Source organism: Lygodium microphyllum, chromosome 28, assembly GCF_053477565.2.
Source record: "Lygodium microphyllum isolate KBCC chromosome 28, Lygodium_microphyllum_v1.1.10, whole genome shotgun sequence".
Lineage (NCBI taxonomy): Eukaryota > Viridiplantae > Streptophyta > Polypodiopsida > Schizaeales > Lygodiaceae > Lygodium > Lygodium microphyllum.
In genome coordinates, this window is record NC_141162.1 from 62,818,159 (window position 1) to 62,890,247 (window position 72,089).

At 40.7% G+C, this 72,089-nt stretch overlaps 1 protein-coding gene across 2 annotated transcripts; it reads right to left on the reverse strand.

Annotated features, from left to right (window-relative positions):
* Nucleotides 1-13,731: 13,731 nt before the first annotated feature.
* On the reverse strand, nt 13,732-46,969 carry LOC148011534 (uncharacterized). Of its 2 annotated transcripts, XM_087669842.1 has the most exons (3): nt 46,780-46,959; nt 46,412-46,576; nt 13,732-14,221 (listed from the first exon to the last, which is right to left on the reverse strand). In XM_087669842.1, exons 1-3 carry the CDS (start codon nt 46,843-46,845, stop codon nt 14,066-14,068), a joined length of 387 nt encoding a protein of 128 aa, XP_087525968.1. In that variant the 5' UTR covers nt 46,846-46,959; the 3' UTR covers nt 13,732-14,065. The 2 variants fall into 2 exon arrangements, with proteins under 2 accessions (XP_087525968.1, XP_087525969.1); XM_087669843.1 differs by lacking the exon at nt 46,412-46,576 and having other exon boundaries at nt 46,780-46,969.
* Nucleotides 46,970-72,089: the final 25,120 nt, after the last annotated feature.

Consider the following 72,089-nt stretch of genomic DNA (forward strand, 5'->3'; position numbering starts at 1 on the left):
TGCATTCTAACTGTGCCTGCTTCTCCCCTCCCGTTCAACCCCATCACGGTAAATTTTTTTACCCCCACCCTATGATGGTGCTTAGGATGATGGGGGGATGCTTGTTTTTTATGATTATTTTATAGAAAAAATCACAAATAAAAATAAAAAATAAAAAATAAAAAATCCCTCTCCCCAACCATTTCCTCCTATCGCATCCCCTCTCTCTCTCTATCTCTTTTCTCCTCTCTCCTCTCTCCCCTTACCATCTCCCTTCTCCTCCTCCACCTCCCTCCATCTCTTGTCCCTCCTCCTCCTCCTCCACCGTTTCTTTCGCTCCCTCCTTTTTCTCCTCCTCCTTCTCTTTCTTCTCCTCTCTCCTCCCCCTCCTTCTTCATGGCTCTGCAGGGCTGCCTCCTCCTCTTGCACTCACCCTCCTCCCATCATGTCGCCTGTACTCACGCCCCATCCTCTCTTCATGCCCTTGCTGGCGTTGTTACGCGAGCGGTGATGGAGAGCAAGCCTCACTCACAACCCGATAACGAGACGATAAGGAGTGCCGGTTGAGATACTTAACTTTGTCGGATACACAACACAACTTGTCATTTGAACTCCAAATATAGTTGTTCGGGTACTCAAAATGATCGAAACACATCTGGTCGACAAGCCTACATGGGCAAAATTACAAAAATCCGTCAAAATGAGCAAAAATACTAATTTTTGTAAATCGCATCATTTTTTCTCCATCTTTTATCTTGGACGACTTATTCCCTTTCTTGTCCTGTTGTTGTAATTGCATACACTTTCAACACACATGTCCTCTTTTTCTTAAGAAATATTCGCTGACGATGTAAAACGTACGATCTTTTCCTTTGATCCTTGAGTCTTCAAAAAAAATATTCTCTAGATATGAACCCGTTTTTTAATGCAGTGTGCCCTAATAGGAATATGGTTTTTTTGAAATGAACTCCGTGCCCAACCATACATGATTTGACAAAACATGCAATTGATCGAATCCATGACATGCTACCATTCAAACAATGCTTACACAAAAATATGGATACATTGGAAGAATTGTGCCTAGCCTATCTAAATGTGCTATTGCATCATGCAAAATGCAAACATAGCTCCTTGATTATTTAAAACCTTATCCTCACCTCTTAACTCTCATAAAAAAGATATGATATACTCTGCTCCACCCATCCAAAATCTCACAATCACTCTAGAAAATGATGGTCCTCAAGATGTTGACCAGATAAGAACAATCCATCTCACAATTGGTGGTGTCCTTCACGACCCTCGAACTTACCCAACCACCTTACACTCTCAACCAGAGGTTCCTAACTTTGTGATGAACATCCCAAATGGTGCGTACAAGAATTGTGCGTGCTCAATGACGTGCTCTCTCGTGTGCGCGTGCATCTAAGATTTATTGCATATAGTTGCAGCGGACCTCATGTCGTGCTAGTGCTCAATGATGGTGCAAAACGTGCATAATCCCAACCCATGGTATGGAAGTATTTGATAAGAACAGGAGACAACCCCTGAGTGCAGTGCATCAACAAGTGCAACGTGAAGTGCTCGTGAACCCATTATCCCTTGTGATATGCAAGAGTCTTGATAAAAAAACATACCTAGCTCCTCAATGTTCAATAGCTATTGACAAACACAAGCTTCATCCTGTTTAAAAAAATACCAAGCTTGACCAAGGCTATCAAGTTTCACACTCAACATATTAAACAAAATGACAGAAACAAATCCTAAGCTAGACAAACACAAGAAATCCAACTACGAAATAACAAAACAAACTGTCACGCAAATAACAAAGCTAGCAAAAATCAATCCTAACTACAGTTAGGCTAGGGGTTTTCAGTTTCAAAAAAACGCTTGACATATTTAGCCCTCCCTCTAGTTTGCAAATATTCATGTGCAGCAGTTGATTTCATAAAACGATGCAACATTTATGAGCCAATCAATAATCGAATGCAACAATCTATCCACAATCTTCTCAACAAACACAAATGGCACATTTCTCTCAAATAACTCCTTTACAAGTAGACAAAACTCATCCATGAAATTCTCATCACAATCCTTGAGACAATCCTCTCCATCTAAGGAAAATACATCATCTCCAAATTCTTCAAATCCCTCAAATCATAACCACACTCAAAAACGTTCAAATCCCACAAATCCCAACCATAATCCAAAATCTTCATATCCCACCCATCCTCCCTAGGAAAAACCATGTTACTTTTAGAGTCTCTAAATAAAGTTTTGACCCTTTCTTTGTTGCCAATCTCAAATTCATCCATTGATTCATCTACAACTTCTCCTAAAGATACTATGTAAGGATCTCCCAACTTAATATCTGAATGAAACACAACATCAAAAGGAGTCAACTCCGGACTCATAACACCACAAGAACCAACAACATCCACAAATGGGGTCACTTCATCATCAACAATACAAGACTCCATCGAGTCTTTCACACACAAAGAGTGGTAAACACCTTCCATAGTATCCTTACAAGAAACCTCACAAAAATTTGAAGAAACTTTCACCTCCACATCATCACAAATAACATCTTCACTATACAACAATTTTGGGTCTAAAACCTCAACCAAAGACTCATTAACTACCAAATCCTTAACTATCTCCTCACAAATACCTTTCAACTCTATTTTCTTGGTTTTAAATCTCTCTTTCCTCAAATTTTCAATTCTTTCCAAAGCCTATTCAAATTTTCTCTCACATCCTCTTTAATGTCACTCTCAAGATCCTTAAAACCCAATCAGAATCATCACAAACTTCATCAAAACCTTTAGGAGAACTCAAAGAAACTAAAAGACTATCAAATGAAGTTTTCTCTTTGTCATTGTTGCCTAAATCAACCAAACAATTATCTACACAACTATCAAGAAGCATGAGGTTAGGTCTACTCAACACAACATCGTCAACAACACAAACAAAAGCCTCTCAAGGGCTACTCAAACCATCAACAACCAACTCACAAGACTCAACTGAGTCAACAACACCAATACCAGAATCACAACAAGAGTCAGAACCCAAAACCTCAATACTCTCTTGATCATCAAACTCACAACAAATCTCATCAAACTCATCAGACAACAAATTCAAACCCTTGACTTCATCTTGAAAACTTACCATTTCTAAGCCTTCCCCCTCATAGTTTTCCAAAAGACTCAAAAAATCAACCTCTATTCTCTCTTCATCTTTCAAGCAATCAGATCCATCTATAGTATCACCAAGGCAAAAAAGCTCACTCTCTAAATTGTCTTTACTCTCTTCAACACACTGCCATGACTATCAGAACTTTCATCACACCTTCCCTCATTAGAAATATCAAAACTTTCTTGACTCTCATCCTCTCCCAAGGAACATGAGAACTCTTGGTCCTTAAAACAATCTGGTCTCTCATTTTCTTCTTTACAGCTCAAATCCATCTCTAGCTCATCTCTATAGTCCTCAAGCTCCAAAGTATCATCAGTCGATCCCTCTTCTTTAGTTAAATCACTAATCACTGAACTAGAAGTATCCGTGGTCATTGGTATGAATTCACACTCCTAGACTCTTCACTCCAATCAATCAAGCAAGTATTTTTCTCCTCAACCACCCTAGGGAGTTTCTCCTCACATACTTCAATTGATATCTCATAAGTCAACTCATCTCTCCTAAATAGAGAATATAGTATACCTCTCTCAGGATAGGCATAACTAACTCTCTTCTCCTTAAAACTTTTCTCTCAACCCCCTTGAACTCAACCTTTCCCTTGGTTCATCAAACCCTCTCTCTTTTTTTCTTTTGGTCTTCCTCTCTTGATATTGAGCTATCTTCATTGCTTCCTCAAAAGTCTTAGGGTTTTTTACCTCTAATTTCACTCTCCAATATTCTAATTTCAACCCATTTACAAAATACATTATCTTCAACATAGCTGGGGCTATCTCATCTTCTAACAATGTTAAACTCCATCGATTCCACAATCTTTCAAACTCCCTAGCAAAATCCTCAACACATTGATCATCTTTTTGAACACAAGTTTCTATTTTTACCCATATCTCACATTGACTTTCTCTTTTTTTAAACGTAGATAGAAATGCATTTTTAATAGTCTCATAGTCCAAATTTTGTCTCCTAAATTTCAAGCTTCTCTCAAAGTCAAGCAACCAATTTCGTGCTTCTCCCTGCAACTGATATCTAAAAATCTGGAGTTTATCCTCGAGATTAGTCACTCTCCCTATCAAACAACACAGCTCTATTTTTTCTAAAAATCTTTTGGGATCTTTAGTATGATTACCATGGAACTCAAGAAAATTATCAACCATTTTCAACAATCACAAGAAATCAAAACAAACTCACATTCAAAATAACAACAATGTCAATTTCGGCACTCCTCGGTGGGGGCACCAAAAAAGAGATGCTATGCGAGCGGTGATCGAGAGCAAGCCTCACTCACAACCCAATAACGAGATGATAAGGAGTGCCGGTAGGGATAATTGACTTTGTTGGATACACAACACAACTTGTCATTTGAACTCCGAATATATTTGTTCGGGTACTCAAAACGATCGGAACACATCTGGTCGACAAGCCTTCGCAGGCAGAATTACAAAAATCTATCAAATTTGGGCAAAAATACTAATTTTTGTAAATTGCATCATTTTTTCTCCATCTTTTATCTTGAATGACTTATTCCCTTTCTTGGCCTATTGTTCTTGTAATTGCATACACTTTCAGCACACATGTCCTCTTTTTCTTCAAGAAATATTCACTGACGATGTAAAACGTATGATATTTTCCTTTGATCCTTGAGTCTTCAAAATAAATATTCTCTAGATATAAAGCTGTTTTTTAATGCAGTGTGCCCTAGAAGGAATATGGTTTTTTTGAAATGAACTCCGTGTCCAACCATACATGATTTGACCAAACATGCAATTGATCGAATCCATGACATGCTACCATTCAAACAATGCTTACACAAAAATATGGATGCATTGGAAGAATTGTGCCTAGCCTATCTAAATGTGCTAGTGCAACATGCAAAATGCAAATATAGTTCCTAGATTATTTAAAACCTTATCCTCACCTCTTAACTCTCATAAAAAAGATATGATATACTCTGCTCCACCCATCCAAAATCTCACAATCACTCTAGAAAATGATCGTCCTCAAGATGTTGACCAGATAAGAACAACCCATCTCACAATTGGTGGCGTCCTTCACGACCCTCAAACTCACCCAACCACCTTACACTCTCAACCAGAGGTTCCTAACTTTGTGATGAACATCCCAAATGGTGCGTGCAAGAATTGTGTGTGCTCAATGACAAGTGCTCTCTCATGTGCGCATGCATCTAAGATTTACTGCATATAGTTGCAACGGACCTCATGCTGTGCTAGTACTCAATGATGGTGCAAAACGTGCATAATCCCAACCCATGGTATGGAAGTATTTGATAAGAACAAGAGACAATCCCCGAGTGCAGTGCATCAACAAGTGCAATGTGAAGTGCTCGTGAATCCATTATCCCCTGTGATATGCAAGAGTCTTGATAAAAAAGCATACCTAGCTCCTCAATGTTCAGTAGTTATTGACAAACACAAGCTTCATCCTGTTCAAAAAAATACCAAGCTCGACCAAGGCTATCAAGTTTCACACTCAACATATTAAACAAAATGACATAAACAAATCCTAAGCTAGACAAACACAAGAAATCCAACTATGAAATAACAAAACAAACTGTCACACAAATAACTAAGCTAGCAAAAATCAATCCTAACTATAGTTAGACTAGGGCTTTTCAGTTTCAAAAAAACGCTTGACAGTGTCACCTTCCTTCTTTACTCCCTCTTCCCCCAAAACCCCTGGGTCACCCACCACTTTGACGCCCCATCCCCATCCCCATCCCCAACCCCACCCGCCACCTATCCCCTACCCTCCCAAGACCCGTGCTCTACCTATCCCACCCCCCACCCTTCTTGCCTCCTGTCCACTTGATCCGCCTACCAACCCCCCCATCTTAACTACCTCACCTGCCCCTTCCCACCTCCCTAGCCCGTCCACCCTCCTAGCCTGCCTACCCCCTAGCCCTTCCACTTGCCCATATCCCACCCCAAAATTGTCAACCCCTTCCCCCCTCGCCCCCCGCCCCCACCCCCAAAATTGTTCACCTCCCCTCTTAATTTCTCCCACCTCCAAATTTATCCAACCCCTCCCAAATTTGGCATACTCCCCCAATTTTAGATCCTTCCCTAAATTTGGCATCCCACCTCAACTTGGGTTCTTGCCTCCAAATTTGGGCCCTCCACCCTCCATTTTCAATCCCCTCCTTTGGTCACTCTTGCGTTATGTCGTGGACATTTGTGCGGATTGTGTCGGGCACGTCTTGTGTGTTAACTAGCTATGGCTGCCTCTTCATGAAACCATGTTGTTCATGTCAAAGAATGGCTGAGAATTTAGTGAGAAGAAAGCTCCCATACCTCGTGTAGATGCCGAGGAAGGCCGGAAAGCGTTCGCGAAGGACCTACTCTGATACCAGTTGAAAGGTGAGAAGGATCAAAGCTTGCACGCGTGATAGCTATGGCGGGAGAGCGAGAGCAAGAAAGAGAGAGACAAGAAATGGGAACTCCAACAACCAAATGTGTGGCTGGGCCTTCCTTTATTCAAACTGTCACTAAAAGAATAAAGAATAAGTGACTATGACGGGTGCCTGCCACTTGCAGTGTGCAGTGGCGGGTACTCTCAGTGTAGTAATACACGGGCGGCTAGGTGAAGGCACCTTTACCCCCAACAGCAATAAATGTTAATGACCAACCATTCTTCATGCAATCAAGATATGGCATCATTATTTGTATGGCAATTGTTTCAAGGTGAAAAGTGATTATAGGATCCTCAAATATTTTCTATCTCACTCAAACGTCACTCCAAAGCAACACAAATGGGTAGCCACATCATAGAATTATGACTTTAACATCACACTTACAAGGGAAATAATAACATTGTTACTCATTCATTATCCAAGATGTGGACATACAAGGTTTCAGCTATCGCAAAACTTCATAGTGATTGGATGGATGAGATCCATGAGGCATATCTTTAAGACCATGAATTCAACCCTATATTTTAAAATTTGCATCAAGTCATTATGGATAATAATTCCTAATTTCAATTGAGAAATGGTCTCATATGGTATCGTGGGAGGATTGTCATTCCACATACTTTCCCACTTTCACATAAAATTATCTGGGGAGATGCACTCCTTGCCTACAATTGGTCATTTTGGTGTCTTCAAGACTTATGAGAAGATTGTTAAAAGTTTCCATTGGAAGGGCCTTTGAAAGGATATCAAGACTTTTATCTCTGGTTGTATGCCATGCCAACAAAACAAGGATAGTAGGTTGAAGCCAAGAGGTTTATTTGCAACCATTGCCTATCCTTGAAGGTAGATGGATGCATATTACTATGGATTTTATCATTGGGTTACATGTGTCCAAGAAAGGATGGAATAGCATTTATGTAGTAGTGAATAGACTCATCAAGGTAGTCCACTTTATTCCCACAAAAGCTCAATATACAACATCTCAAGTAGCTAGTCAATTCATGGAGCATGTTTTCAAGTCACATGGATTATCACATGTTATATTGCATGACAAAGATGCCAAGTTTATGAGCAGCTTTTGGCAAGCAGTATGTAGGTTCATGGACACCAAATTAGCTCCTTCTACAACCTACCATCCTCAAAGAGATGGTCAAATAGAGAGGGTGAATAAGTGGTTAGAGACTAATGCATGGGATTCATGGTTGCATTTGATTGAGTTTACTTAAAACAAGTCCACTCATTTCAGTATATGAGTTTCACCTTTTGATTATTTATATGACTTACAAGGTACCCCTTCCCACGATCATGTTTAATGATAGGATAAACTCTCAAAGCAAGAAAGAATTGGACTGCATGCAAGCTCTCTTTCAACAATATAAAGTGAATCTAAAGAAAGCCTAGAATCAAATAAAGCTTTATACTGATGAGAAAATGAAAAATCTAGAGTTTCAAGAAGGGAATTTAGTGCTTTTGAAAGTGTCCAAGTCTCATTATGCCACTCTTAAAGATGGTTCTAGCACCGAATTAGCTCACAAATTTTATAGCTCTTATATGATTTTGAAGAGAGTGGGTAACTTGGGATATCAATTGACACTTTCCTCATCCACAATGATTCACAATGTCTTCCCATGTGAATTATTAAATCTACTATGGATTATGTAGAGGAGCTTCCACCCATGGATAAGGAGGGCATCATTCAATATGTGCCTCTAAGGAGCTCATTGCCCAATGAGACAAGAAGCTTAGATCAAGAACAATCAAAGAATATTCAATCAAATGGTGAGTATTACCCTTGGGAGAAGCTTCTTAGAGACCAGCATCGATTATGGAGGAGTTTTCTTATATCAAGGAAGCAATCTTGGCTAAAGACTAGTCCTTTATGGCCTTGTTCTATCTCAAATAGATTGCAAATAGATCTCTATTTTAAAACAGGTTTTACTATATATTGTGGAAGAAAAAAATAAGCCAAAAGTATTCAGAAAGACCTGAATCGTTTTAATGACTACCATACCCTAATCGGAGCTTTCTACAAAAAGTTATTTGAGATTTACTACAACAATATACTATGATAGACAACACGGTATTCCATGTCTACAGTTCTCACCTGGCCAAAGATTTATGATCAAATTTTGGATGTTTTCATTCTCCATTTATGTATATACAATACACTTGATCATAGCTTTTTTATTCTTTCTAAATTCTTGGAATATTCATTGATTCATCCTTTATAATGGTTGAAACAAAGTAGTACCCTATTTTTCTCTATCCCATACTTTGTAAAATAAGTTCAAATTTTGATTTTGAAAACAAAAACATTCGGGTGGGGATAGAATGTAAGAGACTAGAAATAATAATGTTGAAAAATACTAGCTACAGTTGCTAGTAGTAAGGTGTAAGAAACTTTAATTTTTCACCATTCCGTTAAAACAAAAGTCTCTTCATCTTACATCTCCTTTCCCTCGGCTTCCATGGCTTCCTTCTCTCTCTTCTTGTCATCCTCATCTAGAATTTCTCTCTCCTTTGCACTCTTCTCCTCCTCCTCCTCCTCCTCCTCCTCCTCCTCCTCCTCTCTCTCTCTCTCTCTCTCTCTCTCTCTCTCTCTCTCTCTCTCTCTCTCTCTCTCTCTCTCTCTCTCTCTCTCTCTCTCTCTCTCTCTCTCTCTCTCTCTCTCTCTCTCTCTCTCTCTCTCTCTCTCTCTCTCTCTCTCTCTCTCTCTCTCTCTCTCTCTCTCTCTCTCGTAGTCATATTTCTCCTCTTTCTCTCTCCTAGCTCATTCCTTTACAAAGATGTATTAAAATATACAATCTATCAAGTGCTTCATGTTTGAGAATTAAGAAGCAAGAATAACAAATAAGGTACATATATCTAGGAAATAGAACAAACATGCATAGCCCAACCCGTCAAAAAAGGGGAATGCAAAGCTTGAAAAGTACTCTCAATCCTTATGTAAAGCTAGCACTTGCTAACTTTCCTGGAGAAAACCACGAAGGTTGTATCTTTCCCTTTCAATCCTCTCAAGTATACCAAAATATTTTTTAAAAAGACCATCCCATTCTTCTCTTATTGACACATCATTTTGTTAAAAATACGCTTCAAAGACCTTTGAGGTTTTTCATTGAGGCACTACCATCCTGAACACACTTCCTTGGAACCGCTACTGGGGTACCAACTATGTTTTTACATCTAGCAGAACCAATCATTCCTTAAGCTCCATATTTGCCTTATAGCTAGAGCTCTAAGGATATGCCATAATTTTACCTATTAGCTAGAGCTCCATATTTTCCTAGTAGTTAGAGGTCTAAGGATATGCCATAATCTTACATATAGATCAGTGCTAGATTGCTAAAGAAAGCTTTCTAGTCTCGAGGGTGCCATGTGGCAACCTCTCATCAACCCCTAAACCCTTCTCCTTTTCTCTCCTATTTTTTACATTTTTTTCCATTTTTTTGCATATATGATATGTAATAAATATGTTATTAAATGTATACAATATATATCATATACAAATACATTAATTTTTATATTACATTATATAAATATTAACATTTTTAATATTATACATATTATATATGTATATATTTTTATATTTGATTTACATAATATATATTCATATATATACAAATCTAATATGAATATATATGTGTGTATCTATAACATTTAACTAATTTTTATTTTATATTATAATTTATGTGTGCATATAAAATATAAATTATTATAATTATCTGTATATTTATACTATATTGTAATATATATATATATATATATATATATATATATATATATATATATATATATATATATATATATATATGTGTATGTATGTATGTATGTATGTATGTATGTATGTATGTATGTATGTATGTATGTATGTATGTATGTATTATCAATATATTTTATATATATTACATATTTTTATTATTGATAATGTATTATAAACATATTAATCATATATATAATATCTTTCCATCATCACACATAGTACACACATACATACACATGCATATATACATATATATAATTTTTATTACACTAATTATATTACATGTGCACATGTATGTGTATTTTATATTAAAAAATCACATTAGGAGTATTAAAAAATAAAAAATTAATACAATTGTAATAACTAATTTAAAGATAATCAATGAGATGAAAATAAAAATATACAAAAATTTTAAAATAAGGAATGAATTACAATCGAACATGATTAAGGCATAAAAAAGGTATGATTTATCCTTCGAAAAGTATTTAAATAACTATTCATAAAGTATACAAAAATGTTGAACTTTATCGAAAATGAGTCCCTGAGAGTAGACTTTATATGCCAGATTATGTGATGGGTCCAGCTATTACATGCATCCATACAAAAGATGAAGGTAAAAACCTTGCCCCTCATTCATATTGCAGGCACACATAATTCGATTATCATCTTGATTGCACCTACAATGATGCTAGAAAAAAACCAAACCCTAAGGACTATGCCAATACTACTAGCAAAAATTAAATTATTGCAAAACCAAAACTATAAATATACATTTTTTATAAAATTTAATGAGGTAGTAACTTGTTAAATGCTTCTAGAGAAAGTCTAAGATATTGAGTTAGTTTTGACCAATGAGACACATAAATATAGGCAAAAGAAACACAATAGCTGGCATAGATTCAATAAGGTTTATCATCATGATGATCTAGCTAAATTGCGAGATATCTACAATGATTGTTTTTTAAGAGTGATATGAATACACCGTACATTATATGACACATCTTTTCTTAGGACAAGTGCACATGCTTTTACTCAAGAAGACCTTACTCAAAAGATTATGCTAGTAAACATCTTATATTACAAGCACATTCACATTAGTAATTGCAATTATTTTTTTAGGATGATAGCACACCTTATTTTCTACAATGGACTAGCTGAATGCCATGCATAGAGAATTATGCTAGTATACTAACCACTGCCACTAGAAGAGCTTCTCATGTTTAGATATGCTAGTGAGAATTGTAATTTTGAGAAATCCAAAGAAACGACTTAATATGTTTGCAATTAATCACCTATACTCTGATGAGCATGCTAATGGCATCCCTAACCTTTAGATAGCATGAACTATAAAACAAAAAGACCTCAAGATCTCAAGGTACTAATCATACTTGCTAAGAAAAAGAGTGCTTGTGCAAGCACGAGAGAGCTTGAAAAGATAGGTTATATAAAATGATACTAACATTAGTGGCATGAAGGATACTAATCATGATACAATGCTTGGCATAGAGGCAAGGGTTCAACAAAAGCATTAGGTCTTTCAGTAAACTCTTCAGTCAATGCAAACAAATCCATTCTATAAATATAATCAGGCATTTTAACTATGATGCCACTACTGCATATAAGGTAGCATACTTGTAAGAAAAAAGGGATTTGTTAAATATTCAAGGATTGGAAGAAGAATGTAATGTATGTGTTTGTGAGTGAGGGGGGAGAGCATTTACAAGCCATCAAAAGGGACTCGAGAAAGGATATCAAAACTGTGATACTCGGTATCACATCTTCACCATGAATCAGCAATATGCAACCGATGAAGCCCATCCTCAGAGCATGAACCGTGATTGAACTAATATTCTTAGTGTCTCATGCTACGGCCTGTTTATAAAAGCTCTCAATGCCATATCAACCACTGTATCCTTCATGTCTCAGTCGACGATACTGTTATAGTGATAATCGAATGATAGGTCCTCATGCATTGATAGACACACAAGGTAAGTAATGATAGGTCCTACAAGTTTACCAAGGATTATAAGTCGCATATTGATGTAAATAGCATTTACTTAAGTATTAATGTAGAGACTATGTTGTATGTATGCACCCAATGTTTGTGCAAGCATCCTTACTAGGGAGATAGTGTATATAGCTTTTAAAAAGTAGCCCTAGTGGAGTGTGTCTGCAAGATAAAGAGAGGGGGAAAGAAGAGACAAGGTGCGAAATTTATAGAGATTAAACATGTTGGTGAATGCGAGAAAATATGCTTGTGCAAGAGGCAAGAAAGTTGGGATGAAATTTTTGTGAAAAAAAGATGTCAAGACATCTCAACCAAAGCAATGAGTGATAGCAAGGGTTTGTATGCATGTGTGCTTAAGTGAAACACACGTGTGTAAGGGGGGGTGTGTGTGTAAACAAGGATTAAGAACTAATAGTTAGTATGTGTGTGTGTGTGTGTGTGTGTGTGTACATACTTACATAGGCGTGTGTATATGTGTGCCAAGTATGTGTAAATGTATTAAAAAAAGTAAGACACAAGTAGCAATGTATGTATGTATGTATGTATGCTCGCATGCAAGGGTAAGTGGGCAAAGGAATGTTTGCATCTATATAATACAAGGGCAATCTAGTGATATGCGAGTCAATTGATACAATGATCTATGTGCACGCACGCACACATGCGCGCGAGTGAACATAAATGTGGAGATAGATATCTAAGTATGGCACTCAGCATTTACCCCATAAGGCCAAGTAGTAAACCGTGTGTGTGTGTGTGTGTGTGTGTGTGGAGGAAGAATAAAAAGTGACTCTATGTAGATTATGGGTTGTCAAATTCGTGTAATGTCAATATCTTACCACATGAAACATGCACCTTCGAACCCCAATTATTGAGATCATATAATATATAGGCTTTTAAGTGTCAGAACCTCTTATATGATGGATAGATACTTGGCTTGCCTGAACTCCTTATACATCTTTCAAAATGTGCATATGAATGTGCTGCTATATACTATTTTATATGAAAAAGGACAATTACATTATGGGTGAGAATTTTGTGATGCTTCTTATTTGACTATGTATGGATCTGTGATGTTGGTACATAAGCACATGCGCATGCTTGCAAACCAGAAAACTACTTAGGAATGTAGTATCGCGACGATATGTCCATGCTTTTTTTTTGGCATTTTTTTAAATGTTGCAATTATGTGGTCACACATCATCTTTGTGGCGTATACATGATCTAAACACATACGCATACATATGTATGTGGAAAACCCCCCAAACCCACCCCCACCCTGTGAATGAGAAAAACGTTCAATAATACATCACCTAACAGGAACCTATATTGCATTACCTCATGCATTTCATTTGATATATACTGAACATATTTGAGACACAATTTGCTTTCTTCTGCTTTGTCCATTGCTTGCAATATCTCATTTAAGTTCCATGTTGGATGAACATGATAAAGAAGAAAACTTGTATCATCCTCCGTTGGAACATGCTTCATTGTCATGCCAGTTAATCCATAACTTCAGTACTTAGTACAGATCAATCTCCATTATCAACAAACCTGAAACAGAAGTCTGTTCCGTTTACTATACATCAGTCCAACAGCTCTCAGGCAAGTGTGAAATGTCCCAATCTATTAATCAGCAGTTCTACACGGCCTCTGCTTTCAAGCAATCTGAGAAAGACTAGGTTCAACATGGCCTCTGCTTTCAGGCAACCTGAGAAAGACTGGGCTTCATGGAACTCTCTGGAGCATTTTGTTCCAGAGAGATCACACGTCGCCTCTCTTCATTTTCCCCAGCAGAAACTAGTTCACTTCTCTTTTTCATGTTCAATTGCAGTCTCTCCTTCCAGAAACGTCCATCCTGCAAAATAACCTCCAACATTAGATACATGTTCTACAGCCCAACTTTTGCAATGTAGAAAACAGAGTGCAGAATCTCTTCACATAATTATAGCATGCCAAATTGGCAGAGCAAGCCCACAGTGATGGGGAGATCCATACATGCAACTCACTTCACTTTTTACATGCAGCCTCAGACTCCATGTTTAACTGATTGCACCATTTGATCTGGTCACTTGGTACATTATTTAGATTTATTGTGCATTCCTGCCTCTTGTTCATTGAAGGGGTGATACGTTCTCACACATTATTGATGAACTCAATGATTTTTATCAGAGCAAGACGGCGGCCATTCACGAGCACCTAGGGTGCTATATCATTACATACTTTTCAGTGTGCAAGTGGATGTTGAACCTGGATGCTCTTTAACTCAAACATGATGTGACATCTGCTTGCTTCCAAAAGCGTAGTCAACAAAGTGGCAGTCAAGGTTCATCACCTAGAATCAACAATCTGCTCTGCATCACACATGTATGATAAGACTGGAAAGGTGAGAGCAAAATAAGAAACTTAAAATAAACGAATACAAAGCAACTCAATTGCCACTTATTAAGCAGCAAGATTAACAAGTCCAAAGCACTTTGATTGGCATATCATAAGTATAGAAAGGATGTTGCATGGGCTGCCCTTCCAAAGGCCAAAAAGGCACAAAACCATCGGACATCTCAACATGGCCAAGATACTTAGCAATACATCTGACACGCAAGACACAAGCATACACAGTGAAGTCTGCCACATGTCACATGCTACAATGAAATCCTGGTATCATGGACTCATTGACATGTTTAGCCTCCCTTTGCCTAGACACTAAGAAACACTTCACAATAACTCATTAGCCCATTAAATGAGGCTTGCAAGTGAAGATGTATCATGTACACATCCATTTTACAAAAAATGGATTAAATGAGGCTTGCAAGTGAAGATGTATCATGTAGACATCCATTTTACGAAAAATACACTCAAATACCAAACAGCCCCCAACAGTGTGCACTAGTGATGGGAAGAACATATACAAAGAGACACGATTCCCTTAAAAGATGGTGAAGAGAAAGGAGAGTGCAAAAGCGTGACATTTGGTAGTCTAGCAAGATAGGGGAAGGACCCTTTTATGGTGGAGAGAGTTGCTTTTCTGTGAGAAATCCCTAGCCCCTGCAGTCATCTTTGCCTGGCAACCAGCCTTACTATCAGCCTCTGCAAACCAAATATCATGTAGATGTTGCAGCTGCTTGGTTCCTCCCTGCCTAGTTGTCCCCTGCCTGTGCACAACCAGCCTGCTTACTCTGCTTGTCCATGCATTTAGCCCTTGGTTTTCTCACAACACCCGTTGCTGCCTGTCACACAGTCATAGAATCCCCAGTTTGAGTCACATTCTACAAAATAGAGCACTGGTCCAGCTAAAAAGGACGAGCTTAAGAGTCCTCCAAAAGAATACGATAAAGAGAGGAAAACTGACGGGACATGCAGGCAAATCATCAAGAAAAGGGAGGGCACTCTTAAGGTACCAAAGATCTTAGCTTCAGTGAAGCTCATAATTACTAGCTAATTTTCTTCAACTCTCCTACAACCCGAAGGCGAAACCTGAGACAATCAATTCAAAAGACGATTCTAGAAGATTTTATAGGTGAGCATAGTTCTAGGAGATTTTATAGATGAGCTACGTTCTATGAAATGGAATCATGGATCCTGCGTCAAAGCCTTATCCATGTTCTATCCCTCTGCCTTCAGCCTTCAAAGTTCAGCACCATCACTGAAGCCTGTGTATCCATCAGTCGCCATCCCACAACAGCCCAGAAGTTCAGTGACTGCTGCTACTTCCAGGCATCAGTTTCTAATGCTCTGCCTTGCCTTCACTACTATTGCCAGGCATCAGTCTCTATTGCTCTGTCTTGCCTTAGCTGCTCCAAACACCAATTGGTGACTGCACCAGTGACTTTGCTACTGTGTTTGGCTGGTCTGCATCCACAGATTGCTGCTTCACACCCAAGCTGCCTGTTTGCTGCCATTGCCTGCTTCCAAGCAACCTCCGGCTGCTGCATTTTGCATGTTTGCTCATGCAACAGCCTCCCAAGAGTCATCACAATAAGTATTTTGCTGCCTGGGACTTGCACCTGTTGTCATCATTGGGTTTCACAGCCTGCACCCTCCCCAACAAGCCCACAACCGCTGTGTTTCAGCTGTCCCATCCCACCTATGGCTGACTGGCATCAACTTCATCATCTGAGTTCAAGGCTTTCGGCCAGTTGCTCAGCATCAGGATTCATTGAAGTACAACACACTCGTTCAGCATCTCTCAGCCTGCTCCATCAAGAGTGGCTCTTGGATAGTCCACTCCTTGCGCATCCCTTCTATTATACCTCTCATACTCAGTTTCTTTATTGAGTTCATTCATTTATTAATTCTCATTCCATCTCGAATTAATCGTTAGTCACATGGGTGATCATGCACTATGTGTTAGTCATGTGGGTAATCATAAACTATGTAAGTAGATTTGGATCTATATCAAATGAATGTTAAGATGGGCTTTCTTATATGGGGACTTGTATGATGGGATTTATATACAACTCTCACGAGAACGTGAAATTTTATTACTTTTCTTAGCATTTCATTAAAAGCAAATCAAATATGCTAATGTGACTTGCATATGTGAGGTGCAAGTCAATTATTTTAGAGTGTGGGACCTAGGAACTTGAGATATCAGTTGGCACCAAAAGCAAAAGTTATAAGTTATGTCTAACAAATACTAGGTCATATTCGATGTCAAATTTTGGGCCTAGACCAATTTATTATCCACTAATGTCAATGGCAAGATTAGAAACTCGGCATTATTTAATTAATCAATGCCGATCTAAGGGTCAACAATTGCTCAAGGATACTTGAAAGACAAATTTACTTGGTCAATTTAATTATTGGTTGGTAAAATTGATTTCTTTAGCACTAGAATAATTATTAGATTAATTTTCAAAATTAATATTCTGAAAATTAATTTAATAAGCTGGATAATGCTAAAAAATGGGATTAGAAGATTGCCGCTTGGCAAAATTTGCCCATGCAATAGACTAGACGTTTTTAAGGGCTAATGGAAGTATATTCCAACCATTTGTGAGAGAGAAGAAGATTGTTAGAGAGCAAGGAGAGGCTATTGATGTGATTTGCAACCACCAAGGATCAGTCCTACAACATGTGACAGCAATTTGGAACCCTCCAAGAGCAGGTGACAACAATCCACGGCCCTTCTCATGTAGGTGACGACAAACAAGAGCGGGCAGCAGTCTTTCTAGTGGTCCTAAGCTGTAGGTGACAACTTCCATGGCTGTTTGAGCAAGACAACAATAGCTTTTCAGTGTCTCTCCCAATGAAACTCTGAAATTTCTCTCTCTACAACATTCTCTCTCATCCCCCAACCATCTCTCAAGTTATCTCAGCATTTTCTAGCAATTTGAGCCATTAGAGAAAGAGATTTCAATCAATCTCTATTGTAAAGCCTAATTTACAGCAAAAATTAGGGTTTTGACAACTACCTCGGGATACGTGCTCAGAATTGAGAGCCTAGGACTTGAATTCTAGCAAGTGAAATTGAGAAATTTTAGGGAGATTCAAAAAGTCAACCAACGAATATCAGATTTGGGACTAAATTTGTCTTTCAAGGAGCAGGGCAAAGGCCAATCCCCAAGCAAACCAAGGGGCAAATTGATTTGGAGGCTTATTAGTCAATTTGGCAACAAAAGGCACTTTGATTAGCGAAGGAGATCAAAGGACCTTAGTTGTACTCCTTCTATTTGCAATATAAGTTAAAGAAATACCAAAAGGGACGCCAGTTTTGGGGCTAACATGGTATCCAATGTCCAAGATCAAAGTGGTAAAGTGTGTATTTTCAATTTTGTGAATTTATTAATTATTGTAATTAAGGGCTTAATCATATTATTTACCACCCTATGTGAGGAGGAAGGCTGGTGTCATGGTTCCATTGCCGGGACACCATCAATTCCCTCGAATTTGTGGGCTTGAGACACCTGATTGAAGGTCAAAAGTTTGCTCTAGTGTTGAGCATTATGGCAAGAATGTCTTCAGATAGTGAGATGGGATCAAGCAGGGATGATACCTCTCGATCTGAAAATTCACCATTTTCATTTCAACATTCATTAAGTGTCAATTTCTACCTGTTTCTCTCTTCCTTTCTCTTGTGTTCACTTTTCTTTTAGTCTTGTCCATACACTTCCGCATTCATTGCACTTTGACACATATCATCCACATAAAGTACCAAGATAATAAGGTTGCCATCACAAGCCTTCTTTGTGTAGAGATACGGATCCATATCAATACGGGAGTAACACTATGACCGCGTAAATGCATCAAACTCATGTTACAATTCCCTAGGTGTATGCTTAAGACCATAAAGGCTCAACTTGCTTAAGAAGATTATCAGCTTGCTTAAGACCAGAAACCCTTAGCTTGCTAACAACATTATCAGCTTGTTGTCCATACTGCATGCCTTATCCAAGATTAGACATTGCATTTTCCCCAAAAATAATCGATAACTCTGGGACTACGAGCTATAGCCCACAAACACCTACCTCGAGAAGCCGCTTCAAATTTATCATGTTGTGTCTTCAAGATGTGGGCATACGCATCATAACCAAGTCTCAACTCTCTCTCTCTCTCTCTCTCTCATATATCAGTGCACCCCCAAGCTTCCTATCACCAATTTCTTGTTGGTTCTATGATACATAACATTCACAATAGTAAATAAATTATATTTAGGTAGGTAGGTTCATTTTTCATCAAGGTGGAAGTGGGGGATTGATTAAGGATATGAACTGCAATAGCCACAGCCTTGGCCCAAAGGCACTGAGGTGTCTGTCTATCCTCTATCATGGTGCGAGACATCTCAATCACACTTCGGTTCTTCGGCTCCAATATACCACTTTCTTGAGGTGTGTTGGTGTTTGCAAACTCCCGATGGATACCGCAATTTGCACAAAATCTAGCAAGCTCATTAGAGACACATTCTCCTCCCTTATCCGATCATAATGTCTTCAATTTCCGGCATGATTGGTTCTTCTCAAAGAGTAACCAATACTTGAAGTGGGAGAAAGCCTCCGACTTCAATTGCAAAAAATAAGCCCTTGTCATCCTACTAAAATCGTCCACAGTCAGCATGAAATACAAACTCCCCTTTAGGAACTCCGTCCTTTTGAGTCCATACAGATCTATAGAGACAAGCTCAAATGGTGATGAAGACCACCTCAAAGCCTTGTTAAGAATGGCATCGAGATATTGTTTCCCACGAATGCAACATACACATGGCTCTTGGCTCACCACAATATCCGGTATACCTTGAACAAGCTATCCCCTAGACACCTTCCGAAGGTAATCATGATTTAGGAGGCCAAACCGAGCATGCCAAAGCTTGAACTGTGTCTAAGAGGTAAGAAGAAGAGAGGTCAAGGCAAAAGGAGACCTTAGCTTGTAGACTCCATTCTTTTCATAACCGAAAGTAAGTACCTGCCTTGATCCACGATCAAGAATCCAAAAGAAATCCTCATCAAACTCAACCAGGGGACCGAGGGTACAAATCTTGTGTACCGAAAGCAAATGTTAACCCAAGCTTGGCACATAAAGCACCTTTGAAGTATGGGTATCATCCTACCCATCTGGAACAAGCTGCATATTGCCCCTCCCCTGAATAGGAACAGAAGAGCTATCATCGGTGAGAATCTATCCATGCGAAGGCCGCAAATGTGCAACACCTACTACATAGAGAGTCATGCGCGGAGATACACCACTATCATCAATCCACTCACAAGGGTGTGGGGCCATCAACGCAACATCAAAAGCCCTGGGAGTCGATGCCTCAATCACCTCCAAGTGGAGAAAGGTAGCTGAAGAGGGAGCAACCACCACTCCTAAATCCTTTAAAGACTTCTTCTTCTCCTTGTTATTCTTGTCTTTGTCAGGGCAATCCTTCTTCCAATGACTAGTCTTGCCACAAATGTGACAAGTGGAATCCTTCTCTTTGTCCTTTGATTTGTCCTCCTTTTGGTCCTTCCCCTTCTTTTTGGAGGATTGACCTGTCAATGCCTCTGATTTGAAAGCCTTTTGTCCTTTCAATTGCTCCTCCTAGTCCAAAACCGTAGGAATCAACTCTTCCCACCGAAGAGTCTTTGACCACCCTAAAGCAATCAAGGTGGAGTAAAATGCACTAAATCAGGGCAATAATTGAGAAAAAGAGTTATCGCAGTGTCCTCCAAGGTAATCGCCTTCCCTATGTTCTAGACCTGCATTTGCAATTGCCGAAGCTTATTGACATGCTCCTACATAGAAAAAGAGTTGTTAGGACTCAAAGCCCTCATCTGAACCTCCAAAGGCACCCACTTCATCATGGTCATCCAATTGTAGATCCGATCAATCCCCATCCATGTCTCGAGCCACAGTCAAGCGCTTGATGTGAGCAATGATGACTAGAGTGCAAGAGAGAAAGAGGAAAGAACAGATATGGGCATTCAATTTATCCCAATGCCCTTAATTTAGCAACTCGGCTTTCTCATCTGAAGAAAGCTTGGAGGCATCATGAGTTGTAGGATGGTCTATAGCCTCGGTCAAGAGCTCCGCCAAATCATAAGACTCTAAGATGGCAAGCATCATTACACGCCATATGAGATAATTCTCCCCATCAAGCTTTTGATATGAAGAAAGAGCCAACAACACAAGGACTTTGCAGTCCATAATAGCCTGAAACTTCACGTCAATTTCGGTCGACATTGTAAATAAAATGACCTGCACAAAAACAAGGCAGCCCCCTCTGACTCTGTGCACAATTTCGGTGCCTGCTAGGGCTTCCTCCACTCATCCTCAAAGAGTTTCACCCACCAAAGGCAATGAAAACTCAATCTACAACAAAAGACTAAAAACACAACCTTTCCTCCTTCACGAACAGCAAGGGCTTGAAAAAAATAACAACTTTGCTCCTTCACACACAACCTATCATCGCAGCCTCCAACGGCTGAAAACTCAAAATTTTGTCACAAAGAATCCTCCCGACCAAGTCTTCCCACGATCAATCGGCCCTTCTATGCTACTCTGATACCATGTTAGAGTGCAGCGAATGCAGAAGCGTATGGACAAGACTGAAAAAAAGTGAACACAAGACAGAGGGAGAGAGAAAAGAGACATAAGAACACAAAAATCTGCAATCAATGAATGCTGAAATGAAGAGGGCAGATATACAAGTGCTATAGACATATCCCCTCGAGCCATATCTCTCCCACCAACATTTGCAAAGAAAGTGAGGAGGGCGGGCTGCCAACCGGGCCTGAATAGGAGGAAATAATGCAATCAAATAAAGTAGGCGATCAGCAAAACTGGTTGACATGATCAAAAACTTGCCGACTGCTGCACAAAATGAATACAATAATCAGCAATCAGTCCTCCAACTGCCACATGGCATCATTGCCTACCTGATAAACTACCCATACACTACGACTACTGGACATGCCCACAAACTGATAGGAATAATGAATAATGCTCTCCGAGAGAACTGACTACACCAATGGTAACCTGAGAAATGCTAGTCCATTCTAACAATTATATGTTGATTGTTGGGAAAGCTCATGATGAGCTAGATGCTTTGAAACTCAGCTCAAGAAGAGCTTTGAGATGAAGGTAATGGGGCAAGCTTCACATATTCTTGGGATGCGCATCATGCACGATTGCTTTCAAGGGCTCCTTTACTTATCACAGAAGTACATACAAAAGGTCCTTGAGCGCTTCCATATGCAAGATGTTAAGCCTATTGATTGTCCTTTACCTTACCATGTGAAGGTCAATCAAACAAATTGTCCCCAATCTTATTGGGCAGAAGACCGAGATGGCCAAGATTCCTTAATCATCCGCAGTAGGCAGTTTAATGTATACCAAGATAGCAACTCGCCTTGACATAGCACTTGCACTGGGAGTTGTAGCATGCCATATGGCTACACCTTACCAATGACATTGGGACGCTGTGAAGGGTATCATAAGGTGCCTAAAGGACACTACAAATATGAGCATTGGCTATGGTAGTCAAGATATTACAATCATGGGTTACACTAACTCCCCCTATGCACGACATGCAGATAGTAGGAAGTCCACCTCTAGGTACGTCTTCACTTTTGCTGGAGGAGGTATTTCTTACGTGTCCGAGGTGCAAAAATACACGATCTTATCTACTACTAAGGCAAAGTATGTTATAGCCACTGAGGATTGCAAGGAGGCCCTACGATCAAGCCATCTAGTTGTAGAACTTGGTATTACCATTACTCCTACACTACATTCGGATTCTATGAGTGCTATTCAGTTGGCCAAGAATCCAAACTTCCATGCGAAGACAAAGCACATTGAGGTGCACTATCACTTTATCACGGAGGTGGTAGAGGACAAGTTTGTTGAGCTTCAACTAACGAGAATCTTGCAGATATTCTCACTAAAAGTCTCTCAACAGAACGTTTTAAATACCTTAGGAAGATGATGGGCATAGGATGAGACGGCAACTATTCCTCATATTGTTGTATTTCATGTACATTTGTACTTTGTCACTGTTTTCTTGTTCTCTCCTCGCTAGAGACACATTCATCTTTCAATTGAAGGTTGTTGGGGGTAAAGGTACCTATGCCTATTCCACCCTCTATTTACTTCACACACTATAACCACTCACCTGTACACTTCAGGTGATGGGCGCCTATCATTGTCACTTTATTCTTTATTCTTTCAATGACTATTGAATAAGGGAAGGCCAGTCACACATTGTTACTATTGGAGTTCCAACATACTCTCTCTCTCTCTCTCTCTCTCTCCATAGCACTTGTTTTGCTCTTGCTTCCACTTGTGTGCTTCCACTCAAGCTGTTACAGAGCTAGTGGCTTCTCTCTCAAAGTGTCTTTATCTCTCTCTTCTCTCTCTATTCTTTGTCACGATCATTCGCTTCTGCATTGCTCCACTCTGACATGGTATCAGAGCATTGAAGGACTGACCAGGAGTGGACCTATCTAAAGAGGAGTTTTCAGCACGACACAAGGCTGTCTTTTCAGCATTCAAGTGTGAGCAGGTGGGTTGAGCATCAGAACAAGGCTGAGGCGAGCATGGGCGTGTGAGAAAAGAGAAGATTTGCTGAAGCTGTTGCTGTTTTTCTGCTGTTACAGAAGGAAGAAGGCTGCATTTTTTGCCTTCAAGTGCAGATTTTACATTTTCATCGCCTCCAGCGGCTGAAGAAGTTTGGGACGCAGAGACAAGGGCCCTAGCAAGCTGCATTTTCACAATCAGAGGAAGTTTCTTTTGCATTTGTGCAAGCATTGCAAGTGAAAATGTCTACAAAGACTAACGTGAGGTTCCAGGTGATCATGGACCGGAAGGTGCCTGTCTTATCGGCTCTTCAAAGCTCGATGGTGACAATTACCACATCTCGCGTGTGATGATGTTGGCCATATTGGAGTCTTACGATTTGGCGGAGCTTGTGATGGAGGAGATCAACCGGCCCTCGGTGAGAGATAAGTCCAAACTCTCTTCCAATGCTCGTGCAGAGTTGACCAAGCCCCAATCTCATTGGGACAAGCTGAATGCCAGGATTCGTTCTTTTCTTTTTTTATCTTATACAACAGTCATGATAGCCCACATACAGAACTTGACAGTGGCTCGCGAGATATGGCTGGATCTTGACCATATGTACAACCGGATGACCCTTATGAAGAGGGTTTCTTTGGAGGTGCACCTGTGGACCCTGTCCGTGAATAAGTCTTCTTTGCTTCGAGAACACATCAACAAACTTCGGCAACTTCAGATGCAGGTTCAAAATGCGAGGAAGCCCATTTAATCCAAAGACATGGCAATCACTTTATTGTCCCAATTGCCGCCACGATTCGGTACCTTTTATTCCGCTCTTATTGCTTCAGGGCGGGAGTCGACTCTTCATTAGGAAGAGTTAGTTCCTATGGTCTTGGACCAAGAGAAACAGTTGAAGGGACGGAATGCTTCCAAATCAGAGGCATTGACTGGTCAAGCCTCTTAGAAGAAGGGAAAGGACCAAAAGAAGGAGGACAACAAATCCAAGAAGAACAAAGAGAAAGAATCGACATGTCATATTTGTGGTAGGACCGACCATTGGAAGAAGGACTGCCTCGACAAGGACAAGAAGGACATGAAGGATTCTGGAGTGGTGGATGCACCCTCATCAGCTGCTTTTCTACACTTAGCAATCATTGAGGACTCTTCACCGAAGACTTCTGATGTTGTGATGACAGCTCCCCACGCTCGAGAGTGGATCGTGGACAGTGGTGTCTCACGGCACATGACTCCTTCGACAATTAGTGTTGCCCACTTGTGACCCTCACGTAGGCAGATTCTCATAGGAGACAGCTCTTCTGTGTCTATTGCTGCACAGGGTGAGATGCAACTGATTTGAGATAGACATGGTGGTACCCACACTTCCGAGGTGTTGCATGTATCAAGTTTAGGATATCATTTGCTTTCGGTACATAAGATTTGTTCTCTTGGTCTCTTGGTGGAGTTTAACAGTGATGTCATTCGAGTTCTTCATCATGGATTAAGAAAGGTTCTCTCTTCACAGTATGAGGAGAATGGCATATACAAATTGAAGTTTTCTTTTGCTCTTACCTCTCTTCTTCTTACCTCTCAGATACAATATGAGCTATGGCATGCTCGATTTGGCCACCTGACTATGAATATCTTCAAAAGGCGTCGAGAGGATCGCTTGTTCAAGGTTTGCTAGACATAGTGGTGAGCCAGCAGCCATGTGTCTCCTGCATTCATGAAAAGCAGCATAGGGATGTGATTCCCAACAAAGCTTCGATGCGGTCTACTTCACCTATGGAGCTTGTATCTACGGATCTTTGTGGCCCGATGAGGAATGAGTCCTTGAAGGGAAGCTCGTACTTCATGTTGATCGTAGATGACTATAACAAGATGACATGGATCTATTTCTTGGCACTAAAGTCAGAGGCTTTCTCCCACTTCAAGGATTGGCTTGTCTTCGAGAAGAACCGATCGGGCCGAAGATTGAAGACCTTGCGATCAGACAAGGGTGGTGAATTTGTTTCTCATGAGTTTGCTCATTTTTGTGCAGATAGAGGCATTCACCAGGAGTTTGCTAATACCAACACTCCTCAAGAAAATGGCATTTTGGAACGGAAGAACAGAAGTGTGATCGAAATGGCACGCACCATGATGGAGCACCAACAAACACCTCAATTTCTTGGGGCCAAGGCAGTGGCTACGGCAATCCACGTCCTAAATTGATCCCCCACTTCGGCCGTTGACAGGATGACACCTTTTGAGGCTTACTCTTGGACTAAGCCTGATGTCTCTTATTTCACGATCTTTGGGTGTGACGCCTATGTGCACATCTCGAAAACGCAGCGTAACAAATTTGAAGCAGCTTCCCAACGACAGGTATTTGTTGGCTACAGTTCCCAGTCCCAAGATTATCGCTTATATGATCCCGTGAAGTGGGATATCTACACAAGCGGAGATGTACGGTTCGTGGAAGTTCCGACCACAAAGGGGGGTGAGAAGCACCCTGTACTTAGAGATCCAAGGGAGAGTTGGACCCCTGAGACAGATCCTTTGGAGCCAGAGCCTCTTGATGGAGATTCTTCTTCAGATTCCAAGTCTCCTCTTCCACCGACCACCCCAGTGGAGATCCCGCTAATGAATGTATCCAAGTCTTCAGTAGATGGAGAGCGCCGAGGAGAGATCCGAGGAGAGATCCCGCCTCCTCCTCGTTGGGCCCGTGACACACTCCGAGATTTAGGGATCGAGGGGATCCCTGAGGAGTGGGAACCGCAACATGGACCGCGGAAGTCACGGAGGCACCAGGCCCATTCTACGGAGCTTGTTTGCTCTAACTACTATTTGATGTCCCGTGTTATGCACGATAGAGAGCCTACATCAGTAAAGGAGGCTTTACAATCTGATCATTGGCGGAAGGCGACGGAAGCCGAGTTGGAGGCTATTGAGCAGAATGGCACTTGGTTCATTGTCTCTCATCCCTCTCATAAGAAGGTGATTGGTGTCAAATGGGGTCTTCAAGACCAAATACCATAGTGATGGCTCTTTGGACAAGCACAAGGCTCGCCTTGTTGCTTAAGGTTTTGCACAGTGCCCAGGTGTTAACTTCCATGATACTTTTTTCCCCACAACTCGCAGGCGACTATTCGTACTGTCCTTGCCTTGGCTGGGCGATGGCCTGTTTTTCAGTTGGAAGTGAAGTTGGCCTTCTTGAATGGTGATTTGGAGGAGGATGTCTATATAGAGCAACCTACTGGCTTCGGTTCCTCAAATGGGAAGGTTTACAGGTTGAAGAAGGCCTTGTATGGCCTGAAGTAGGCTCTACATGCTTGGAACAAGAAGATTGATTCGTTTCTCCAAGCCAAGTTGGGATATCGGCGCTCTAGGGCTGATCCGCAGCTTTATGTGCACACTTTCGAGCGAGGTCATGTGTTGTGTGTTTTGTATGTTGATGACTTGATTGTTACAGGTGATCATACCCTGAAGGTCGAAGAGACAAAGGCAGCCCTACATCAACAGTTCGAGATGACAAATTTAGGACTTCTCCATTTCTTTTTGGGCCATGAGATTTATCAATCTCAAAGGGGGATTTTCATCTCTTAGCAGAGATATGTACAGGAGCTCTTGGTGACTTTTGAGATGGAGAATTGTCAGTCCGTTTCTACTCCTATGGATCTGAACTGGAAGGCCACTTCACACGCAAATTCTCCTTTGGCGGATGCTACCCGCTACCGTCAGCAAATTGGATCATTGATTTGGCTCCTCAACACACAAGTTGATCTATGTTTTGTTGTAGGTCTCTTGGTTGGGTTCATGAGTGCCCCTCAACAGGCGCATTGGCAAGCTGCTCAGAGGATACTTCAGTTTCTGAGGGGAACCTCTGACCTCAGTATTTTCTATCCAGTAGGTACAGGTGCTTCTAATCTTGTTCTTGCCGGTTGGAGTGATTCAGATTGGGCTGGTGATGTGGATCAAAGGCAGTCTACTACAAGTTATTGTTTTACCTTGGGTGCTAGTGCTATCTCTTGGAGTAGCAAGAAGCAGCCCACAGTAGCCCTATCTTCGACTGAGGTAGAGTATCGGCTGCATCTTCTACCACATGTGAGACTGTGGCTTCGGTGGTTGTTGGAGCTTGGCTGCCCCCAAACTCGTTCTACTATCTTGTGGTGCAACAATGAGAGTTGCATTGCCTTGGCATAGAATCCCATATTCCATGCCCACATGAAGCACATAGAAATCTAGTATCACTTCATCAAGGAGAAGCTTCAAGATCCGACCATTGACGTGGAGTATTGTAAGACTGAAGACAATCATGCAGATTTGTTTGCGAAGGCACTTCCCAAAACTTTACTTCATCGACATTCCAGATCCCTTCGTCTGCTGCCTTGTCCAGGACCTCAAAGGAGGTGTTGAGAGTCATATCCTACCACGTCAGCAGTACCACGTGGCAGTCGGGCTGCTCTCCTTGCATTTGACAACTCCGACACCTTGGGATCTACATTTTGTTGCGCAAGTCACTCCCCAGCATCAAAGGACTGCAGTTCACTCCCTCGACAATTGGTGATCATCTTCCACATCTCTGATTGGCATCGGAGGACTGCCATCCGCTCCCTCGACAACTGTCTTTCACCTTCTAGTGATTACTTTGATAGCCCACTACCCGAAGGACTATGTTTCGCTCCCTTCACTATGCAAGTTCCCCAGAGGTGCTGCCACCTAATTCAAATAGGACAATGCAATTATCTTTTGAGCTCCGGCTCTACAATATTAGCTTTTCTTCTCATAGCATGATTTAGTGCAGTATCACCGTGTTCTTGCGTTTGTGAGTTTCTCTTCTCTCTTAGTGTTTGCCGTACACACTGTGTTACTCCCTGCAAACCCTTCTCTCTCTCTGCACTGTATCTTATTTTGACACGGTATAAGAGCATACCTATTATTTTGACAAGCTCTACCTTTCATCATTTGAAAAAAAGTGCAAATCTTTTTGGATATAGATTGGGGCAAAGTATCCCATATGTGAAATAGATGCATTGAAAAGGACTTAATGCATGCAATAGCATTGCAAGTGTCTAATTCCAAACATATTATCCATTTCATTTTATTTTCTAAAGTTTAAAATGCATATTGAAATGATATTTGTTCATCATTGTCTAAAGACAATGGTTGAACAGATACATTAAGAGCCTTATAGAAAGTAGTGGGTGGCTCGTTAGGGCCACTTTCAAATAAGGAATGAGGAGCCTACATCTTTGTTGTGTACATAGTTGCTAAGGGTTTTGTGAAACGGGTTTCACATGTTTCATATGAGTTTCCTAAAACATTAGAAACGAGATTCATTCAAGATGGAAGAAAATTATCATGAGACTTTATGCATATAGAGTATGACAGATATGATGTAATTTATCATAATTTATACTTCTATACAATACAAATGGAGATTTAACATAGCATCAACATATACATGCATCATGGTCATTTGTCCATGACAATATTAGCTTTAATTATAGAAGAAGCCATCAATATATGCATGCATTATAGACAACAACTCGTTCTTGCAAAACAATGTCAATGTCCATCTCTGTGTGTCAAATGAATCCATGACAAATGTTGATTAGGAAAGTTCAAATACTTGTTTAGGGTAGGGCTTTTTAAAAAGTTAAAATAGGTGTTTCATAGGTTTCTAAAACAACTCGGTATGAAACGAATTTCTTGGCAACTGTGGTTGTGTCATTCGTCATCCAAAAGGATGGCAACCATCTGGTCACACTTCATCTCTTAAGCCACTTTAAGAGTTGACACAGGTTCACTGAATTTCACTTTTCTCAACAAGCTATTGAGAAGGACAACCTTCTTGTCATCATTATCCAAACAACTATTCAATGTGGTTAATTGTTGGAAGAAAGAAGACTCAAATGATCAAGATATTGCTTAAGAGTCTCCAAAGGATTATAGGAGATATTGAATAATTGCATCTTCAAAAATAACTTCGAATTACTAACATCTCCCCCAAATGTAGTTTGAAGTCCACCCCATACCCCTAATGCTTTTAGTAATAAGACTTGTTTTAACAATTGAGTTTCACAACTTGGTCAAAGCTAATGCAACAAGTGCTTAGAGTCTCAAGGTCTTTGGGCCCTAGTAGTTAGTCTAGAGGCTATGTTGGCTAGCCCACCTTGATCATATCCATTAATGAAAGTTGTGCAATGCTACAACAAATGGCAAGCTTATCCAACGATTACTTCCTGAGTTTCATACATAGTTATAGCACTTTCCCCTATGAACAAATGCTCTAAACACAAAAAAACACAAAACCAATCGTATGACAAAGCACAAACTAATAAACACAAAACACAGTTAGGGTTAGGATTAACTCAAAGACAACGAACATAATGCATGATAAAGTGAAGGATTAATAAATATACAATGCTCATGCAACAAACACACAATGCAGTGATGTTGGACCTCGAACTCCTATGTCTCAAGGACCAAGGTAGAGGTAGCTAGAGAGTATGTCCTACTCCAAACAAATCCCGAAATGCAACAAGGCATTCGTGTGTCAAACAAAAAACGCAACCAGAGAGGCTAAATCTGATACAGAGACATACAATGAGGAGAGGGGAAAAACTAAAAAAGCATGTACTTGAGAAGAGAGAAAAACTCGGTGACATGAAAACAGTAGATGACTGTGTAGGAAGTGTAGGGGACAATTGGAAAGAGAGAAACTCAGTAAATGCAGATTTTGGATGATGGCGATAGTGACTAATGGTGACATCTCCAAAGGATGATTTCAGTAGCAAACGCATGGTGCAAATTGTAAGAGATAGCTCTAGGGTACCAAGCGATAGCTCCTAGATGCAGGCAACAGCTCCAAGATGCGGGAAATAACTCACAAGTGGAGATGAAGGGTGGAATCAGAGCCAGATGATAGTAGACAACAATGGAAAGCTCTAACCGTGACCCTTCTCCATCTGGCTCCACCTTCACCTGCGTATTTTAGTGTGGAGATCTACATTTACAGGTTCATTTAAATGATGCATTTAAATGGTTAAATATATATGCTAACAAAGATACCATATACTTCAGCAGATGTTGCACTTAAATGGTTAGCAGATATAGCATACATCAAAGTGCCAACAGCTGAAGCATATGGTATCTTGGCCATTTCAACCTTCTCATCATCAGATGTAAGGTTGTCCTCTGCACTAAGTTTCACATATGAAGGCAATGGAACCCCAACTGTTTTCCCTCCCTCCATATTGAAACACTGCAAAACTTTGAAGATATACTCTTGCTGAGATAGATAGAGTAAGCCTTTCGATCTATCTCGGAGTATTCGCATGCCAAGAATGTGATTTGCATCACCAAGATACTTCATGTCAAAGCTGCCATGAAGACTTTGCTTCAATGAATCCAAGGCATGAGTATCCCTGCCAGCAACTAGCATGTCATCAACATACAAAACCAAGATAATCAGGCTGCCATTTGCTGCCTTCTTGGTGTATAAGCAGTGATCCACTTGACTTCTATCAAAGCCTTGGGATTGCATGAATGTATCAAACTTATGATACCATTCTCTTGGTGCTTGTTTCGGCCCATACAAACTCCTTTTGAGTTTACATACCATTTTTTCTTTCCCTTGTTCAACAAACCCTTCAAGCTGCTGCATATAGATGTCTTCATGCAGATCACCATGTAAAAACAGTCTTGATATCCATCTGTATGAGCTCCATATCCTCAACTGCAACCAAGCCCAAAATGGTTCTCAATTTAGTCATCTTGACTACACGAGAGAAAATCTCATCAAAGTCAATTCCATGCTCATGCTTGTACCCCTTTGCAACCAATCTTGCTTTGTACTTTGGTGAGAAACCAAAAGTGACCTTCATCTTGTAAACCCATTTGCATGGAAGGGTTTTCTACCCTTTAGGCAACTGCACCAAGTCCTAAGTGCCATTTTTTTCCAAGAGATTCCATCTCTGACAACATGGCTTTATACCATTTCTTGCTGTCCTGTCTGTCCATTGCTTCCTTGAAGCAAGACGGTTCGCCACAGTCTATCAACATGACATAATCAGCCACTTTATTTGCACCAAGAACAAATCTGTCAAGTTGTCTAGTAGCCCTAGACGATCTCCTAACCCAACGGTCATTGTTTGCTGGTTGTTCCTCCAAATTTCCATTTTCCACATGCTGTCCTGGCATTTCAGCCTGCATATCAACATTAACAGCTTGCTGTCCTGCCTATTCGTGCACATGTAGTGGCTCATTTTCATGGGCAATAGCTGGCTGATCATTTCCAACATCATTTCCTGCATTTGCAGGTTCATTTACAACAAGTATTTGCTGCTGTACAGTGAGCACATTTTACTATCCAAAAGGTATTTCTTCCCGGAATACAACCCTACGAACCTCCTCAATCTTTTTTGGGCTGTTTGTGCATGCAATCTTCCCGGAAGATAACGTAATTACTGCGTACTACTTTCCTTTTCTCAGGATCCCATAATCTATGCCCCATTTCACCGTCGTCACCATATCCTAGGAAAACGCATTTACACGAGTTTGGCTCAAGTTTGCTGCGTTTTTCTTTACGAATGTGCACAAAAGCCTTGCAACCAAATACTTTCAAATGAGCATATGAAGGTGGCTTGCCCGACCACGCTTCTTGGGAAACTCCCTCCCCCCCCCCCCCACCAAGTCCTATTTGGTGACCGATTAATTAAGTTAACGACTGTCATAATAGCCTCTGCCCAAAAACCATGGGGTAATGCAACATGAGACAGCCTCGTACGGACCTTATCCTATATCGTCCGATTCATACGCCTTGCAACTCCATTTTGGGGCGGATTATGAGGGGCAATGAGCTCTCTCTTTATCCCTTTGCTGTCACAAAATGCCTGAAAGGCCTTGGACACATATTCCCCACCATTATCAGAGCGAAGACACTAAAGTGTCTTATCTGTCTGATTTTTAGCCAATGCCAAGAATTTTTTAAACTTGTTAAGCACTTCATCCTTGCTACGAATAGGGTAAACCCATACTTTCTGTGTAGCATCATCGACAAAGGTGACAAAATATTTCTTTTCCCCTAAAGATAATCCTGGCATTTGACATACATCCGAATGTACTAACTCTAGAGGAGAAGATTTCAAAGAAAGAGACTTTTTGTGAGACACCTATGCATGTTTGCCATAAATACAATGATCGCAATGCTCAAAATCAGCATAACGAAGACAAGGCAAGTAACCCAAACGAGAAAGCACTTTCATTCCTATTTGACTCATGTCAACCATGCCACAAAGAAACGCTTAGCTGCTCGGTCACGGCAACAACATGGTCACGCACACTAGATACATGAAGTGGATACAAAGTATCACTCTTACAACCTCTGGCAATAACCTTAGATCCCTTATAGATCTTCCATTTTCCATCACCAAAGGTGACATGAAAACCATCATCATTTAGTTGCCCTGTGCTAATCAAGCTCTTCTTAAGCTGAGGTACATGCCGTACATGCTGAAGTGTAAAGACAGAGCCATGTTGAAACTATAACTGCACACTACCAATACCTGAAATGTCACATGCATAGTTGTCCCCAAGATGGACAACACCATGTCGACCCCCTATATAGGCGGAAAACCACTAACGATGAGGGGTGACATGAAAGGAAGCACCTGAATCGAGAATCCAAGTATGCATGTCATCAATCCGTATCTGCAAGTAAAGCATGTGTACCAAAATGTGAAGAGACAGAGTATATCAATCCCACTATCACTCTCATGAGTGACTACATTCACCTCTTCAATTTTTACACTGCTCTTCTTAGGCTAACTGTCCTTCTCTTTCTTACTATCATCTATCTTCTTGCCTTTTCCTTTCTCTTTTTTCCATTTGTAGCAATCACATTTAAAGTGACCCTTCTTGCCACAATGATGACATTCAACAGCTTTGCCACGTGATTAATTGCGTTCCTTGCTATCATATTTGCCCTTTTGTTGTGATCTGCCCCTAGTATGCAAAGCACTGAAAGACTTACTAGATGCATTGTTCTGCCGATTCATCTCTTCCATAAGTAAAGCATATCAAAAGATGACGTACCAACGAGACAATAGGGTTTGCGGGGAGGAACATGGAGTGAACTCGGCAAACATGGAGAAGAGAAGAGAAGAGAGAAGAAACCTTGATGAATGGAATGAGGAAGTTCTAAATCACGGAATGAATGTGATATAAGGGAACAAGGGTGCCATAGCACAAGATGATGAAAACAGCCATGAACCACAAACCAAAATGTCCTCCTGAAGGGGTGTGAGGATAGTGGAGAGGCTGGAAAGAAGAGGTGACAAACTGAATGAATCAACCGTAAGAAATGAATGAGAGAGTGGCCTATAAATAAGCACAGTCAATCTATGATGGCGCCTCTTTTTGGGACTGCAAACCCTAAATACAAAACACAGAAACGCAAAAACGCAAACTGCGAGTGAAGGATTTCTCAACACCCCCGTCTCAGGCCCAAAAAGAGGAGCAAGAGAAGAGTGAGATGGAGATACAATGCTACATGCTGAAGAATGCTCATGCAGTAGGTGTCACTTGGACAGTGTCCCTCGTGGGAAAATTGTTCACTTGCCCAAGCGCCCTAGTATAAAGATGATGAAAACATGATATGCATAGGAGGAATGTCGAACTTTGTGTGGTGTCGAGAACCATTAGGATATGCCCGTACTCGATCTCGGAAGGTGGCTCCATGCTGACCAAGTGAGAGGATTCCTCAGATCCAAGAGTTCCACCGGAAAGGGAACCAGCAGTAAAGAACAGTAGACGAAGTGAACTAGAAAACCTGAAACTCAACCTCGGGAGAGAAGCCACTAGCTCCGTGCATCCGTGCTAGAAGGAATACCAAGACCTTGTCACCAAGTTGCGGCTCAACCTCCGAGGTCCGATCTAGGTGGTACCTGAAGATCCTGGGTATCAGTAGAAGAGATGACTGGTCGAAGACAACCACCCCAAGAAAGTAGAGGATGGGTGAACATGTGGAGTAGGTTTCCCCTCTGAGGTAGGAGGTGCAGGGGCCCCCGCTGAAGTCGATCCAAAAACTCATGGATCGCGGACTCCGAAATATCTCATGATGAAGAAAGTGCCACCGGTCGTGCCGAAGAAGGTATCTGGGGTGCCGAAGAGCTCCCAAAGATAGCCTCTCGAACTTGAGTAGTTGAGGGTGGAGAAGGGTAGGGCTCAAAATGAGCAAGAGGTGGGCAACAGTCGTTGTCTCTCAATGGAGCAGACTGGGTAGCCAAAGAAGAGAAAGGAGTCGAGCAATCACTGTCTCTCGAAGGAGCAGACTAACGAGGAGACGGTATCAAACAATTGTTGTCTCCCGATGAAGCGGACTGACGAGGAGACGATATCAAACAATCATTGTCTCTCAATGAAGCGGATTGCAGAACCGCAAGCCGTGGTAGCCACTGTACCCGAAAATAGGTGGGAGAAGACTGCCATTGGCATTGCAACGATCTCCAGAAGGTCATAGCGCCAATCGATCCTCCATGTACTCGAAAGAACTTAGTGCGCATCGGATGTGCCTTATTGCCTTGAGCATAGTACTCTGATTACCGATGCGGAACGATCTCTATGGCCCAAAAAGAAGAGGTGGCACAAGGAGTGCCTGGTAGAAGACACGTACTCTGGAGGGGTGGGGAGCAAAGGTCGATGTCGACAAGCATCGATGGTGTGGCCGGTGATGCCACAGTAAGAGCACCCAGTAGTTTAGTCATCTGTTGGTAAAGAAGCCATGAATACCAGTGTGCCTTGCTAAAGAAGGAAGAGGTCAGCCACCATAAACCATGAACTGCAATGTCCACCTCAAGGGGTGTGAGGGCAATGTGAAGCACGAACCGCAATGTCTGCCTCAAGGGGTGGGAGGTTAGTGGAAGGGCTGGAAGTGAGCTACCAGTGGGAGAATGTGACCAGCAATAAGAGATTGCAACCAGTAGAAAAACGCAGGTGAGGAGAGAGAAATACTAAAAACGCATGCAAGACAACCTGCAGGAGAGAGAAAGACTAAAACTGCAGGCAACAGGAGAGAGAAATACTAAAAACGCAAGCAGGACAGCCTGCAGGAGAGAGAAAGGCTAAAAACGTAGGCAGCAAGTGAGAGAGACTAAAAACGCAGGCAGGACAGTCTCAAGAGAGAGAAAGACTAAAAACGCAAGAAAAAACAGCAGCAACAATCAATATGCTGAAATCAGCTCCGAACAGTGTGTGATAAGCTAGAAACAGGAGCCAGACTGTTGTAGACAGCAATGGCCAGCTTGGACCGCAATGTCCTCCGTGTTTGGGGTGTGGGTAACAAACTAAAATACCTGAAATCTGCAAAAACGAGATTGTTTTCTGAATGGAGAGTGATCAGCAACAATCGTTCTGCTGTAAACAGCTGCAAACTGCAGGTGGAAGGCTGGAAACAGGTGCTACACTATAGATGACAGCAAGGGACAGCTAAGATTACAATGCTCTCCGCGAAAGGGGTGTGGGCAGCAAGTTGAAAACACCTAAAATTGCAAAAACGAGATTTTGATGCAGTGGAAGAAGAAGAGAAGTGGATGCCGAATCCGCCACCGGTCTTTGCCTTCATTGGAGTGGAGGATCTTTGCCGTTGTTTGAGCAAATCCAGCTCTGATACCATGTCAAAAGATGACGTAGCAGCGAGACAATAGGGTTGACGGAGAGGAACATGGAGTGAACTCAGCAAACATGGAGAAGAGAAGAGAAGAGAGAAGAAACTCTGATGAATGGAATGAGAAAGTTCTGAATCATGGAGTGAATGTGATACAAGGAAACAAGGGTATCGTCGCACAAGAAAGATGATGAAGACAGCCATGAACCACGAACCACAATGTCCTCCTGAAGGGGTGTGAGGGTAGTGGAGAGGCTAGAGAGAAGAGATGACAGACTAAATGAATCAACCGTAAGGAATGAATGAGAGAGTGGCCTATAAATAGGCACGGTCAGTCTAGGATAGCACCCCTTTTTGGGGCTGCAAACCCTAAACGTAAAACGCAAAAACGCAAACTCCAAGTGAAGGGTGAAGGGTTTCTCAACAGAGCACTCTCTACATCAACATACAAAAGAATTACATTAGAATTGCTCATAGCAGTCCTGAATGTATCCCAACTCTCTGGTAGAGTGCAAAGCAAGAAAGTAGCCTTAAATTCCTCATCAATCATGAACTTCAAGGCAACCAGTTGGCTGAAAATGGAGTTAAACTCACTCAAGTGAGTAGACATTGCTGTACCCTCTTTCATACACAAATCCATAAGCTTTTTCAGCCAGTACACTTTGCTTACAGCACTCTTTTGTGCATACAGTTCTTCCAATCTAGTCCATATAGCATATGCAGAATCCAAAGCTTCAATGTTGAACAGCAAGGCATCAGAAATCGATAGCTCTATGGTTGAGCATGCAAGCTCATTCAACTCATCCCAATCATCCTGTTCCATGTCCGCGGACTTTGCCCCTTTGGTTTTGATCAGCTTTGCTTGCTTCTTTTGCAACAGGATATTGTAGCACTGCTTTTGCCAAGCTGCAAAGTTATGTGCACCTTCAAGCTTCTTTATGTGCATCAGATTACTGCTGTCATTGCTGCCAGCCATGATTTCCAGCCCAAATGTGACCAAAAACAGCAAATGCAGGCCCAAAACTGTCACCCAATTGACCAAGGTACAAACAAGTACCAACCAGTAATAAATGACCACATAGAAGCACAGATTTCAGGTCTGTAAATAAATTTTCAGAAGCACCAAACCATGTGCTACAGCATTATCCAATTGATTACAGCTGTTCCAAGGGCATATGCATCACATTACAAGAGAATCCCCAAATTTTAGCTGCAATTTCTGTTGTACATGTACCCACGGGTATAAAATTTGACACGAACGGTCAAAAGCCCCAAAATTTTGTGCTCAAAGCATCAAACACACATCTGCATTTTCTCTATCATGCATAGAACAGGCCAATTTTGCCAAAATAAAGAAATTTCAGCAAAACCCCCAATTTTTACCAGTGTTGATGTCCAAATTGCGTGGAATTCAACCTACATGTACATAAAATGACCAAATGCTACACAGATTTTGCCCAAACTACAAAAGCCCCAAATTGCACGGGGTCCAATGTGCATCAATGTCGAGAAATTGGGTCAATTTCAGCCCAATTTGCGCATGAAAAGCCCTGAATGTCAGGGACAAAATGTCACAAATTCCTGCAATTTTTGAGACAGATTTGCTTGTCCTACATCAAATTCCCCAAATCTGGGAAAAGCCCCAAGTTTTCTAGACCATAGTTGCACAAATCTGGCCTTTTGTGCCTGGCGTGCAAAACCCCATCAAGGAAGGGGTAGAATCTCATTTTTCCTTTTTTTTTTTTTTTTAAAGAAAACAAAGAGAAACGTGAGGGGGGACCCGGGGGGGGGGGGGGGGGGGGGGGGGGGGGGGGGGCGCTGGTCAACACCCTGCTGTGACCAGTCCCGCCGACTGCTAGTCCTCGTTTGCAAGCTGCCCGCTGCCCATTGCACGCCTAGTGCCCCGCTGGTCCTGTCGCACACTCTCCTCGCTGGAGCCTGGCCCTGTCGCCTGTGACAAGATGCCGCCTGATTCAAGCTACAGCTCCCGTCAATTGCCTGTAACTGGCAACACGACTGCTTCTCTTGCACACAAGCCTACCTTCGACTTGTCTCGCCTACTTGCTCGCAAACTGGAACTGTCGCCTTGGTAGGCACCTCCTCACCCAACTCACGCTTGACGTTTCGAGAAGCATGCAGAACCTGATGGCTCTGATACTAGTTTGAAGTGACGGGTTAGGCATGGAAATCCAGACAGACAGTTGTTATGCGCAGTGAGAGACAAAGTGTGAGATAGAGCAAAGTAGAGAGAGCGCACGTTTTTAGGTACAATGACAAGAGAGTACCTTTAGGTTTTTAGATAGATATATATGTGTAAGTACAAGTGCTAAGCGTGTGTTCACACCCAAGCACATTTAAAGGCACAAGGCCTTTATTCCCAACACAGAGAGCTAAAGACCCTGTCATCAAAGAAGGCAAAGATAGGTTGCGGGTTTCCGTATCATCTACTAATTTCCCCCTTCATTTCCGTTGCATCACCAATAGACAAAGATATCCCTCTCTTTCTCTCCCACCCACTCACCCTTTTACATGTTGACACTAGAACTCCCACTGATGCTTGCCGCCATGGACCTTTATTCCCTCCCCCACGGGAGTATATATGTCTACCCCCAGGCACTCGCTATGCCACCTCTCCCTTCTAGGTCACAGAGTTTATTCTACACCGGCTTTCAATTTTTTATGCTCAAGGCAATAAGATGCACCCGATGCGCACTAAGCCCTTTCGAGCCACAGGAGGATTGACTGGTACCATGGCCTCCTCGCGACCGTCGCAATGTGCTACGGAGGCTGCTTCTACTTCTTCTAGGCTTTCAGGAATGCCACCTCAACAATATGCAGTTCTGCAGTCCGCTCCCAAGAGAGAGAGTGATTATTGGATACGATCCCCCTCGACAATCTGCTCCTTCACAAGACAATGGCTGTTCGACACCTTCCATTCCTTTGGCTCCACAATCCGCTCCACTAAGAAACTGTGATTGTTGCCCACCCTTGGCTCATCATCGTGAGCCTTTCTTTTACCCACCCTCGACTACTCAAGTTCAAGAGGCCACCTCTGGAAGTTCTTGGATATCTTCAATATCCTAGATACCTTCTTCGATATGACAAGTGACACTTTCTTAGTCATCAGATGATTTGGAGTTCGTGATCCATGAGCTTTTAGATTCCCTCTCTCTCTCTCTCGTAGAGAGGGCTTCAAAGGGGAATGTACTCTCTTTGCCCTTAAGAGGGCGCTTCTACTTGTTCGGCTTTAGAGGGGGCTTCTACTTGTTCGGCTTTAGAGGGGGCTCCTGCACCTCCAACCTCAAGAGGGGCACCTCCTCATCATGACGTTCGTCACCCACCCTTAACTCTTTTGGGATGGCTATCCTCGAGTAGTCATTTCTCCTCCTAATAACCATGATCTTCAAAGACCGCCTAGACCGGGGCCTTGAAGGTTCAGCCGAAACTTGGCAACGAGACCTTTGAATTCCTTCCAACATGGAGTTACGAAGCTAGTGGCTTCTCTCCCAAGGTAGAGTCAGGTTCTACAGTTCACCCCGTCTATTGTTCCTTACTACAAGTTCCCTTTCAGGTGGAAATCTTGGATCTCTAGGATCCTCTTCTTCTTCATCGTATCTCTCTTCACTCTTCTTTCTTCATCCATTTTTGGGCCTAAGAGGGGGTGTTAAGAAACCACTTCTTCAATTTACACAACTTTATTTAGGGTTTCACACTATCAACCCCAAAAAGGGTTGGTGTCCACATTTTGGCCACTTTTTCAATGGGCACTACACAGTGGTGCACCACCTTAGACAGCTTATGCCTATAAATAGGCAATCACTTCATTTATTCTTTACACTCCTACCACCACTCTTCAGTCATTCTTCACTCCTCTTCCTCTGTCATCAAACACCCTTCCCTTCTCTCACCAACCCCTTCCACTGCCCTCACACCCCTTCAAGAGGAAATTGTTGTTGGTGGCTCATGGCTACCTTCACCCTTGCTCCTTTGCTTCAGGCGCCCTGTTCTAGTATCATGCTTTGCGTTTGGAGAATCTTCCACCTAGCATCACCATCATCTACTTGGCGTCAGCACCCTTCTCCATCAAGCTCCACCTTCACTTGTGTTTTTCAGTGTGGAGATCTTCTCCGTACCTAGCATCATCATCTCGAAGTCAGCATCAGCATCCTAGCCTCTAGCGACAATCTCCATCACTGAGCGTCAGTGATTTCATCACTTGTCTATCATAGGGGCTATTGGGATTGTGTTTTTGCAGCCTAGCTCCTCCTCCATCACCTGGTGTCACTCACCTATCTCAGGGGCTGCTAGGACCTGCGTTTTTGCAGCCTGGCTCCTCCTCCATCGCCTGGTGTCACTCATCTATCACGAAGGCTGCTAGGACCTACGTTTTTGCAGCCCAACTCATCCTCCATTATCTACCGTCATCATTATCCACCTGGAGTCAACATCTGGGCTGCTCTCCCTACGTTTGACAGCTCCGACACACTGGGATTTGCATTTTGCTACCCAGGTCACTCCCGGTATCAAAGGACTATGGTTCGCTACCTCGACAGCTTGTGATCATCTTCCATATCTCCGATGGCATCAGATGACTGCAGCCCACTCCCTCAACAGATGTCTTTTATCTTCTAGTGATTACTTCAATGGCCCACTACCCGAAGGACTGCGTTTCACTCCCTTCATTGTGCAGATTTCCCACAGGTGTGTCACCTAATTCAGACGGGACATTGCAATTATCTTTTGAGCTTCGGCTCCACTATATCAGTTTTTCTTCTCATAGCATGATTCAATGCATCATCGCCATGTTCTTGTGTTTTTGAGTTTTTCTTCTCTCTCAGTGTTTACCATACAAACTTCGTGTTACTCCTCACAAACCCTATTGTCTCTTTGTACAGTCGCTTATTTTGATAGAGTATCAAAGCATACCTATTATTTTTTACAAGAGACTCTGAAATCATTGTTGCACAAAATAGAAACATTTTTGCGACGGCTTATTGAGAAACTATGTAACAATTAACTTAATCATCAAGGGATTAGGGACCCAAATGGTTGAGAACTCGACGAGTAAACGCCAATACTCAGCCAGCTTGACTTTCAAGTCATCCTTATCAATGATGGTGAAGTTGTGAAGCTTATGATTTAAGCCGATGCAACGAGTCCAATACCACATAATGGTCAAAAAGATGGGCCCAACGCTTAGAGGCAAGGTCAAAGTGTTGGAGCTATGGGTGAAATTCACAATGGCTATGGCATTTCTGCTTTTCCAAGAGCGACAAACCTCATATGGATACTAGTGGGGGTCAAGCTGAGGTTCTTGTCCAAGGACAAGTTTCCACAAACCTTGGAAATTCAATACATGCCTCGCCAAATTGAACCAAGTGGTACAATTCAACCTGTTAAAAACGAGTCTTATCTAAAAAAGCATGCTTAACGGATGAGGATGAATGGGAAGCTAGGGGGGATAGATGGGTGGTGTAGAATATGGCGGTGGATAAGGGGGATTTGGTAAAGAGAAAGGGGGTAGGCAAAAATAGGCTACGAGTGTCCAATGGGTGCTGATTGATGCAGAGGCACAAGAACATGAATGTTTCTATAAGATGTCGATAAGGGAGATGGAGGTACCAGGACATTTAAGCCTTGTCCAAATGTTAGGCGGGGAATAGAAGAATGACTACTCCCGGCCACTAGGTAAGGCCATGGAGGCAAACTGTGATATCAATTAGGGGACACTCGAATATGTTTGGGATGCACTCCCAAAGGGATACTTAGAAAGTGTGGGGGGTGGGGGGAAAGGGGGAGGTCTGGTGCTTGATTTCAGCCTTCATCTCCACTTGTGAGTTGTCATTTGTATCCTGGAGCTGTTGCCTACATCTAGTAGTTGTCACTTGGACCTTGGTACAACCATATCTTTGCTGCCCACACCTTGTTTGCAGAGGACATTGCGGTTAGAGCTTCTCATTGCTGTTTGCTGTCATTTGGTGCTTGATTTCAGCCTTCGTCTCCACTTGTGAGTTGTCATCTGTACCCTGGAGCTGTTGCCTACATCTAGGAGTTGTCACTTGGACCTTGGTACCTTGGAGTTGTCGCCTACAATCTACACCTTGTGTTTGTTGCTGGTGTCATCATCTGGAGTTGTCGCCATCAGTTAGACATTGTTACCATTATACAAAATGTGCGTTTGCTGAGTTTCTCTCTCCCCCAGCTATTGCCTACACTTCTTGCAGAGTCAACTAGTGTTTTCAATTGTCACTCAGTTTTTCTCTCCTTAAGTACATGTGTTTGCTTTTTCTCTCTCCTCATTGCCTGTCTGCATTAGATCCAGCCTCTCTAGCTGCATTTGTTGTCGTTCGACACATGGAGGTTGCCTTGCTATGTTTTGAGATCCGTTCAGAGTACGACATACTTTCCAATTCATTAGATCTGCCTTAGTCCCTGAGATAGGAGTTTGAGGTGCAGTATTCATTGCATAGTGTGTTTGTTGCATGAGGATTGTATACTCAATAGTCATTCGCTTGATTATTCATTGTGTTCACTGTCTTTGAGTTATCCTAATCCTAGCTGTGTTTTGTGTTTATTAGTTTATGCTTTGTCGTATGATTGGTTTTGTATTTTTTGCGTTTATAGCATTTCTTCATATGGTATCAAAGCTAGGTACTTGTTGAGATACTTAGGACTTTGATCGGAAAGCTCATTCATTAGAAGCAAGAACAACAGAAGGGTTAGATGACTTTGAACACAAGGGTGACTTCGAACACTTCCAAACCGCTTCAATCTCCATAATCAAACATGTCTAGAAACAATCAGTTGTGGGTCTCCTAGCTTGCCTCTGACAGATCTGGCATGGCCGGAGAGACTTCAGACTACCATGGAGTCCATTGACTATATGAGATTTCAAGTGTAGAGTACGATCTTGTCCTAATGCATAGGGCTCAACCACAGGTTGAAGGTAAGACCGAGTTTCCTCCTTTAGATTCAAAGCATAGAACTTATGACCATGTAGAAAAGACGGAATCTCCATAATGGATTGGCCCAGAAATTAGCGTGGACTATACACCACTTCCATCATTGGTCTTTACTCAAGTAACATGTCAGGTATTAGTAGATGTATTCATGTTGATTCCTATTTTTCTCAAGGGTCAGGAGATTCTCTTAATGAAGGGACTATCCACTATAATTTTTGATTTATAAGCAATGAAGAAGACAGATTTTTCTTTTTGAACTCAAAAGAAGGTATTCAATTGAAAGCAGAAGTTGTAAGCATTTCTTCACCTCCTTTTCCTTCAAATGATTTTGTTTATCATGGTCAAACTGAAGTAGATCTATCCACATCCTCATCACAATCATCTTTTTAAATTTATGCATTTAATGGACAAAAGGAATGTCAAAAGATGACATACCAGCAAGACAGTAGGGTTTGCGGGGAGGAACACGAAGTGAACTTAACAAACATGGAGAAGAGAAGAGAAGAGAGAAGAAACTCTGATGAATGGAATGATGAAGATCTGAATCATGGAGTGAATGTGATATAAGGGAACGAGGGTGCTATAGCACAAAGAAGACGATGAAGGCAACCACGAATCACGAACCACGAACTGCAATGTCCTCCTGAAGGGGTGTGATGGTAGTGGAGAGGTTGGAGAGAAGAGGTGATGGATTGAATGAATCAGTCATGAGGAATGAACGAGAGAGTGACCTATAAATAGGCATAGTCAGTCTAGGATGGTGCCCCTTTTTGGGGCTGCAAACCCTAAACGCAAAACGTAGAAATGACAGCAAACAGTAATGAGAAGCTCTGACCGCAATATCCTCTGCAAACAAGGTGTGGGTAGCAAAGATATGGCTCCTTAAACCTTCCAAAACGAGATTGAGAGTGGTGGACTGCATGCCTATCTATAGAAAGTTTAGGACACCCAAATTAGGGTTTTGCATATGGGACAACTAACTCTCTAGGATCGTGTTTCTTTTTTAAACAATAAGGTTTCTTTTGATCCCTATGTAGCAAGAGATCAAACCTGATACACCAAACTTAATCATAAGCTAGAAGAGTTCTCCAATAAGAAAGACAATAATCTAAAAGTCAAGATAGCCTAGTATAGGCAATTATTCACCGAGTTCGCTACCACTAGCTCACTGAAGTCAAATGATGATCAAATCACGCTATTCTTAAATTGTTACCCTCAAACTACTTCCACTTCATGCAACAAGTCATTTCATAACCCTAACTGCCAATGTTTTCTAAGTTTAAATGCCAACTCTTGTATTACACAAGGCTCATAACCAAGTCCATCAAGAGACCTTCCCCATATTGTCCACTTCAAAGGGGGCTCTTGTAATTTCTTCTTCAAAGGGAAAGTTTAGAGGTGGCAAGAGCTCTTATATAAGGGAAAGTAAATTAGGGTGAAACCCCTTCTTCAAATGGAACTAAAGAATATTAACCTATCTAACAGCAACCCCTTGTAAATGATACGTTTTACACTCATTGCTAGTGCTCAAGTTATATAGATGAAGAGTGTCGTAATAAGACCCAAGGTCTTCCACCTAGATCCAATCTATAGTAGACCCACAATTGCACCCTTGGGAAACACTCCCCTTAGGTAGCTGACAAGGGGTCCTCCAGCACTTACAGCTACTATTGTTCCTCTTGGTACCCAATCACCTCAACGGTGCAACACTAGACATGTGGCATACAGGCAACCCCCTCCACCCACACCTTTCAAGACACCAAAAGATCTAGGTGATCGGTTTGTCACACCAAGCACATTATATTTCACACCACAAGCTAAGCTAGCCACTTTTTAAGAGGGCTCTTAATACAGCCACAAGTAGATAAGTTTCTTCCCTTTGCCACACTTTTCCCTGGCAAAGGTTGGACTAAATCAGTTAAACAAAGAACGGCTGAATTTGATGAACTGGGAAAAAGAGTTGGCTGAATTTCGGTGTTAGCAACGTGTTTGCCAAAGGGGGATGAAAGCAATCTGATGACACCTACAAAGACGTCAATCATCATGGTAATCAACAATTCGCATCTTCTTTTTCTTCCATTCGAGTCGAGTTACAAGGAGCAACAAAAAGCAAGTCTACTCACAAGCTAGAGTTATGCAAGATTGAGGCAAGCTAGAGTGTTTATGGCTTAATCAAGGTGAAGACTATTCGAGGCACATCAGGATGAAGTCAAGACTATTTATGGCTTGATTGAGGTGAAGACTATTTGAGGCAAATCAAGATGGAGCAAAGAACTGTCCCAAAAAGGACAACTAGACAACCTCTTAGCTTCGTATAAATCTCTCGTTAGCTATTCTAATAAAGATTTGAGGATTTCTTCTGCATTTCTTGGGTTCTCTTACCTTATGTTGAGTTGTGCATCAGGATGATGAGTCTTACATAGCAACACATGAAGACATAATGTGAATTAAGTCATTTTCCAAGCCCATTATAAGAGTCTAAGAGTCAAGTCAAATGCCCTTTCCATCTTGTGGTTTGAAGAAACATCATCTAACACATGGTTGTATATAGCCTATGTGGGTATTAGATAGTTTATCTCTAAACAAATGAGAGAGACCTTATGACTTTGTCAATGAAACATAACAAGTTTAAGGCTTTGATGTCTTGGAAAATATGCTATTGTTCAAGCTAGATGAGTTGAAGGTATAATCAGCATCCAAACAATAAAGAAAAAGGGACTTTAATGAAGTCCTCTTGTGCAGGAGATAGTCTATATGTCCAAAGCAACAAGGAGAGAAGTAAGGAACTCATAAAGTCATGTGGATTGACCACAAGCCCTAATAAAGTTTCTAGAATTATTAGAGGCTATGTCCCTACCATGTTATTGAGTGCATGCACACTCTGCATTGGGATGACTTGGTGACCTTTTCAAAACCAAAAGAAACATGTTTTGTGTGAAAAAGTATTTCTTAAGAGCCATAGCTTGAGGACAATCAACAAGAATACCCAAAAACACCCTTGACTTGCATCGAGTCTTAAGGGCTGGCTTTTATTCCCCACTTGCACACACTTAACACATAAAAATGTGCCTAGGATTTTATTTTTTTAATTACCATTTTAGCAACTCCATCAGGCTATCAATGCCCTTAGGACTCCCTTCAAGGTTTAGATCCACACTTGAATATCAGTTTGACCCTATAACACTTCAGACAATCAGCTTTAATCTACTCACACATGCAGTCAATGCTTAATGAATCAGGCATGCAATTTGTTAATCACAAACGTGCCAATCCTAGGCTTTGACTTCACATAAATGTGTTTATGCATCACAGAAAATGCTACTCACATGGTCCATTCTTCAACTTCCTCCCTCCCTCCCTCTGCGTGTTTGTAGTAGAACTAAAGAAACAGAGCTGTCTTACACAAGAAAATAATAATACTACTGATTAAAGAAACCCAGAAGATGACATTAGGGAAGGGGAGAATTCAAACATGGACAATGCAAGGTTCGGGCTGAGGGCATCGGACGGGGCAATCATTCTCAGGCGGTTCCAATGGATGCTCAATCGGTGCAAACTCTTCTACAGGTTCAACACCGCGATCAGCAACAGGTAAAAATGGTGGCTCTCGGGCATTCGCATCTTCCCCTGGGGTCTCCTGCGTGGCAGCCAACCATCTCTCTCTCTCTCTCTCTCTCTCTCTCTCTCTCTCTCTCTCTGCGCGCGCGCGCGCCTGCCTTTTTCTTAAGTGAAACCAATGCTACCACGAGGAGCACTACCAAAACTGTATGAGAATAGCCATCTCACTCACACACACACACACACGGGGCCAGCTCTTGAGGTGGTTGAAAGGCTCTTTACCGGGGTGGTGAGAGAGAAGAGGCCAGCAGCTCTTGTTGCAGACAGGCGCGAGAAAATCCCCACCATAGCTCTCTGCGTACGTCTTCCCTTTTATGCACGTGTTGAATACAGGCTGCTACCTATATATGTTGATCCGGACCCATACACTTTGAGAAGACCCGAGACCAAATCCTCCCGCCACATGAAAATAGGGTCAAGAGTAAGGAAACATAATGTGCACAAACGCTATGATTTTTGCAAAAACGTCGAATTTTAAAAACAATTGGTAAAAGAAAAACAAAATAAGTTAAAATCATTACACGAAATAGAATCACCTTAGCATGCCAAATACCACTTTTACATATAAGAAGCATTTTGTACTGTCCGGAGTTTACTAGTATACCCAGAATATAGAAACTGTGGAAATGGATATAAACTACACCCCAATGAGGAATCATCCGATCGCACCGGCATAGTTTTCTATGCAAAAATCAAAACAAGACAACAATTAGCGCACAAAATTCGAATCACAATTTATGTGCGAAGACCCTCTAATCTGATAGTAAATGAAGAAGAAACTATTTGCACCATCTTACTAAAAAGATAGTAAAATACTTAGAAAATGTTTGCAAAAAGTTCAAACACATATACACAAGTAGTATCTAATAGTAGAGATATTAGTTCTCAAATTTAGTGATGTAAGTGCTTAAATTAGACTAATCTCCATTGACCTTGTAGCTTTGGCTCAATTAGGGATATATTATGCCGTGTATTTGACACAAGTAAAAAGCTCATAGTGGATAGACAGAGCAAGAGCCTAGTACGGGTGCAATCAACCCCTATTTGTTTCAAAAAATTTAATCAAAGTTGATAACCCACATGAAAGGATGTAGCAAGTTGACAAAGACACATTTACTTTTTGGTCACTAAACGTTCATTAGTTGTGTACGTGGATGATACCACTAATAGGTGGTTTTGTAAAATATAAAATTACTTGGTTGATAGGTCTACGTGGTTGAAGTATGCACACTACCATCAAAATGTTTTTGAATATTCTTGATTACTAATTTTTATGGCTAGGTTGTTTGTTTTCACAATCATATGTTATTTTATAAGAGCCAGTGCATAAAGATATTACTTTTTTCAATGAACTAGTTGTAATTTTAAATATGTGTTATGTAGGTTAGCCCTCTCTTTGCATGGGGGAAAGATTTTACCCAAGCTTGTGTCATTCTCCACTTTTCTTTTTTTACATTAAGTCTACTAGCTACACCTCCCACCACGATTCTACCTTATGAACTCACCCTAAACACAACACCTCATTGGTAGCCAACAATTTCAAAGAATTTTTTATGTGATACCTTTAAAATGAAAAGTTGCAATTACTTTAGACCTTCGATGCACCACTGAACTCCCCTTTCCTTGGTGCTTGACATTCATATGACAATGATTCTTGTTGTCGTCCTATGACCTCACATCAAAGAAACACATTTTTTCTTCATAACCTTTTGAAAGATATCAACTCTCTTTTATATAATAACACCTACTCTCTACTATCTTGAAATGGTCTTGTTTTTTCAAAGATTCTTGGTAAAAGGCTTGATTTGGATCCTTTACACAGCCAACACACAAAAGAGTGTGTGCATATATACAAGAATGTAAAATAATTTTAGATCGATTGAAAATTAAGAGCAAACTCCCACACACGAGTGTGTGGACATATACAGGAATGTAAAATAATTTTACATTGATTCATAAATTAAGAGCAAACTCTCAATTAAAGTGAAACTAGGTGCTTCGCGCCTAAATTCTCATGGTGCTTCACAGCAATGTTCTCTCGGTGATTTGCATTGAAGCTCACAGCACTTCTCTACAAATGTACCAACAAAAATATTTTTTCAATACGATTCTAGGGTGCATCTAAAATTAAACTAAGAATGTTGTTCAAATTCTTACTTGCATACGAACATGCATGCAATATCCCTACTTATAGCAATATTAAAGTACAAAAAAGGGATTAGTGCATAAAACGTATTTTTGTATCTCAACCATACAAAAAGATGAAGGAATAAAGTTACATACATTGTTTTACTAACATAAATTCATTATCACATATCAAGTAGAAAATATAACATCATCTTTCAAAATAGAGTTTCACCTTTTGAAAACTTCATTATTTAGAAAGAAATAGATAACATTGTTCGCATTGACTTATACATCCATTGTTCTAAATCATCCCACATTAATTATTGAAAAGAGAGCTTCATCTTTCTACTTGAATTATTGAAAGTTAATGTGGGTCTCACAACATGCAAGGGTGATACCCCACGTGGCTTGTCAGCATTGCTCACCACACTTTTTTTTTTAAATAGGAAAAATAGTTTATGCTAAATGTATTCTGGATTTTTAAAAAGTTCAAGAATAAAAAATGTGCAAGTATTACCTAGGGTACCATATGCTAACCCCTAGCATTGATAGAGCAATCTGTGGAATCTAGATGAAACTGATGCAACATAACAAAACATGAGAACTCCTGAAACTACCATTTACTCCAATCTTTTGGTATTCGATTAATGTGTGAGCTATCTATACAATAGTCATCATCTATTTGCACAATATAGTAGCGTTGTAAATAACCATAACATAAAATCTCTACATATAAAGGAGAAATTCCATTGGTAAACCCATATGTTGGAAACATTTCGATCATCCTCGCAAAAGATCTATGAATAATATCATTCTTGGTAATGGCCACAATGCCTCTTACAATTACATTTGATAAGTTGAGGTATGATAATAGTGGAAGATTAGTTGGGCCATCTAACAAAACATAATTAAAAAGCATAAAATTTTAGTATTTAGTATTCATTTTTAATAACCTCAATTATAAAGATAAGAAAACTTTGAAATTAAGAATACACAAAGAACAAATGAGCAAAGAAAACAAAGTTGATTTAAGGGATCTTTAAAAAAGTAATGATTAATTTTTTAAGAGTTTTTTAATCATTTCAAATGAGAACTCATCTTACTATAAAAGAATAAAATTAAAGCAAATATGAAAGACAGCAAAGATAGCAACTTTTATGATAGTGAAATTAAAACAACACTTCATGTAGAGAATTCAAATTCAAATAACTTTGAAGTAAGAAAACAAACGATCAAAGAGAACTAAAGACTTTAAGCAAGAGATGAAAGACTTTACATGAACCAAAGCAAATATTGATAAATTGTTAAATTGGAAAATGAGAGATTTTTGTAGAACTTTCTTATACACAATGTTGATGGTGGTATTTACCATATCCTCTTTCTCACTAAGTAAGACCTTCAATCCATGTGGCAATTTTACTCAAGAAAAATAATATATGAATATGATCTTAAGAAGATAAGTACTAAAGTCTTGAAGCTAGCAATGAGAGACTTTACACTTGCACAAAAATATTGACAAACAGTCAAAGTAGGAAATGAGAGGTTATAATAATCTCTATAGAACTTCCTTAAATGTAATGTTAATGGTGGTATTTACCATATCCCCCTTCTCACTGAGCAAGCCCTTCAATCCATGTGGTGATTTTACTCAAGAGAACACAACATAAAGTTGCCAATGAGTAAAGATTGGGGTCTCAAGATAACCCCAACGAAATATGATAGTGTATGTTCCCTTGAGATTTATTAATTATCATTGCAAATACTAAACAAATAGGAAATTGCATACATTTCATAAAGAAAGGGAGTTATAATAGAGTTGGGATAAAGGTTATTCATGGAATGAATGCTCTTTCCCCAACATTGGTTCATGTTATTATCTCAACCTCAATAACATTTCTATTCAATGTCTTGCATATAAGTCTAGTGCCATTGCATAGACCTTTAGCAGGATCTAAATTTCTAAGCAACATTATTTGAGCATTTATATTTAATAAGACACGATGAGGAATACCTCCACCAAGGTCAAGAGAATTAAGCTATTCCACAAAGTACATGAAGGAGTTCTCATCAATCTTTGCAATAGAATCAACAATATAAGATTGTCTGACCTCTCTTGGCATCGATTGCAATGCATTATTATTTAACATTTTCACCTCACTATTTCGGCATGCAAGAATGGTATACTCACTCAAGAAGAATATCTAATCATTTATGCCATCCACATCTTGATAGATACATTTAAGCAAGTCCTTCATTGACCCTCCATTCAATACCATTCCAACTAGAATTTGTAGCAAACCATCATTATTTGACAAACATTTTCCATCACTAATATCTTGCATCCATTTGATAAAGTGATGCTCATCCATTGTTACCCACATGTTTTGAGTCAATTTCAAAACCTTTATGTGTTGTCACAAATTGGAACAGTAAAGAGTTGCACCCACAATGTCCTCATGGCTACCCTTTGGTACAACAAGTAAATTTGCCTAAAATGTTCACCAAGCAAATAACCTTACCACTAAATGACTTATCATTGTGCATTATATCCTTTAGAGTCTTATCAAGTGCTTCAAAAGTGTACCAGTGCATAATGGGAGCTTCATCCCATAAAATAAGGCTACTTTCTTTCAATTATTCTACAAGATTACTCTAAACATGCATATTGCAAGTAGAATGGTTATCTAATTGCAAGGGTATTTTAAATTTAGAATGGGCTATAAGACCATTTAGCAAAATCAATATAACAATACTAGAACATGTTGTGGCCAAGGCAATGCGACCCTAACTACACAACTTTTCTTTTCTAGTAAGCATATAGAGAAATGTTTTTCCTGAACCACTTGGACTATCTAAAAAGAATGTTTTACCCGGACCATTATCAATAACTCCACATAGAAAGGAGTAGATGCAAGTACTACATCTCCCCACATGTAGGAGCAACAAAGTAGATCCAATCACATGTGTTTCCCTACTTTCTCTTTGTCCATATTTTCCTTTGTGCATTCCAAACCCAATATATTGGAAACTCTTGATACAAATGTGTGTTAGCCACAGTATGCATACGATTGTAAGTAAAACACTTAGTGAGAGTTGTTTTTCAAGCATGTTCATTTGTATCACCTCACGAATATTACTTGAGTCACAAAAAGCAACACTATTTTCACCAAGTAAGTGCACTTGCGAGTGTTAAATGTATAGCTTTTCATTAGAAGTTGGTACCCAAATATTCATCAACATTGTTCGGAAGTAGAAATGTATCACACATCCAAATAGCTCTCAATTTCATCTATATCTTGCTTGCCCATTTCATTTGATGTCGAACCATGTATACTTGTTCATCTAATTATCCCACAATCATGGTCCTTATAAATATATTTGTACAATTATTTAACTACAACAATTGTGGAGCATATCTCTACATTTATATGTGCGTTGTATTTTAGACTCAAGTAGGGATTGTATGGCACAACTCATCGATTATTTAGGATACTACCTTTCACATTTAGGATACTACCTTTCACATTGCGCTTATTTCCATAATCTCATCAGTTGTACATAGGATAACTCGTATTATCAAGTGTAGTTAAATGGACATATTTTTCTCTCGATTTCCCTTTGTACATAGACTATCCCTCATGCAATGACTTTTTTCATTAAACACCCACACGGACCATGTATATTGGATTTAGTATATTTTCATATAAAGATAGAAAGTTAAATGAGGTAATCCTCTCTTCTAGAATTCTATCGCAAGAACACATCCAACAACCTTCCCAAAGAGTTGCTTTTTTATTATTGATTGCATCACCTTCTTTATGCTTCTCATGGAAAAATCACGCAATAAGATTTGGGCGCTTGTATGTAGCTTGGCCAAGCAATAAAGCATATGGGTTTTCTATCCACTTAGGATTATATATCATATAAACAGATTTGGTTTCCCTTGCTCCGCGTAATGGCCATAGCATCTTGATATAACCTATGCATGAACCTTGATTCACATGCAAAGGAAGATGACAATACTATTCTTTTGTCTACAATAGTCCCACTAACAAGATTGTCAGTTGCATCCATTGCATTGACCATATCTGTCAATCCTCTATATAATTTCATTCACAAAGCTACTTGATTATGACAACACCAGTCTAATCTTGAAGCGAGAAACTCGAGTGAGAGCACAAGCAAGCCTAAGCAATGGAGGAGTAAGCTATGGCAATGTTGAGATGGCAAGCTCAACATGTGAGGACATTGATGATGGACCACCTGGCTAGATAAGTTTGCACATCTACACTTAGCATGTGGGTGGTCATTACGATCCTCCCATGGCCATTGACTTATCACTTATTATATTTAGTTTGTTACACCTATCTACAATTGGCATAGTTGTAGCACTAATCGATTAGTATAGTCAGGTATGCATTATTTGACTTAGAAGGCCACTTTCCTTTATGTTGTATCTTTCTATGCTTTGTATACGTTATATTGTGTGACAAAGAAGAAGAAAACTAACAAGAAAATGTATTGGTCTCTATCTCTCTTCTTGTGTTCTTGAGTGAGCTTCCTCTTATGTGTATAGTATGTGTTTGGTACAACATCTCAAGCAAGTCCCCCTGCAATGTGATTCATGACATGGTATTAGAGAAGCGCTACTGAGAAAGACTAGTTTTGAAGGTTGAAGTGAAGAAGAAGCAAGGATTTGAGCAAGCAAGCAATGGGAAAGAAGCTCTCCTACTCTTTCTCTTAGGTAGTGCTTATGGAGTCACCAGAAGTAGGGCATAGTAAAAATCTCAGATTGCAGAGAGATTTGTGTGCAAGTAGAGCACTGCATATTCTACAAATGAACCCTTTAGCACTAGTCCACTACTTTTTTGGCCATTTGAAGCCATTTTGGATCCCATTTTAGACTCATAAGTTTGTAGATAGTAGTTTCAAGGTATATTGCACTTTCGATTATGTTGATCAAAAGTGGATGCACAAGTTACAAATTTTGAATCTGTAAGTTTTAAGGTGTTTGCCTAAAACACAAGTTTTATCTACTAATAAGTTACAAATTGCATGTATTATTCATCAGTTTATAGTGATAAAGGCTACTTGTTGTGTTGCTGTGTATTTGTTGTGAGAAAGGTTGTAGAAGACTTGCTTATTGTTTTGTATCAATTTTGTGATAATGGCAGAGAACAGTGGAAACCCCATAATTGAGAAGCTAGATAAGAATAACTACCTATCATGGAAGTTTCATGTGACAAATTCCTTATTGCAAAATGCCTTTAGGAGTTTGTTTCAAGTGAAGAAAAGGAGTCAGAGCTAAGTAATCTTGCAATTGTTGAAGAATTAAAGCATGGAAAGAATAGAATGCAAAAGACAAAAAGGTAATATATTGGCTATCTATAATCATTACTAATACTATGTTGGGATATATCAGAAATGCAAAAACTTTACATGTAGTTTGGATAAATTTTGAGAACATGTTTTTAGTAAATACAAAGGCACGGAAGATTCAACTTAAGCAAGAGTTGAATACTTGGAAGAAAGGAAAGACATCTATAAATGAGTATGTTTTGAAAGTGAGAAGCATTGAAGATATTGATGCAATGTATGATGATGATGATTTGGTTTCATCAACTTTGGGTGGTCTTAATAATGAGAAGGCCTAAACATCATTTGTCACTTCTATGTTTGTGCAGAAGCCATTTCCAAATTTTAATGAGTTAGTCTCTCTCATGATAATTGAAAATATCAATATGCAAGGAAAATCATCCGAAAGAAGTGAATAGGTCCAAGCATTTACTCAAGTTCAAAAAGAGGACATGGCAAATCCTTCTCAAGAGACCATGGTATGGGACATGCTAGTAATAACCATTAAAATAGGTTAAATTAGCAATTGGGTAAAATGTAGGTTTTAGGAGGCCATGAAAACGTTAGATGCAAGGGGAGCTCTAGAGGAAGAGGTGGATGGCAAAACAAAGGTTCTCCCAATTTTGGTATTATTTGTCATTATTGTGAAAAAACATGTAATATTGCAACCCACTGTTATGCTAAGAAGGATGATATCCACAATGTAAATTGCAGCAAGGAAACTATGCATCATTTTCATGATATAATGAAGGAAAAAATGAGCATTTGTTTGTTATGTAGCATATTATGAATGTTATTATAGGAAAGGAGACACATGATAATTTATGGTATATTGATTCAAGTGCATCTAATCATATGACCATTCATATTGAATGGTTAAAAGATATGCACGATTTACAAAATTTAGGTTATGTACAAAGAGTTGATGATTCATGCCACCCAATTTCACACATTGAAAAAGTTTCCTTGTTCTTGCAATGATGGTTGGACAAAGAGTTTATGAGATGTATTACATATGCCATCCATCATTACAAAGACTTTAGTGTCTATTGGCCAAATGGTAGAGCAAGGGTTGTAGGTTCAATTCAATATAAAAGGTTGTTTTTGTGGAAGACTTCAATGATAAGTTCATGTTGGTCACAAAAGAAAGTAGAGTTGCTTGCATGCTCACCTTAGATACTTGAATTCCTACTATGAATGTTGATATATATGCTAAAGCCAAAGGAGTAGTTACATACATTGACATATGGCACAAACATATTGGATATGCAAATGTGCAAAGGCTAAAATTAATGCAGTCCAAAGGGTTGGTTACAAGGTTGCTTGCTTTTAGAGTTGCAAAATTTTATAGTGTGTGTGAAGCATGTTAGTTTGGTAAGTAGACAAGATAACCTTTTTCACATGATAGAGATGTGAGTAGGAATATAAGTGATGTTGTGAATATATAGATGTTTGGAGGCCTACACAAAACATATCTCTTGGTGGTAACAAATATTTTGTCACATTTATTAATGATTGTTTAAGAAACCTGTGGATGTAAGTCATGAAGAAAAATAGTGATGTGTTTGAGCACTTCAAAACTTTTAAGGCTATTGTTGAAATAGAAACACGCTTGAAAGTTAAGTACTTGATGCTAGATGGAGGGGGAGAGATCTCTGTAATGAGTTTAGTGACTTCTTGAGGTCTCATGGGATAGAGAGATAGTTTACTTTGTAGGTATACCCAATGGGCTTATAGAAAGGAAAAATAGACATATTATCGAAGTTATATGGGCATTGATGGTGGCTGAAGAGAATTTGCCAAAACATATTTGGTCTAAAGCTATTCATATTACTGGCTATATTATAAAGATAACTTCCATTGCTGCAATTCATTCAATGACCCTCAAAGAATGCTTTACAGGTAAGAAACCTGATGTGTCACACTTAAAAGTGTTTGGGTGTATTGCATATGTTCATGTATTAGATGAGTTGCAAAAGAAGCTTGATCTAAATATTGAAAAATGTATTTTTATTAGATACTCTTTAGAGCAAAAAGAACATCTTTGTTATAACTATATCATAGGTGAGTTTAAAGTGAGTAAGGATGTTATTTTTTATGAGATGAGCAATTGATATACATCTAGTGGTGATGCATTGGATGACAATGATGATCATGATAGTTATGAACAAAAAGAAAAGCAAGAATCACGGAGTCTTAGTGGACCAAAAACATCATCTGGTACTACATCTACAGTGAGTCTGGGGGAGACTAGGGAGCAGTCCCACATCTTCAAGTGCATCTATCAGTCTTGCAAGTAAATAAATAGGAAAAAAGAAAGTGTCAAATGGTAATGATGCATTTGCTAGTCATTTGGAGTTTGATGGAGATTCTAGTGGTTCAAAGAGTTTGGATGATTAGCTCGGTATTCCTTCAGTCAGGACACTAGGTGTACAAAGAGCACATGGTAATATAAAGGCTCCACTCCATACCAGTAAGTGATTTAGTGGTACAAAGGTCTACCAGGGTTAGAGATTCTGTTAAATGATTTGGTTTTGAAGGTTATGCAGTTCACCATTGTGTTTATATGGTAAAGGTGCTTAAGGATATTGAGTCCACTTATTTTGAAGATATTGTTGATCATGCTCAAAGGGATGCAACAACAATGCATGAGGAGATGGCTACATTAGAAGCCAAGAGGACTTGGGATCTAGTACCATTGCCTAAGGTAAAAAAAGCTATTGGCTATAAGTGGGTCTACAAAATTAGGTATAATATAGATGGTTCTATTGTCAAGATTGTGGGAGAGAAGGAAGGAGTCTCACTTGTAGCTTTCTTGCTTGCACAATGGGGGAATACACACAAGGGTGGAGGCTGAAAATAGTTTTCCTCTTCTTAGTTGTGTAAGCCAAAAAGAACTCTCATACAAAGAAATAGAAGAACCCTATATATGGGGTCTCAAACCAAACTCAACTAACTAAGGTGGTATACTAACCGAGCCATGAACTAGAGTAGATAAGGATAGCTATCATGTAGCTATTATTCATGGGCGGTGTACCAACCGCATCTGCAACTGACAAGTCAGTGACATAAATACACAACGGTCACCCCGGCGTATCACGAGTGGAGCTCGATATCTCAACACTCCCCCTCGAGCTCAATCCCAATTCCTGCACACCAAGCAGGTCTGTAAACTTGCGCAGCTTCTTTGCGTCCAATGCCTTCGTAAATATGTCAGCTACCCGATCCTCTGTGCTGACATAAACTAGATCAATAAGACCTAGTAAAACCCTCTCTCGCACATAATGATAATGCACCTCAATGTGCTTTGTTCTAGCATGATAGACTGGGTTATTTGCCAAGTGTATACTGTTCATGTTGTCACAATAAATGACAACTGGCCCATCTGTAGGCTGATGCATATCATAAAGTAGCTTATGCAACCAAGCTACCTCACATGCAGCCATTGCTGCACCCCTGTACTCGGCCTCTGTGCTCGACAAGGCAACTGTAGGCTGTTTCTTACTGCTCCATGTGACTGCAGCACTCCCAAAAGAGAACACATATCCACTGGTAGATCGTCTATCAGAAATACTACCAGCCCAATCAGCATCAGTGTATCCATGCAACTGTATCTGAACCCCAGTCTCATAAAATAGTCCATACTGCAATGTGGACTTCACATACCTGAGTATGCGTCTAGCCGCATCCAAATGTGGTTTCCTTGGAGCTTGCATCAACTGACTTACCAATCCAACAGCATAGCTCAAATCTGGCCTGGTAATAGTCATATAAATCAAACTTTCTACTATGCGTCTGGACATAGTAGGGTCTTCTAGAAGCCCACCTGCATCTGTGCTCAGCTTCACATTCTGCTCCAAAGGAACTGAAATAGGCTTACAGCCTGTCATCCCATATTTGGACAGCATGTCCAATCCATACTGCCTCTGCAAGAGCTGTATCCCACTTGGTGATCTAATCACCTCAATGCCCAAGAAATAACGCAGCTCTCCCAAATCCTTCATCTCAAACTTCTGCTTCAATAGCATTTTCACATGAAGGATATCTTCATCACTGTCACCACCTGCCATAATCAAATCATCAACATAAATGACAAGTAGCATAATACCTTTCTCTGTTTTTCTCACATAAAGTGAGAAATCTGCCTTTGAAATCTGAAAGCCAATAGTGACAAAATACTGTCCTATCTTGTCAGACCATGCTCTAGGTACTTGCTTCAAGCCATACAAGGCTTTCTTCAACTTGCAAACAAACTCAGGATGAACGTCAAGCACATAACCTAGTGGCTGCTCCATATAGACCTCTTCTTGCAAATCACCATGCAAGAAGGCATTCTTTACATCCATCTGATGTAAAGACCATCCCTTTGATGCAGCCATAGCAATGACTGCTCTTACGGTTGCCATCCTTGCAACCGGACTGAATGTTTCTTCATAGTCAATGCCATATGTTTGTGCATACCCCTTGACTACTAATCTTGCCTTGTATTTGTTCACAGAACCATCTGCATTGTGCTTCACCTTATAAACCCACTTACAGCCAATTGCATTCTTACCTTTAGGCAAAGGTACCAACTCCCATATAGCATTTGCTTCCAAGGCATCCATTTCTTCATCCATGGCTTTCTCCCATTTTTCTTTTCCCATGGCTTGCTAAAAAAAAGTGGGTTCTAGTTCCTGTATCACTTTGACCATATATGCATAGTGAATGGCTGTAAATCCATCATATTTCAGCCTATCCACAGGATACCTAGCTCTCGTAGACCTGCGCAAAATAGGTTTACTCCCAGGTGCTCTCAAAACATCCCTGGTCTTCCTTACTCCAGGTGTAACAATAGAAGGAATACCCAACTCATCATCAATGCTCTGTTCTGAGCCACTGGATTCACCATCCACATAAGAGTGACCTACATTCACATAAAACATGGGCTGATCAACATTCTCTTTTCCTTTTCGTAATACCTGCATACCACTATCTGCATTACTTTGAGAAGATTCTCCTGATCTCAATCTGCCTGTCCATGGCGAAGAATGTGAACCACTGCTAGAGGATGCTCCAAGTCCACTAATATTTTGTGACTGCTGCTGTGAATTCTGTGCAGCATTACCATTTTGTGCATCTACATCATCAATCACATTTATTGGTTTATACCAGCTACTCATCTCATCAAAAACAACATCTCTGCTCACTGTAAACTTACGAGTAGAAGGGTTATAGCATCTATACCCTTTTTGCTGCAGAGAGTAACCAATAAAGATGCACTTCTCAGCTTTTGGATCTAACTTGGATCTCAACTCATCTAGCACATGTACATAGGCAATGCAACCAAAAATTTTCAAATGAGAAATATCTGGTTTACTACCAGTATACCTCTCCTCTGGAGTCATTCCATGTATTGCTGCAGTGGGAGTCCTGTTCATTATGTAGACTGCTGTAGCAATTGCTTCAGCCCAATAAAAGTTTGGCAAGTCTTTTTCATTGAGCATGGCACGAGATACCTCTCCAATATGCCTGTTTTTCCTTTCTGCAATTCCATTTTGTTGTGGGGTATGACTGCATGAATATTGCTGCTTTATGCCATGCTCTTGCAGGAACCTTGCAAACTCATTTGAGAGGTACTCTCCCCCTCCATCTGACCTTAGGCATTTTATCTGCAGGCCTGTTTCTTTTTCAACCATAGCTTTAAGAGTTTTGAAATGCCCAAAAACTTCACTTTTCTTTTTCATAAAATACACCCAAACTTTTCTGCTATAGTCATCAATAAAAGTGACAAAATAATGACAGCCCCCAAGAGATGCAGCTTTAGTAGTCCACACATCAGAGTGGATTAATTCCAATGGCTTCTCACTCTCTTGAACATGTCTAGAAAATGGTTTCCTTGCCTGTTTTCCAAACTGACAGGCTTCACATACCTTATGCATTTCTGCAACCTTGAATTTTGGCAATCCTGCAACAATGTTTTGGGCCTGCATTGATTTAAGTCGCTGTACATTAACATGACCAATGCGTTTATGCCAGATATCAATATCTGCAACTACACCGGTCCCATGTGTAAACATTGCTGCACTCAATTCAGGCATGTCTGCATCCAATGTAAACATTCTGCCCTTCTTCTTTCCTTTTGCTATCAAGCGACCTTTATTTTTCATATCCTCAACAAAGCATCCATGAGGATTAAATCTGACTTGCAAGCCCTGCTCAACCATTTGACCAATAGAAACCAGATTCTTGGTGATATTTGGGACATGAGATACATCGGACAGGTATTTCTTTTTCCCATCCTGCATAGACAAAGGAATTTTTCCAATCTGCATAATAGGATGTGCAGTATCATTGCCAGTCTCCACAAATCCTGGTTTTTCCATTTTCCTTGCATCCTCCATCCATTCTGCATGACCTGTCATGTGGTTTGATGCACCTGAGTCAACATACCACACATCGTTGCTTTCTTCTGCACTTGTCACAGAATTGTTCATGTACTGCACCATGAACAAATGCTCATTTCTGTCATCACCCTGTCTACTAGAAGATGCATAATTCCCTTGTTGCAGTTTTCCATTCATGATGTCATTCTGCTTTTTATAGCAGTCTTTAGCCATATGACTCATTTTACCACAGTAGTAGCATTCAACATTGCTGTTTGCATTTTGGCCTCTTTGCCATCCACCATGACCTCTTTGGCTCCCCCTGCCTCTAGAGTTACCACGTCCTCCTCCATAGGACTGGTTTTCTTGAGTTTGCTGCATATTCTGAGTTATACCATGGCCTCCATATCGGCCTCCTCTACCTCTGCCTCTACCTCTTCCAGCATTTGAGTAGAAGACAGCTTCTTTTGAAGTTCCTCCTGAAGAGGATGCACCACCATTTCTCTGCTCCTCAGAAATTAGAAGAGCAATCAACTCCTCAAAATCAGGAAATCTTTCACGAACTGAAATGGATGTCCGAAACTGTGCATAATCCTTTCCTAGACCATTCAAGGTCACAGAAACTAAATCATCAGCTTCCACTGGTGACCCAATGGAAGCAAGTGCATCTGCAATCTTCTTCACCTTCATGTGGTAGTCATTGATGCTCATACTTTCTCTTTGCACATTATGCAACTCTTGCTTGAGCTGCATTTTCCTGGCTTGCGTATTTGTGCTATACATTTTTGACAAAGTATCCCATGCCTCCTTTGGCGTACTTGCATCTTGAATATGCACAATCATAGAGTCTGAAATGCTGATAGACAGCCAGTACATAACTTTCCTGGCTCTCTCATGCTATGCTTTAAATGCCTACATTTGCTGTTGATTGGGAACATCAGGAAGAACTGGTTCTTCTTCATTTCCTGCAATAAATTCCCAATATCCTTTTCCCATAAGGAAATTCGTCATTCTAAACTTCCATGCTTGGAAGTTGTTCTTGTCAAGCTTTTCAGTGACAATCTGTGAAAAAGAATCAGACGCCATTACAGAACACTGTAAAAAATTCTGTCACTGTAAAAAACACAGCTTCACCCTCACAAGGGAAAATCTGCAAAATTGGCGAAAGTGGTATTTGACCACACAGTCACTTCCTAGTGACGATTTTGCATCAACAGGCAACAGGGATGATTCTGTAACTCCCAATGTCTCTGCGCACAAGCATACGATGCAATTTCTACAGTAACTTTTCATCGACCTGTAGAACAGTGGCTGCATAGCATAAAACTGGGCCTTTTCCTGAGTGCGTGCAAAAAACTTCCACCTCCAAAACAGGCCCCGAAATAGCCTCAAATCAAAAAAACAAGGTCGCCAAGGGCTAAAGCCCACTCCCGTAGCATATACTGCCCTCTTGCTTCAGCGCGAAGGGCGTCTCAACCTGAGACAATGCACTCCTGCACTTTCCGGCTGTGCTACCTGCAGAGATCTGCTCCCAAAACAGAAAATGAAAGCAACACTGCTCCTCTTACCAGAACACCGCGAGCTTGGCTTGCTTTCTTGAGCTCCTTACCACGAACAAGGCTCTGATACCATGTCAAGATTGTGGGAGAGAAGGAAGGAGTCTCACTTGTAGCTTTCTTGCTTGCACAATGGGGGAATACACACAGAGGTGGAGGCTGAAAACAGTTTTCCTCTTCTTAGTTGTGTAAGCCAAAAAGAACTCTCATACAAAGAAATAGAAGAACCCTATATATGGGTCTCAAACCAAACTCAACTAACTAAGGTGGCATACTAATTGAGCCACGAACTAGAGTAGATAAGGATAGCTATCATGTAGCTATTATTCATGGGCGGTGTACCAACCGCATCTGCAACTGACGAGTCGGTGACATAAATACACAACGGTCACCCCGGCATATCACGAGTGGAGCTCGATATCTCAACATCTATTAGTAGGTATAAGGCTAGGCTAGTTGTAAAATGCTATGCTCAAACATATGGCATAGATTATAAAGAGATATTCAGTCCATTTGCTAGGATGTCAACAACTGTTAGATGTGTGATAGTTTAATAATAGCCATAGGTTGGAGTTTGCAACAAATGGATGTAAAGAATTCCTTCTTGCATGGTGAATGGTAAAAAGAGGTGTGTATGGAGTAGCTAGTAGGTTATGAGGATTTAGAGCATCCCACATATGTGTATAGGTTAAAGAATGCACTGTATGAGTTAAAGTAAGTACCTAGAGCATGGTTTGACAAGATTAGAGAGTATCTTGTCAACATTAGCTTTTATGTTTCTAATGTTGATCACTCACTTTATGTGAGAAAGGGAGATGCAAGCTTGGTTATTATAGTCATCTATGTGGATGACTTGATTATTACAAGTGATAATAACAATGGGATTGCTGAAGTTAAGGACCTTTTGAAGAAGAAGTTTGAAATGAAGGATTTGGGTGAGCTAAGGTACTTTCTTGGTATTGAGGTGATTAGATGTGATGATGGTATATGACCGTTCCAAAGGTAATATGGCTTGGATATGTTGTCCAAGTATGATATGATAGTATGCAAGCCTCTTTCAGTGCTGTTGAAGGAAAATGTGAAGTTGAGTGCTGATGTTGGGGATGAGATAGAAGACTCTACTATATTTGGAAGAATAGTAGGAAGTCTGATTTACTTAACTATCACAAGGCTAGACTTGAGTTATGTTGTTAGCCTTGTCAGGTAATTTATGAAAATGACTAGAAAGCCTCATTTGGATACAATTAGATGCATATTGAGGTATGTGCTCGATATGTAAATTCCACTTTGTATTATGGACTTTTTTATGAGGCAAGTAAAGATATACATGTATTTGGATACACATGTGCACATTAGGCTAGTAGCATGTTTGACAAAAGATCTACCATCAGATTCATGTTTTTCCTTGGTAGTGCAGTAGTTATGTGTAGCAACAAAGAGCAACCTACAATTGCTTTATAAGTACAGAGGCTGAGTACAGAGGTGTTGCTATGGTAGCATGTGAGATGGTATGGTTACAAAGTTATTGGGTGATTTGGATGTGTAGGGAGATAGTCTAGTTTTCATTCATTGTGACAACATGAGCAACATACAATTAGCTAGGAACCCACTATTCCATGCTAGGAAAAAACACATCGAGATGCATTACCACTTTGTGAGAGAGAAGGTACTTGCAAGAGAGATTAACTTGCACACAAGATTAGATAGCTGGCATTTTCACAAAGGCATTGATCACAAAGTCATTGCAAAGAAGCTTTGAAAATTTTGAAGCTTACTTGGAGTTGCAAAGATACAGTTGAGCTTGAGGAGGAGTGTTGAGATGGTAAGCTCAACACATGTAGACATTGATGATGGATCACCTAGCTAGATGGGTTCACACTTCTACTCTTAGTACGTTGGTGGTCATTTACAATCCTCATAATGCCATTGACTTATCACTTATTATATTTAGTTTGTTGCACCTACCTATAGTTGGCATAGTTAGTACAAAGTCAGTTATGCACTATTTGAATTAGTAGGCTATTTTCCTTTATGTTGTATCTTATCTATACTTTATGTACATTGTATTGTATAAGAAAGAAGAAGAAGAAACTAGTAAGAAAATGTTTTAGCCTCCATCTCTCTTCTTGTATTCTTGAGTGAGCATTCTCTTGTATGTATGGTCTGTGTTTGGCATAATAGCTCAAGCAAGTCCCCCCACCATGCGATTCATGATAGGCAGATGGAGCAAGAGATCAAGAGAGAGAGACTCAAGATGTGGGTGCTTCAATAGTCACAATGTGTGATCTACCTTATCTTATTCAAATGTCACTAAAAGAATAAAGAATGAAGTGACGATGATGGATGCTCACCACCTATAGTGTACAAGTGTGCGGGGTTGCCCACCACCTACAATTTGTAGGTGTGCGGGTACTGTCAGTGTAATAATACATAGGTGGTGTAGCCACAAATATCTTTAGCTTGAGTGAGAGCATGAGCAAGTAAAAATAATTGACGAGTGAGCTATGGCGAATGAAGCAAGAGAGCAAGAGAGAGAGACTCAAGATGTGAAAACTCCAATAGTGACAATGTGTGACTAACCTTTCCTTATTCAAATGTCATTGAAAGAATAAATAATGAAGTGATAGTGATGGACACTAACCACCTGTATAGTACAAGTGTGCAGGGGCTCTTGCCACCTATGGTATATAGGTGTGTGGGTACTATGAGTGTGGTAATGCACAATGGTGTAGGCACAAATGTCTTTACCCCCAACAATCTCCTACTTAGAGGAGAATGTGTCCCCAGTGACGAGAGAATGAGAAAAAAGTGACAATGTACAAATGTACATAAAGTACAACAGGATGAGAAAAGACATCATCTCATCCAACACCTATCAGCTTCTGTAGATCTGTAGGATTTTGGTCAATTGAGATCTTGACAAGCTCAATGGACTTACCATTAATGACCACTCTGGTGATAAAGTGGTAATGCATCTCAATGTACTTTATCTTCACATGGAAGTTCAAATTCTTAGCCAACTGAATAGCACTTATAGAATCTGAATGCAGTGTAGGGACCACACATTAGTAATACCAAGGTCTACTAGTAGATGGTCTAACAAGAGAGTCTCCTTATAAGACTCAGTGGTGCATATACTCTACCTTTGTATCAGATAGAGCAGTGTATTTTTGCTCTTTGGACATCCAAGAAATAGTACCTCTAGCAAAGGGAAAGACATAGCTAGAGGTGGACTTGCTATATCTACATGTCTTGGATAATTAGAGTTAATGCACCTTAGGACTCCTATATCTTGGACACCATAATATATGCACATATCTACAATTCCCTTAAGGTATCTTATGATACACTTCATGGCATTCCAATATTGCTTGCCAGGTGTAGACGTATAGCATGCCAGAACTCTCACTACAAATGCTATGTCAGGACGAGTTACTATCATGGCATACATCAAACTATCTACTATGGATGCATAAGTGATCATGGCCATCTCAGCCTTTTGCTCATTAGACTACAAATAATTGACCTAACTAACCTTCATATGAGAAGGTAAAGGATAGCCAATATGCTTAGCATCTTATATATAAAACCGTTCAAGGATCTTTTGGATATCCTCTATTAGTGACAAATAAAGGAATCCCTTAGAGTGATCGCATGTGATGCACATCCCAAGAATATGTGAGGCTATCCCATGTCCTTTATCTCAAAGCTTTTCTTGAGCTGACTTTTCAAGGCATTTATCTCATCATGTGCACTCCCAATAATCAACATATTATCTACATAGAGTACCAAAATCATGAAGCTGCCATCATGGGCCTTCTTTCATGTATAAACGCGGATCCACATCACTACGAGTATATACCTGTGAATGCATGAAAGCATTGAGCTTGTGGTATGTGCTTAAGCCTTTAAAGGCTCTTTCTCAACTTGCACACTAGGTGTTTCCTACCTTTTTACTCAAATCCTTTAGGCTATTGCATATAAATTTCATCATGTAAGTCCCCATGTAAGAAAGCCGTCTTGATATCCATTTGATAGAGGTCAAGATCTAGTTGTGCAACCAAAGCCAAAACCAAGCGTAGGGTAGTCATCTTGATGGTACGAGAGAAGACTTCATGATTTTGCTTAAAATCCTTATCAATCAATTTGGCCTTATAGGTTGGTTTGGGGCATCCAGGAATACTCTTTAACGTGTACATCCACTTGCATGGCAAAGCATGCTTTTCACTAGGCAAAGGAACCAAATCCCACATATGTTTTTTCTACAATGAGTCATTCTCTGACTGCATGGCCCTCTCCCAAGAGTGACTATCACCTTTGCACATGGTCTCACCATAAATAAGAGGCTCACAAGAATCTATCACCACAACATAATTCATAGAGGACACAAATCAATCAAGATGACATTTATCTCTAGTAGATCATTGCAAAATAGGTTGTGGAGCTTGTACCTCCTATCTAACATCATGGTCATGGGCCATTGGAACATCAACTATTGCATGCTATCTAGCTCTAGTAGACCGCCGCAAAACAGGTTGTGGGACATATACCTCTCATCTAATATCATGGTCTTGGGCCCTTAGAACATTGAGTGTTGCAGCTATCTATCTCTGGTAGACCACCGCAAAATAGGCTATGGGGCCTGTACCTCCTATCTAACATCATGGTCTTGGGACATTGAAACATTAACTATTGTAAGTTATTTAGCTGGCTATATAGTAACACAAGGCTCCTCTTGAAATATCACCATGTGTACCTCAATGTCCTGTGCTCAAGCTGCTTATGTATTTTCTCCTCATGGAAAATAATATCATGGTTACGGCTGACCTTCTGAGTGTGTGGATCCCATAGGAAATAGCCCATCTAACTTGGATCCCCATAACCAAGAAAGATGCATTTCATGGACTTAGAATCCAGCTTATTGTGCTTGTCCTTGGGAATATGGTAGAAAGCCTCACAACTAAAGACATACAAACAAGCATATAAATGGAGGTTTTCTAGACCATATCTCCTCTGCAACCTAATAGTCAAGAGTAGTATATGGGGATTGATTAATCAAATATACAAAAGTAGTAACTGCCTTAGCCCAAAAGTGCTATGGTAAGTCTACCTAGCTAAACATACTATGGAATTGCTCTTGAATGGTCCTATCCATGTGCTTAGCCACCATTTTGTGGTGGGGTGTATGAGGTAGTCGACTGACACTTAATATCTCTCACAAAACTACTCAAAGGCTTTAGACACATACTCACCCTCATTGTTAGATCATAGATATTTCAGCCTATACAAAGATTGGTTCTCAACAAGAGCAAGCAAATGCTAAAATGTAGCCAATACTTCAGACTTCTACTTGATAGGATATGGCCAGAACTTATGTGAGTAATCATTAATGAAAGTGACAAAACACTTTACACTACCTAGCGATGTGCAGGGCATAGGTCCACAAATATCATAATGAACAAGAGCTAGAGGCTTACCCATGTGTACAATGCTAGACTTCTTATGCAAACCACAAGTCTGCTTGCCATAAAGACAATTATCATAAGAATCAAAACACTTATAGTCAAGGGGTGGAAAATATTGCAAATGGATAAGCATTTTTATTCCCTTGAGTGACATGTATCCAAGGTAATTATATGCCATGACGATACATGTGGTACTATAGTCATTAAGTCAAACAGTGCATAACAGACTACACCAATCGACTGGCACTATGTCTTTGCTAGCTGTAGGTAGGTGTAACATACTAAATATAATAAGTGATAATTCAGTGGCCATGTGAGTATCATAATGACCACCAACGTACTAAGTGTAGACGTGCGGACTCATCTAGCCAGGCGGTCCATCATCAATGTCCGCACGTGTTGAGCTTGCCATCTCAACATCCCATAACTGCCAAGCGATTTGCCATCCTCATATCTCCATGGCTTAACCTATTTCTTGATGCAAGCTCAAGTATCCTCAAGCCTCTACCTCCAAGCTCCATCCTCCATAGTTGCGCGCGAGACAAGAGAAGAGAAGAGAAGAGGAGAGAAGAAGAAGAGAGGAGATGGTGGAGGGCTTCACCTCCTTGATCCCTTACCCTCACACACTCAGTCCCTCACACTCTCACACTCCCTCCCTCAAGCACACACAAGCAAGCAAAGAGAAGAGAAGAAGAGAAGAAGGTGAGTCTCTTATTGCCACACACCAAATAATGAGCTCTCATTCACTTTTTGAACAAAAACCCTAAATCCCTTTTTGGGCGGTCATTCCCTTATCCCCTTTTTACATGGCTGATCGTGACCTAGGTGCGCTCTTTAAAATAAATCATGGTGCGCCTTGCGCTCTTTTACGAAAGTATTGACTTGCACTTTTTCTTGTGCGTCTGTCTCCTTGATTTTGGGCTTTTTCACACTTCTTGTATTTCTTGATTTTTCTTGACACGCCTCCATCTTCCATTCCACTTTTGCCCTGGCCTTGTCTTCTACTTTATATTTTCCACCTTGTTTATCTAGGGGGTTAACATTACCCCCTCCTAGTTGAGTGCCAGTCCCATGGCACTTGCTCCGGATGGTGTTGTTGGGGTAGCCAAGGGCTTCTTGAGGTTGTATACAAACCGTGTTGGGGGGTGTGTTGGAGCGATTTATGGAACGTGGAAGGCCCTTGAGTTGGGTATGAGCTCGGGTGTTGGAGGGATTTATGGACCTGTTGGAGGGATTTATGGAACAGAAAGGCCCTTGAGTCGGGTATGAGCCCTGGTGTTAGAGGAATTTATGGACTTGTTGGAGGGATTTATGGAAGTGAAAGGCCCTTAAGTTTGGAATGAGCCCGGCCGGTGGTTGAGGGATTTATGGCTTTGAAATTGAATATCGTGTTGGACAGATCCCTCTGCTGGCCCTTTGTGCTTGTTGTCTCTTGCGTTGTTCCAAATGAGCTTCTTCATTCACTTTTTGATTGGGGTTGCCTTAGTGTGCCCTTGCTTTGTTTCACCAGTATGGTGACATTGTCGTATAAGATGGGGAGTGCATTGCATGGATGATGGGGTCTCCGGAGTTGGTGGTTGGGGCCTTTGTTTGTACTTGAAAAGAAAAAAAGGTGCACTACTTGGGGTGTGTTCCATTGTTGTGTGGTGCATTGTGCTCATGCTAGTGGGACTAGGAGCAAGCATGGGCATTGCCCCTCACTTGAGGACTTAGTTTGTACATAAGGGAGGTGTGGTGCGTGTAGCTTAGGGTGACAGGTCTAACCATTGGCAAGTGTTACCTCCCTAGGTGTGTCCTACCCTTGATGTGCCTTAAGTGTGAAGTGGGGGATCAAAATGAGACTAGGGGGTTAGGGATGGAGCTGGCCGATCGAAGCCACCGGACGCACCTAGCCTGAGGAGCCCTAGGTGCAGTGATTGTGATAGATGTGTAGCGTTTTTTTTTTTGTTGCCAGTTTCTTGACTTCTGTGGGATAGTACAAGATGAGGATTTATGCTTCGGGTTCTTGAGCGTGGGATGGGGAGGGAGGGGGATTTAATGATTTATTAAGGAAGTGCCTACTTAGCATGTACCATTTTTGGTTTATTCTAACATGGAGAGGAGTGGTAGACAAAAATGGATGGTTACAGTTGGTGAATTGGTTGTCATTCATGTCCTCAAGGAGGGCCATGCAAAATGATGGGAGTAAAGCAACACGAAACATTAGCCAAGTCATGGTGCATCCATCTATTCCTGCATTAATGTAAAAAAAGAGCGGCGGAAGATGGTACTCTGCTAGTGCAGGGGGTTGCATGAGGAGAGTCCTAGGTAATCTAATATAATTACATGTTGTTACAAAGGTGGGGTCTGGGCAAGAGGAGAATTCCATCAGGAAATGGGCCATGGAGTCCCATAGATCTTGTTCCGAGAAGACGAGTGCTTCCTCTTGTTTTGTGGCATTGATGTTGTAGATCTTTGGGAAGTCGTATCAGCCATGGATATCGGGGTCAAAATCTACTTCCACCCTTTGAGGATATGGTAGATAGGTTGGGTCATTTTGTTCGAAGGGCAGGGAACCACAAAATGACATCCACGCATCCATGTTGCCGTTCCAGACTCTTCTCCTCCACTTAGGTTGGGATTTGTAACCTTTCACCGTGTGGGGCACCTCCTCAACCTTGTTTTCGCAGTGATTCGGGGACTCTATTCCCCAAGCCTTTGGGTTTCTCTCTCTTTTAGCGAGCCATCGGTCGCCAAGCCTTCTTCCCATGGCGATTATCTCAATTACTACTTTGGTGGATAGTACTTTGCTCAAGGCCCCTGGGTAAGTTTTGGCAAGGTCAAAGGGAGACCAATCATCATGGGTACGATCCCAAAGCGGTGACCAGAATCTTAAGACCAGAATCTGAAGGTGAAATCAAAGGGTTGGCGGCAATTTTCCCACTGCTCCCAAATTGGTAACTCCATATTCCAATTTAGGAGTGAGCAGTCCCTTCTTAGTGGGATGGGAGGCTATGGAACTGTAGGAGGTTGTGCTTGCGCCCTTTAGCGTGCTTGATCCAACATTCTGACCCTCATCTTTTTCACTTTCGCCCTCCTTTCTATTGTGGCATCTTGTTCTTGAGGGGGCTCTAGTTGTGGTGGGGAAGGTGGTGAGATCCACTCCTTGTCTCATTGTGCTCCTTCATGGCTTGACCCTACTCCTGCCTCCTATGGTTGTTCTTCTTCGAGGAGCTCGAGTGCGTCCACTTCCTGTGAGGTTAGGCCTGGAGATAGGAGATAATGGTGTTGCTCTTCTAGGCTTGGGCCAAACCTGCTAGGTTGTGGCGGCATTTGCAGTCCTACTTTCAGTGCCCTATAAGCCATTCCCAGATTCTTTTTCATTGCCTCTATGGACTCTCCCTCCTTTGCTTGGGTGACATCTAACAGGGTATCCAGGAAGGCGCGTTGCTGGGTTCGGAAGCTTACTTGGGTGGCCTACGCTCTGCTTTAAGCAAGTATTCTTTCTTTTTCGACTTGAGCGAGACGACTTGCCAAGGTTTTGACTCTTTTTTCATTGTGGGTTGCCCACTCTTTTGCTCTCTTCATCATCTCCTTGGAGCTCTCCCCTTGCCTGCATGTTAGGGATGATATTATCGATTCCTGTTCCTTCTCCTTGTGGGTAAGCTCCCCCTTCTCTTTTTCCAAGTATTCAATCTCTCTCTCCAACCTCTCCTACTCATTGATTTCCAGGAACACTTTGACTACTAGGTCTTTGAGCTCTCTGTGATGCTCCTCCTGTTCCTATTTTCATTCTGCTTCTCTCTCTGTCAGCTCTTCCATGCTTGATTGGACCCTTTGTAGTTGAGCTTCCAAGTCGTGGTGCTATAGTATCAAGGCCTTATATTCACTCTGTAGTGTCACCAACTCCTGGATTTCGTCTTCAAGGTGATGTCTCCAGGTTTTCTCCTTTTCCTCCTTAGCACTGAGGTTGGCCTTTAGTTCGCTAATCTCTTTTTGGTACATAGCGACTTGCCGAGTCTTTTCCAGTTGGAAGGCCACCACTGACTCTTTCTTGGCCTCCAACTCAGCCACTGCTATTTTTTTCTCCTCCTTGGCTTTCTCTAGTTGAGAGAGAAACTTCTTAACATAATCATCGTGTTCTATGGGCGGCCTCTTTATTGTGGGGATGGAGGTTGTAGAGCTTGCCACCTTTTGCCTCTTAGGGTCTCGCCTCAACGGCGTTTGCTATGGCCAACCTTCTGGTTCCTACTTGGGGGGTTCCTTCTCTTGCTCCTTGGCCCATTTCTTTATTCACAAAGTATTAGACCCAAGCCATTAGATTGCTGGCATCCACCTGGGTTGAGCTGGGGGTGGAGATAGTGGTAGTGGTGTGGCAGGTGTCAGGAGTGTGGGAATGGGGGTAATTGGGGCCTTGCCCTTGCCTTCTTGGATTGTCGGTGGTATGAACTCTGGCACATGGGCACTCGAGCTTAGCCCTTCATCTCTGATTGGGCTCGCGGGTTTTAGCTCATCATGCCCGGACTATTGTTTGATGGACCTGCGTGTGGCAAGGGCCATGTCTTCCTTCTCCTTTTTTCTCAACTCCTCCTCCTCCTCCTCCTCTTACTGCTTTCTCCTTCTTTCCTCCTCGGCCTTTTTGGACTCTCTGCACACCTTTTGCAAATCTTCCTTTTCTTGTTTTC

Coding starts and splice junctions, on each gene's coding strand:
- LOC148011534 (XM_087669842.1), bottom strand. CDS start 46,845: ATGGTGGGGATTTTCTCGCGCCTGTCTGCAACAAGAGCTGCTGGCCTC. Junction 46,577..46,779: donor TCTTCTCTCTCACCACCCCG/GTAAAGAGCCTT, acceptor GCTGCCACGCAG/GAGACCCCAGGGGAAGATGC. Junction 14,222..46,411: donor CCGAACCTTGCATTGTCCAT/GTTTGAATTCTC, acceptor GTTATTTTGCAG/GATGGACGTTTCTGGAAGGA.